This window comes from Neovison vison, chromosome 11, assembly GCF_020171115.1.
Source record: "Neovison vison isolate M4711 chromosome 11, ASM_NN_V1, whole genome shotgun sequence".
Classification (NCBI taxonomy): Eukaryota; Metazoa; Chordata; class Mammalia; order Carnivora; family Mustelidae; genus Neogale; species Neogale vison.
Window position 1 is genome coordinate 62,101,871 of NC_058101.1, and position 68,061 is coordinate 62,169,931.

At 51.5% G+C, this 68,061-nt stretch overlaps 1 protein-coding gene across 1 annotated transcript; it reads left to right on the forward strand.

Moving 5' to 3' along the window:
- The first annotated feature begins 16,800 nt into the window (after positions 1-16,800).
- Positions 16,801-60,250, forward strand: WDR1 (WD repeat domain 1). Its single transcript, XM_044226191.1, has 15 exons — positions 16,801-16,917; positions 17,370-17,491; positions 29,805-29,895; positions 34,877-35,024; positions 36,007-36,187; positions 43,594-43,671; positions 44,044-44,124; positions 44,436-44,669; positions 47,391-47,478; positions 48,874-49,030; positions 50,364-50,451; positions 53,006-53,116; positions 55,933-56,106; positions 57,587-57,731; positions 59,110-60,250. The coding sequence occupies exons 1-15, from the start codon at positions 16,902-16,904 to the stop codon at positions 59,214-59,216; spliced, it is 1,821 nt and encodes a 606-aa protein (XP_044082126.1). The 5' UTR covers positions 16,801-16,901; the 3' UTR covers positions 59,217-60,250.
- The last annotated feature ends 7,811 nt before the right edge of the window (positions 60,251-68,061 follow it).

Below are 68,061 nucleotides of genomic sequence, written 5' to 3' on the forward strand. Positions count from 1 at the left end.
TCCCATGATGCACTAAATTTTATAGGGGACTGTAGAAAGCCTAATTCACACTAAGCTTCAGAATATATTCTAACTTTTCAACAGTCACAGCCTTACTCCAAAGGGTATGCAGGTCTTTCATCTAATATAGAAGCATGATTCCAGGAGTTGATGTAGTATATGTGACTTTGAGACCTCCGGGTGTGTTGGTTTAATTCAACAATCAAAAATGATACTCAAATATTTTAGTTCCAGAAAGTAGGGTGATTGGTGGACACCAAGGGAGGGTTGAAATCAGCGTTTTATTAACCATTACTAAAATACTGTATTCTACAATAGATGGACCTTCACTGGAACAGCTGACTCAGTATCTGCTCTATGACTAGGCATTTGCAGCTTAGGTTTGAACATCACAAGGACCACTATGAGTATTTATCTAGGTTCCAACACTTTGGGAATTTAAAAGGTACTCTTCTATTGATTTTTAGTGGTGCAGGATGGAGACTCAGTTATCCACAATACACTAGGCAAGACACTAGCTGTGCAACTAGTGTGTAAATGTCATGCTGCCTGACCTTTTTCATCTCTAACCTACAAGGGCATCTCAGGACCCACACTCACTCTTCCCTGTGTAAGTCCAATGTAGCCCATACTGCACCACCTCCTAGTTCAGGGAGGGGGTAGAAGGGAGTATCTCTCAGATGCTTAAGTACCTATCTATCCTGAAACTTAACAGCTGCAGCCTAAAGACATTTAGGGATTCAGCATGACAGAATCATCCAGAGATGACTACAAATTTAAGAAAAATAAATCAAAACGAGAGAATTTTTTAAGGTCTACACCCAACATGGAGTTCGAACCCACAACCCTGAAGATCAAGAGTCACATGACTTTGCAGCTAAGCCAGCCAGGTATCCCTATACAACCAACACAATCTTGAAAAAGCAGCAAAGCTGGAAGCCTCACAGTCCTGGATTTTAAGCTCTATTACAAAGCCATACTGATCAAGACAGTATGGTACTAGTGCAGAAATAGACCTAGATTGAGGAAACAATGAAGAACCCAGAAATGAACCCAAATCTCTAGGGCCAATTAATCTTTGACAAAGAAGGAAAGAATATCCAAAGGGAAAAGAAGGTCTTTGATAAGTGGTGGGAAGGCTGGATAGTGATATGATACTGGACCACTTACAACATACACAAAAATTCAAGATGGATGAAAAACCAAAATGTGAGACCTGAAACCATCAAAATCCTAGAGCAGTATACAAGTGGTAACCTCTTTGACATCATCTGTAGCAACTTCTTTCCAGATATGTCATTTGCAAGTATCTTCTCCCATTCTGTATGTTGCCTTTTAGTTGTGACTCTTTCCTTTGCTATGTAAAAGCTTTTTATTTTGTTGAAGTCAATGATTTTTGCTTTCATTTCTCTGGACTCAGGAGACCTATCTGATAGAGTGTTAAGTATCCAAAGTGAAGAACTTCTAAAATTCACCCTAGAAGATTCAAGTAACCCAATTAAGAAGTGGGAAAGCAGGAATAGATACTTTTCCAAAGAAAATATCCAGATGGTCAACAGACATGAAAAGAAGCTCAACATTACAGATCAGTAAAATACAAATCAAGTCCACAAGGAGATTTCCCCTCACACCTGCTAGAATGGCTAAAAACACAAAAACAGGCATTGGCAGGTATGTGGAGAAAGGTGAAGTCTCCTGCACTGTTGGTAAAAATGCAAACTGGGGCAGCCACTCAAACAGTATGGAGGGTCCTCAGAAAGTTAATAGAACTACCCTATGATCCAGCAATTGCCCTACTAGCTATTTACACAAAGGATGCAAAAATACTAGTTCAAAGGGATGCACACCCCAAGTGTTTTTTACAGTTTTATCTACAACAGCCAAATAATGGAAGCAGCCCGAGTGTCCATGATGGATGGATAAAGATGTGTACATGTGGCAATTGAAGCAAGATGGCAGAAAAGTAGGAGACTGAAATGACATCAAGTCCCAGGAGTTCAGCTAGTTAGTTATCAAACCATTCTGAACACCTACAAACTCAACAGAAGAGAAGAGCAGCAGTTCTAGGAACAGAGAATTGACCACTTTCCAGAAGGAAGGATGTGTGAAGAAGTGAATCTGAAATGGCAGGAAGAAAGACCATGGTATTGAGGGGCCAGCTCCCAGCAAGCAGTGGAGCAGCAGAGCACAAAAATCAGAACTTTTAGAAGTCTGTTCCACTGAGGGACATCACTCCAGAGGCTAAGCAGGGGTGAAGCCCTTGCAAGAACAGCGTGGTCTCAGGTCCCTCAGTATCACAGAAAGACGGGGGTGTCTGAGTGTGGCAGAGCTCCCAGGTATCAGAGTGAGGAAGCTAACTACAGAGACAGAGCTGAGGCGGGAGCTCTCAGCTTGGGGTTACCTTAAGCCATGATCCAAGGCACAGTCAGGCCACTGCTCTTTGAGCACGGACCCTAAAATGGCAGATCCAGAGAGAACCCCTCCTTCCTCTTCTGGGAGAAGCAGTGCAGGATGCACAGCAGGAACCTGCTAGGTTTGGAAACTCCAAATGGGGCTGTGCGCCAGAGACAGAAATGCTCAGTCACAAGCTGGTTGAGTTCAGCAGGGAACCAGAATGACTGAATGCTTATCTTTAAGGCGCACTAAGGAGTGGGGTTCCAAGCTCTCGGCTCCTCTGGGTGGGAGACTGGGAGGCTGCCATTTTCATTCCTGTCCTCCAAATCTCTATGGAAAGCATTCAGGGAACAAAAGCTCCTGAGAGCTAACCCGAGCAAATTACTTAGCCCGGCACCTGGCAAGGGTGGTGCAATTCTGCCTCGGGAAAAGACTCTGGAGACTCACTGCAACAGGCCCCTCCCCCAGAAGATCTGCAAGAATAACCAGCCAAGACCAAGTTCATCGATCAAGGAGAACAGCAGAACTCCAGAGCTAGGGGAAAGCAATGTATAGAATTCATGGCTTTTCCCCCATGATTGTTTAGTCTTGCAAAGTTAATTTTTTAAATTTTATTTCTTTTATTTTTTAAGCATTTCCTCTTTCCTCTTTTAACGTTTTTTAACTAGTTTATCTTAATACCTTTTTAAAAATATATTTTTAAATATTATTGTTATAGTCATATCTTATCCCTTCATTTTATTTAACCTTATGTTTTGTATACATATACGGTGTTCTTCTTTAAAATTTTGGAATACAATTTCTTCTAATAGATCAAATATACCCTAAATCCAGCACATGGCTCTGTTCTAGTCTCCAGCCTGATCACATTTTTTTTTCTTTTTTCTTTTTCCAACTGACTTATCAATTCTTTTGGAAATTTTAAAATTCTCATCTTTACAGTCATATTCCATCCCTTCATCATTTTTACCCTTGTGTGTGTGTGTGTGTGTGTGTGTGTGTTTCCTTTTCCTTAAAATTTTGGGGGGTAGCCTCTAAGAGACCAGAATACACCCAAAATCAAATGGGTGGCTCTGTTCTATTTGCCCATCTAATATATGTACATATATATATATATATATATTTTAATTTTTATTTCTTTTTCTCCCCCCTTCTCCCCCACTTCTAGGTCTCCTCCCTCCTCCGATTTGGTTAGTGTACATTTTTCTGAGGTCTTTGCTACCCTTTTAGTATTTTTTTCTCTCATTCATGTATTCTTTTAAGTTAAAATAAAATTTATTTTTCTTATTCTTTTTTTTCCCAATTTATTTATTTTCAGAAAAACAGTATTATTTTTTCACCACACCCAGTGCTCCATGCAAGCCGTGCCCTCTATAATACCCACCACCTGGTACCCCAACCTCCCACCCCCCCGCCACTTCAAACCCCTTAGACTGTTTTTCAGAGTCCATAGTCTCTCATGGTTCACCTCCCCTTCCAATTCACCCAAATTCATGTATTCTTATCTGGATAAAATGAAAAGGTGGAAAAACTCACTACAAAAAAAAAAAAAAAAAGGAATAAGAGGCATTACTGAAGGCTAGGGACCTAATCAATATGGACATTGGTAATATGTCAGAACTAGAGTTCAGAATGACGTTATCAAAGTACTAGTTGGGCTTCAAAAAGGATGGGAGATATTAGAGAAACCCTTTTTGGAAAAATAAAAACTAAAACCTAATCAAGTTGAAATAAAAAAAGCTATTAATGAGGTGCAATGAAAAATAGAGGCTCTTACTGCTAGGAGAAATAAGGCAGAAGGAGAATTAGTGATATAGAAGACCAAATGATGGAGAATAAAAAACTGAGCAAAAGAGAAACAACTACTGGATCACAAGGGAAGAATGAGAGGTAAGTGATACCATAAGATGAAACGATATTAGAATAATTGGGATCCCACAAGAAGAAGAAAGAAGGGCAGAAGGTATATTGGAACGAATTATAGTAGAGAATTTCCCTAATATGGCAAAGGGAACAAGCATTGAAACCCAGGAGACACAGAGAATCCCCCTCAAAAATCAATAAAAATAGGTCCACACCCCGTCATCTAACGGTAAAACTTAAAACTCTTAGTGACAAAGAGAAAATCCTGAAAGCAGCTCGGTACAATAAATCTGTAACATACAATGGGAGAAATATTAGATTGGCAACAGACTTATCCAGAGACCTGGAAGGCCAGAAAGAACTGGCATGATATATTCAGAGCACTAAGTGAGAAAAATATTTAGCCAAGAATATTATATCTAGCTAGGCTATCATTGAAAATAGAGATAAAAAGCTTCCAGGAAAAACAAAAATTACAAGAATTTGCAAACGTCAAAACAGTCCTACAGGAACTATTGAAAGGGATCCTCTAAGCAAAGAGAGAGGCTAAAAGTATCAGACCAGAAAGTAGCAGAGACAATATACAGTGACAGTCACCTTACAGGAAACGCAATGGCACTAAATTCATATCTTTCAGTAGTTACCCTGAATGTTAATGGGCTAAATGCCCCAATAAAAAGACACAGGGTATCCTAATGGATTAAAAAAAATATGTGGTCTACAAGAAACTCATTTTAGACCCAAAGACACTTCCAGATTTAAAGTGAGAGGGTGGAAAACAATTTACCATGCTAATGGACATCAAAAGAAAGCTGGGGTGGAAATCCTTATATCAGATAAAGTAGATTTTAAGCCAAGCACTATAATAAGAGATGAGGAAGCACACTAGATCATACTCAAAAGGGTCTGTGCAACAAGAAGATCTAACTATTTTAAATATCTATGCCCCTAACATAAGAGGAGCCAGTTATATAAGCCAATTAATAACAAAATTAAAGATACACATCCACAATAATAGCACCCCCACTTTAACACCCCCCTCTCACTGCAATGGACAGATCACCCAAGCAAAACATCAACAAGGAAATAAAGGCTTTAAATGACACACTGGACCAGATGGACATCATAGGTATATTCAGAATATTCCATCCAAAAAAAAAAAAAAAAAAGAACACACATTCTTCTCTAGTGCACATGGAATATTCTTCAGAATGGATCACATCCTGGGTCACAAATCAGATCTCAACCAGTACCAAAAGACTGGGATCGTTCCCTGCCTATTTTCAGACTACAATGCTCTGAAGTTAGAACTCAATCACAAAAGGAAAGTTGGAAAGAACTCAAATACATGAAGACAAAAGGGCATCCTACTAAAGAATCAATGGGTCAACCAGGAAATTAAAGAATTGAAAAAATTCATGGAAACAAGTGAAAATGAAAACACAACTGTTCAAAATCCATGAGACACAGAAAATGTGGTCCTAAGAGGAAAGTATACAGCGATACAGGACTTTCTCAAAAAACAAGAAGGTCTCAAGTATACAACCTAACTCTACAGCTAAAGGAGCTGGAGAAAGAACAACAAAGAAAGCCTAAACCCAGCAGGAGAAGAGAAGTCATAAAGACCAGAGCAGAAATCAATAAAATAGAAACCAAAAGAACAGTAGAACAAATCAATAAAACTAGGAGCTCATTCTTTGAAAGAATAAGATTGATAAACCCCTGGCCAGAGTTATCAAAAAGAAAAGAGAAAGGATCCAAATAAAATCAAAATGAAAGAGATAGCTACCAATGGCAAAGAAATACAATTATAAGAACATATTATGAGCAGGGGCACCTGGGTGACTCAGTGGGTTAAAGCCTCTGCCTTCGGCTCAGGTCATGGTTCTGGGGTCCTGGGATTGAGCCCCCATCAGGATCTCTGCTGAGTGGAGAACCTGCTTCCTCTTCTCTCTCTACCTACCTCTCTGCCTACTTGAGATCTCTGTCAAATAAATAAAACCTTAAAAATATATATTATGAGCAACTATACGCCAGCAAATTTGACAATCTGGAAGAAATGGATACATTCCTAGAGATGTATAAACTCCCAAGACTGAGCCAGGAAAAAAAGAAAACTGAACAGGGCCAATAACCAGTAAGGAAATTGAAGCAGTCATCAAAAATCTCCCAGCAAACAAGAGCCCAGGACCAGACACCTTCCCAGGAGAATTCTACCATTTAAAGAATACCTATTCTGAAATTGTTCCCAAAAAAATAGAAATAGAAGGAAAATGTCCAAACTCATTTTATGAGGCCAGCATTACCTTGATCTCAAAACCAGAAAATAACTCCAACAAAAAGAATTACATATCAATATACTTAATGAACAGTTGCAAAAATTCTCACCAAAATACTAGCCAATAGGATCCAACAGTACATTAAAAGGATTATTCACCATGACCAAGTGGGACTTATTCCTAGGCTGCAAGTTTGGTTCAACATCCACAAATCAATCAATGATACAATACATTAATAAAAGAATGAACAAGAACCATATGATACTCTCAATAGATGCTGAAAAAGCATTTGACAAAGTATAGCATCCTTTCTTGATCAAAACTCTTCAAAGTATAGGGATAGAGGGTACATACCTCAATATCATCAAAGCCATCTATGAAAAACCCACAGCGAATATCATTCTCAATGGGGAAAAACTAAGAGCTTTTCCCCTAAGGTCATGAACATGGCAGGGATGCCCATTATCACCACTGCTATCCAACATAGTACTAGAAGTCCTAGACTCAGCAATCAGACAAAAAAAAGAAATAAAAGGCATCTGAATCGGGAGCGAGGACGTCAAACTCTTGCTCTTTGCAGATGACACGATACTTTATGTGGAAAACCCAAAAGACTCCACTCCAAAACTCATACAGGAATTCAGTAAATTGTCAGGATATAAAATCAATGCACAGAAGTCTGTCGCATTTCTATACACCAACAATAAGACAGAAGAAAAGGAGTCAATCCCATTTACAATTGCACCAAAAACAGTAAGATACCTAGGAATAAACCTAACCAAAGAGGCAAAGAATTTGTACTCAGAAAACTATAAAGTACTCATGAAAGAAATTGAGGCAGACACAAATAAATGGAAAAATGTTCCATGCTCATGGATTGGAAAAACAAATAATGTCTATACTACCTAGAGCAATTACACATTCAATGCAATCCCTATCAAAACACCATCAATTTTTTTCAAAGAAATGGAACAAATAATCCTAAAATTAATATGGAGCCAGAAAAGACCCTGAATAGCCAGAGGGAATGTTGAAAAATAAAGCCAAAGCTGGTGACGTCACAATTTCAGACTTCAAGCTCCATATCAAAGCTGTCATCATCACGACAGTATGGTACTGTACTATGGTACAGATACATAGATCACTGGAACAGAATAGAGAGTCCAGAAATAGACCCTAAACTCTATGGTCACCTGAGCTTTGACAAAGCAGGAAAGAATGTCCAATGGAAAAAAGACAGTCTCTTCAAAAAAATGGTGGCGGAAAAATTAGACAGCCACATGTAGAAGAATGAAACTGGGCCATTTCCTTACACCACACACAAAAATAGACTCAAAATGGATGAAAGACCTCATGCGAGAAAGAAATCCATCAAAATCCTTGAGAACACAGGCAGCAACCTCTTCGACCTCAGCTGCAGCAACTTCTTCCACCTCAGCTGCAGCAACTTCTTCCTAGGAACATCGCCAAAGGCAAGGGAAGCAAGGACAAAAATGAACTATTGGGACTTCATCAAGATCAAAAGCTTCTGCACAGCAAAGGAAACAGTTAACAAAACCAAAAGACAACTGACAGAGTGGGAGAAGATATTTGCAACATATCAGATAAAGGGCTAGTATCCAAAACCTGTAAAGTTCTCAAACTCAACACCCAAAAAACAAATAATCCAGTCAAGAAATGGACAGAGAACATGAACTGACATTTCTGCAAAGAAGACATTCAGATGGCCAATAGACACACGAAAAAGTGCTCATCACTTGGCATTGGAGAAATACCAACCAAAACCACAGTGATATACCACCTCACACCAGTCAGAATGGCTAAAATTAACAAGTCAAGAAATGACAGATGCTGGTGAGGATGCAAAGAAAGGGGAACCCTCCTACACTGTTGGTGAGAATTCAAGCTTGTACAGCTACTCTGGAAAACAGCATGGAGGTTCCTCAAAAAGTTGAAAATAGAGCTACCCTATAACCCAGCAACTGCACTACTGGGTATTTACCCTAAAAATACAAATGTAGTGGTCTAACGTGCACCCAAATGTTTATAGCAGCAATGTCCACAATAGCCAAACTAGCGAAAGAACCTAGATGCCCATCGATAGATGAATGGATAAAGATGTGGTGTACATATACACACACAATGGAATACTATGCAGCCATCAAAAGAAACGAAATCTTGGCATTTGCAACCATGGGAATGGAACTAGAGGGTATTATGCTAGATAAAATAAGTCAATTAGTGAAAGTATTATATGATCGCTCTGATAGGAGGAATTTGAGAGACAAGGAAGGGGGTTTTGGGGTAGGGAAGGAAAAAAAATGAAACAAGATGGGAGGGAGACAAACCATAGGAGACTCTTAATCTCACAAAATAAACTGAGGGTTGCTGGCCTGGCGGGGTGTTGGGGGTGGAAAGGGTGTTTTAGTTATGGACATTGGGGAGGTATGTGCTATGGTGAGTGCTGTGAAATGTGTAAGCCTGATGTTTCACAGACCTGTATCCCTGAGGCAAATAATATATGCTAAAAAAAATAAGGAATAAAAAATGTATGTGTTGGGGCACCTGGGTGGCTCAGTGGGTTGAGCCGCTGCCTTCGGCTCAGGTCATGATCTCGGGGTCCTGGGATCGAGTCCCGCATCGGGCTCTCTGCTCAGCGGGGAGCCTGCTTCCTCCTCTCTCTCTCTCTGCCTGCCTCTCTGCCTGCTTGTGATCTCTTTCTGTCAAATAAATAAATAAAATCTTTAAAAAAAATGTATGTGTGTATACACACACAGGTATATTACTCAGCTATAAAAAAATATGAGTTCTTGCCATTTACCAGGACATAGAGCTAGAGATTATTGTAACACTAAGTGAAAGGAGTCAGAAAGACAACTACCTTGGGATTTCACTCATCTGGAATTTTAAAAACCAGCAGAGTGGGGGTGGGGCATCAAGGAACAGACTCCACTCTAGAGAACAAACTGATGACCACCAGAGGGGAGGTGGGTGGGGATTAAGGAGAGCACTTGTCATAAGCACCAGGTGTTGTATGGGAGTGGTGAATCACTATGTTCTACACTGAAGCCAATAGAACACTTAACTAGTTTTAAAGACTTAAAACGAGGCAGGCCTGGGTGGCTCAGTCAGTTAAGCGTCTGCCTTCAGCTCGGATCATGATCCCAGGGTCCTGGGATTGAGTCCCACGTTGGGCTCCCTGCTCAGGAGGCAGTCGGCTTCTTTCTCCCTCTGCCTCCCCTCCCCTCTAATGTGCTCTCTGGCTCTATCTCTGTCGAATAAATAAAATCTTTAAAAGATAAGAATTAAAACCAGATGCCAGTCATCCCCAAGTGCACACAGTGGTGCTACTCCATCCACTTTGATACCCGAGTCAGAGCTCCTTCCATCTCCAGCCTCCCACTTTGCAGTCTCCCTGTAGAGCTACTGCTTTGAAAACAAACACTGCCGTATAGAATTCAAGTTGTCCTTAGACATAAAGAGGCCTACCACCCCAGTCCCAACAATGCCATCAGTAGGGCCCAGAGCCCACCCAACCAGGACAAGGGGCCTAGACCTTCCTGAGGACATTGAAGCCAAGCAGCAGCTCCTGGTTACCTACAGTTGCCACCACCCTGCAGCTGCACTTGGACACAGAAGTTCCTTCCCAGCCACACCAGCAGGGCTAAGGAATTGGGCTCACAGCCCTAGGGGCAGCACCAGATGCCAAGTAGCTCCCAAACATGACAAAAATGTTCTGGTGCCTATTTTAAAGGCTGCTATTCTAAGCTGTTCTAAGCTGCTGCATTGAAGCATTTTGGAATGGAAATTGGATTGGGGGTGGGTTGGGGAATAGCTGATCATTTCTTTGGGGAACCTTTGGCAGGACACCTGCCCGTGGATCAGTTTGTATCCTAGTTGGTGGTTTTCCTCAAGGGCATCTACTCCAAAGTGGGTGGCAAACCTCTAGTGTCAAAGCTATTGTCCCTGCCCAAGTGCGTGTCTGCATACTTAGGCATCTTGTGTCTTTCCCTCCAAGGAGGCCTCAGACTAGCAGTCAAAGGCACATAGAGGGAAGGAGGACAAGGAGGTGGAACAGGCAACCATTTTACCTACTTTCATGGATTGAAATGTATCCCAATGATACAGTCAAGTCTTAATCCCCAGTACCCTTAGAAGGTTAATTGGATATCAGGCCACTGTATGTGTAATCCATTACAATGAGGTCCTTCTGGAGGAGGGAGGCCTCAGTCCCAAATGGCTAGGGTCCTTATAGAAAGTGGGGGTAGTGGTTGGCTCACAGAGCCTCAAGGAGATGTCACATGACCGTGAAGGCAGAGATCAAAGTGATGCTTGCATATAAATCAAAGATTGTCAAAAAATCACAAAAGCTGGGGGACGAGTATAGAACAGACTTTTGCTCACGCCCTGCAGAGGGAATTAACAATTCTGCCATCACCAGATGGAGATCGTCTGCTGCTCCTTCAGCTTGTGGTACTTATGGACAGCAGGTCTAGCAAACGAATACACTTTCCCAGCTACAGGCAGACTTAGTGGACTTTGTTTCAGGGGCTGGGCAGTCTATATGCCAACACTCAACCAGCTGGAGGAAGCAAAGCACCTGTTATCAGAATGCAGGCAAAACAAGTGCTCAGCAATGCTTAGCCAGTTCCCTAAGCTGAACTATTGGTCTGATCACTCCCCACAGAAGGACAGAAATGGATTATGTCCAGCTAATCCATGTCCCTCTCTGTGGAAGCAAAAGGCCAAAGCCCTCTCAGCTACCAATAAAGCCAGCTTTGGGTTTTCTGTGCTTTGGAAAATATGGAGACTGGTTTATGTCTTGGAGCAGACTAAAGACCAATATAGTAGGAAGTTGGTTTGGAAATGGCCAGTGACTCCTTTAATCGAGCAGGAAGTGTTGGCAGAAGCCAGGATGGATTTCTGGAGTGCTCTGGCACTTCCCAAGATCCTCAGCTATTGGGGAAGTAGCCTAGAGCCAGTTCTGCAGAACTGGGGCTTAAGTACGCCCTATACTTCCATACACAGAGGTCCAGGAACTCTCCATGCCTGCAACAGCCAGGGAGAAGGACCCCAGTGCTGACAAGACCAGAGGAAGGACAGACCTGGGGGTTGTACCAGGGTTTCTACACAAAGCAGAGCTCCCTTCACCCAAGGCTCTAGGTCATCAGGAAGGAGGCCAGCATGGCCCTCAGGCCAAATACCCCACAGCACTGCAGAATGTCAAGTGACATGCAGCCACATGCCTGCTTGATGGAAGCTACTGGGACAGGGGCAGCATCCAAAGCCAAGCAGATCACGACTGACCTAACAGAGAGTTGGATCATTTTCTAGTGTAAGTCAGCAAAAAGAAAAGACCGTAGTATTGGAATCGAGTATTTGTCCCAGGTCACAGTTTTCAACTGAACAAGGACATCCTTGCACTTGACTGAAGAGCTACTGGATTTTACCGTTCATTGGAAGGAAATAAAGTTGCCTGTTCAAGAACACAGGTTCACAAGTGTTGGTCTGGTTCATTTAAGATTTTGGGGGTGGGGGGCGGTGGGGGGCGGTGGGAGGTGGGAAGCAGTGGGGTGAGAGATAAACAGACTCCATTCTGAGCTCAGAGCCTAATGCAGGGCTCACATCTCACGACCCTGAGATCATGACCTGACCTTAAGTCAAGAGTCAGATGCTTAACTGAGCCACCCAATTGCCTCTGGATCACGCCTTTTTACTAAGGAAAACAGCTGGGCTTTGGAGAAAGCTGACCCAAGCTTTAATCCTGCCTGTAGCCCTATGCTTAGAAACTTGGGCAAGTCATAACCTTCGAGCCAAAGGACATGCAAGCCAGCACCTGGCTCACGGGAAGTGGCTGGGGAAGTCCTCAGTTGTAGAAAGCCCTTCAAAGAGTCAGAGTTGAGGACAGCCCCCAGGGCTCCACTTCAACCAAAGTTCTGAGTATCAGGCAGCAGAGAGAAGCAAAACAGCTGCTGTGTTCTTTCTACAAGCTACAGGAGTTCTTAGTGCAAAGAACAAACAAGGAAGCGGTGGGACTGCCCCAGAGGCTTCACAGCTCTATGCTGAAGGAGTGAAGTCGCGCAGGTTCAAGTCTCAAGCCAGGTTTGCGGTCTCTGGCTGATGGACCTCACCCAGACCTTAGGAAGATCAGATAGTGAAGGTTTAGTGGTCTGTGAAGCGTAGCTTATAAAGAACTAAGATAGGTCAGTGACTGGAATAAATAGGGTATATTTCCTGAACTATGTTAAGATCAGTCTGAAGCTATACAGGAATATGGAGTTTTCTCCTACAAATACATCTAGTGTCGATCATCTTCACGGGAAAATGACTTACGCTAAAGTTCCTGTAGCTTGCAGGAATTTGACAAAAAAAAAAAAAAAAATCTTGTAGCGGTTACAGGGGTTAGTCATTCATTTGACAAAGCCCAGGTCTCCTGTGGGATCCCAGTTTATGGAAGAGGAAACCAAGGCTCCTGGGCTAAGCATGCTCAGGAAGTGGTGGATTCATGTAGAGCCATGTATCCTGAGCCTTCAAATTTCAGCACGAAGCATCCAGCAGAACTGACCCAAAAAGGAAGCATCAGGGCCTTGTACTGACACCTGGAAGCCGATCTAAGGGTTTTGTTGGGGTTACCTAAGTAACCGACACCAGATTACCCGGAGCCAGCCTAGGAGTTTAAGATTTAAGGAATCACTTAAGTAGGTTTTTAAGACACTAATTGCTTTGAAATTCAATGCAAATTCAGGGGATGCTCAGATTCCTCATTCCATCTGGGGCAGCCTGGTGGGCCCTTAGCTAAATATTAAAAAATCATGCAACCCCTGAACAGGGGGCCCCTGTTCTCAGTTCACAGTGGGGGTGGGGAAGCAAGTCAATCCAGCAAGGAGAGGACTTAATTTGGCCTTAATCTGAGAGTTGACTGACTGGCCTTAAACTGAGCTGTGTAGGAAAAGCTCAGAAATAGCAGGGACAATAGGCCCAGGCAGGCGCTGTGCAGAGCAGCAGAGCTGAAAGGCCCTGGGGGTGGCCCCTCGTGACCCGGAGGGACCCAGGCACAGAGCTACTAGAAAGCTAGGCTGAGGCTGGATCCCCACAGGGCCTTAGAGACCAACATCCTCTCCAGGCCTACATCTTGAGATAGAAGATGTGTGGGGTGCTAACAAGGTTTGAGATTACTGCAAAGATTCACAGTGTCTGGATAGAGGAGATTTAAGGGAAATGGGTCTCCCAAGAGGAGACTGATTATGAAAAGCAAAGGAGGGGGGCCTGGAACACTGGGTCTGCTTTGAAGTTTGAGCTGAAAGCAGCCAGAGTCAGATCCTTACTGCAGCTCAAAGCTCTCACCTAGGGAGTAAACATTTAACTTAAATGAAAAACACTCTCAACCTTATGGTCACGTATGCATTATACCCTTAGCCTGTATGCACAGCAGATGCCACTTGCTTCCACCACGCCTGGACCCATAGGTCTAGGTCTTGATTACTAAAACCTCACACTCCTTTCTGCTTTTCTGCTCTTACTTGATGTATTGAGACCTGCAATAAAAATGGAGACTGAGTCTGGCTCGGGATCTTTTCACCCCTAGAACCTCTCTCCCTCTCCTTTCTCCTATTTAGGTGTCTGGAATAATCTTTTCATTCTCTGCCTCAGGGTTTACTGGCCACACCCAGTAGGTTAATCTGGCTCTGAGTGGACACAGTAGTTAGGAAGTGGTTAAAGGAGCCTGGATGAGGCGTAGAAGCTCAGAACCTGGTGGTGTTGGGGAGATGAAGGGATAGATTTGAGAAATACAGGCATTCAAGGGATCAGATTTGGTGAGGGGTTGACCGCAGGGTGGGGGTGGCGGGGGGGAGGACAGGGCTGGAGCCAAAGTAGTCAGGAAGACAGGGTCACCATGGGAAGGGAGGCCTCAGAGAAACAGCCCTATGGCAGGAGGGAGTGGGTGTGGTCTTAGGCTGGTTTAATCTCAAGAAGTGCCTTGTGGACTTCCCTACAGAGATGCTGGGGAGGCAGTTGGTAACAGGTGACATGCTAAGAGAAGTAGCTGGACAGACATGTAGAAAAGGAGCTACCAGGATACTGACATCCAGGGTCCCTCCTAGAGAGGGGAAGCAGGCTGTTGGTTGTATCAGCAAAGGTGTATGTAGAGGAACCCAAGGAAAAAGTGCCAGACAGCTAGCCACAGCTGATACTCCTCAGGTGTTACTGAGCCTTTACAGTCGAGACAACCAAGCCTACCAATCCCGAGACAAGCCAGAGGAAGAATGTCCTGGGGTCCCTCTTCCCGTTCAACCTTGTAACTTTCTGCCTCTTCCTGCTGTCCAGACAGATTTTTGCTTTGTTTTTAAAGTAGGGGAAGCATTCCTACCCCCACCTAAACTTCAAGCCCCCAGATCAAGAGGACTTCCTAGGCTAGCAGCAAACCCTGCTACCAGTGTTTTGAGAATGTTCTACGTTGAAGTTTTAGTCTCCTTGTGAAGTAGCGTTAAGTTCAACAAGGCTTTGTATGTGAGCTAAAGGTTACCAGCTTGCAAGAGTCCAAGGCTGGTGCCTTAGATTTACTTGCACGAGGGTCCTTCTGTTACATAAATATCCCAGGGGTGATTCTGAATCCACCTCTTCTGAACCCAAGTCTCATTAGGGGCTGATAATCAAACCCTGGTTTCTCCAGAGTTACAGCTACCACTTGTTTCAGGAATCACCATTTGATATCAAGACTTAACATTTCCAGGGTCCTTCACAAAACTACCTTCACAGCCACTGCTTCCTGATCAAAGGGCACACGTGGGGTACCGGGGTCACCCCTTTGAACATCTGCCAGGTGAACACTTAGACAAGTCACAGGAAAGTTAATATCAGGAATATGTTCCTAAGGGCTGGAAGCTTGGGATTTAAAATAAGGTGGTCAGGGAAAGGGACCTTCACTGAGCAAGTGATACTGTAGCAATTAGTTTCTTCTGGAGAAAAGAGTAAATTGCCAAGGACCTAGGGCAGGCCTATCTTGGGGCATTCCTGGAACAAGGCAGACAGGGTGCAAGAGAAAGGTACAGCTGAGAGCAGTAGATGGAGTCTCTCTTGAGACTTGTTACCTAGGGCCCAGTCAGCCATCTTAAAGGCTTTAGCTTGGGGACTTGGGAGTTCCTATAAACTTTAAGGTGAAAAGTAGGTTTCAGTTTATAGAACACACAGACTGCAACCTGAAGAACAAACTGAGATGAAGGTGGGGAACGGTGGTAGGAGCAGAACAGGCACATAACACCTGCAATAACCCAGGTGAGCCTCGGTTCTGTGAGACTAACAGTCAAGGAGGCAAGAAATGGTTAACCTGGGTAGATCTGGAAACAGAGCTAACAGGTCTTTCCAGTATATCAGAGAAAGGTTTTTCAGCTTGGACTTCAGTACCCACAGGTGCCTTACATACCCTCACTTCGCCGCCCCTCAGGAAAGCTGTGCCCCCCTACTGAAAAAGAAGGCTTAAAGCAACATCTCAGAGCCCTTGCTTTTCCCATTTTCACGCTGCCTTGATCTTAAAAGTGGAAGCTCCCCCTTTCTTTCTGCCTCCTGACTCATAAACCCCGGTTTTCTTAGAGCCTACATGCCCTTCGTTCTCCTCGGCTTCTTAGGTTTCTAAAGGAAGTTATGAGAGTTCAGGCCCAGCAAGGCATTTCCCTGAAATCTAGGCTGCCAGCGGCTGCTTTAGAGGAAAGGCGACTCCTACTCAGGCATGTTTTTAAGAAAAGAAAAATCACTGTTTGCCATCCCCGCGCGGGCCTTGACTCTCCCGGAAAGCTAGCCGCCCAGGAACGCCCGCTGCGCAAACACAGGGTCGGAAACGGCTCCCCCAGCACCCCCCGCCCCACAACAGCTTGCTGGCGCGTTGCGCGGCCCCCGCACTTCAGCCTGGAGCGGCCGGAGCTACCCCCCCACCCTGCAGTCCGCAAACTCAGCAGCACCCAGAAGGGACCAGACATTCAGCCCGCAGCCCGCGCCACATTTTTACGGGGCCGTGTGCAACGTCACTTCCGGGGCGGGGCCCTCGCGGGGGTGGGGGAGGGGCGGCCCGCTCCGCGCAGCCTCACGCGGGCTGCAGTCGCCGAGCTGAGCGCTTGACTATATATGGTCAAAGCTGGGGGCGAGCCGCGCGCGGGACCGCGCTTCCGGGTTCGGCGCGTCCGCAGCGGCAGCGCGCAGGGCAGGGCGCGAGCCGGCCTCGGAGCCCCGGCCTCGGACCGCCCCCTCCGCGCCCGGCACGCCCGGCGCCGCCTCTCGGCCCCCGGTCCCTGGCCCGGCCTCTGCCAGTCTGCTTCGCGGCGCGGGCGGCTCCGGAGGTCTTAGCGAGCGCGGCGCGGTAACAAGTGGGCGAGGATGCCGTACGAGATCAGTAAGTGCCGCGGCCCGGTGCCCCCGGGGATGGGCGTCCACGCCGCCGGACCCCCTCTGCCATCGGCGTGGCGCGGGGCGCTGGTGGCCCGCCTAAGTCCCGGGCCGCGGGGGAGGGGAGAGGGAGCGGGCGAGCGAACGCTTCTCCGCCCTCAGGGCGCCCGGCGGCGATCCCCGGCCCAGGGGGTGCCCCAAAGTTGGTGCTGCGGGCTGGGCCCGTGGGAGCCCCCGCGTTCCTGAAGGGCCTGGTCGGGAGCGCGGACCAGGAAGTCGCGCGGTCTCCTGTGCTCCTTCAAAGTGGCGGCCGCCCCTCCCGGTAGAGGCAACAGGTGACCGGCTGAGACCGATCCAGGTCCCCTCTCTCGTCCGCTCCCGGCCCCCTGTTGTCAGTTCGGCCGGGGGCCAAGGTGGAAGGTGCCCCTAACGCGCTCTGCCTGGTTTGTGTCTCCGCAGAGAAGGTGTTCGCTAGCCTCCCCCAGGTGGAGAGGGGCGTCTCCAAAATCATTGGCGGAGACCCCAAGGGCAACAATTTTCTTTACACCAATGGAAAGTGCGTCATTCTAAGGAACATCGACGTGAGTAACCCCTTCCCACCTACCCCCTAGGCGCGGGTTCAGACCCTGGGTGCAATTCCCAGGTCTCCCTCCCCGCTCCCCACCTCTTCTCCCGCCCGGCAGCCTGGGGAGGGTGAGAACGCCACGCCCCCTCAGCCTTGGGACCACACCTCGGAAGCCTAGAAGACTGTTTCAGGCTTATTTAGGCCCTCTTCCCTCTCTTTCTGGGGAAACTGAGGCTTGGATTAGTTCAGACCAGAAGTATAAGGGCTCTGGATTGGGGAGGGATCAGACACCCCCAGTCAGCAGCTGCTTGACCTTGGGGCTGTTGGTGACTTAGGCATCTGAATCCTAGTGTCCTCATCTGTAAAATGGAATTGATGATGAGATGAGGTTCCCTTCCCCCCTCTTCCCCGGACTGCCTGTGCCCGCTGAATGAGATGATGTGTCCCTCCAGTCCAGCATGCCTGGCGCACACCCAGCACTTGGTAAATGGTACTTATGTATGATCATTATTAACACCCAGGGTCTCAGTGTGGCAGAGTCAGCAGGACCCATGTTCAGAGCTTTGCACTCCAACCTGGTGTGAGCCCCAGTGCAAAATCAGGAACCAGTTTATTCCCATGAATCATTTAGACAGACGTCCTGTACCCAGGCTGAGAATGCTGCTTGAGCCAATTTCGTGGGAAATCTTTGCAAATTCTTACTCCTCTGTAATTACTGAAATGACCCAGTCTGCTTTTTGGTCTCCCCACTGCTGGGATTGCACACTGAAATCTTTCTTCTCCCTTCCTCAGGCCCAGTTACGGTATGGGGGAGGGAAGGTGGAAGTACCAGCACAGCCATTTGTGGGGGGAGGGGTTCTTCTGCACTGTGCTTAGGGTTGGGCCTCTGCACAGTATGTAGGTGGATGATTCTGATTGGTCATGCTCCCAAGGGATGTCAGTTTAGATTCACATCTGTTGCAAGTGATTACCCCTGGTGGGCCAGGATTGTTGCTGATCAGATGCACTTGCCCTCGGGGACCTCACAACTGGCTAAGGGAGTAAAGGGGCTCTGGGGGCCATGCTTTTCTTGGATGTAAAAGGAGAGGGCTCTGCATGATCTGAGGTGCTGTTGGCACTTCCCTCATCTTTGGGCAAGCCAGCCGGTCACTGTCATTCCTCTGCTGAAGGACCGAGCTCTGAGTGGCAGTTTCAGCCCTGCCCTGCATTGCTGGGCACCTCAAACGAAGGGGTGGGCGGGTGTGAATGCTCCCCGGAGGTGCCACACTCTGTTGTGCTAGTCTTACGGATTCCTAGAAAGCTGATCTAGCCTCACCCAGAACTGAGGGAAACCTTACCAGGGACTTAGATGGTAATGATGGAGATACCCAGGGTGCAGTCCCGAGATTGTAAGTAAATAAAAGTTTGATGGCCCAAAGTAGGTACTTGCTTGTAGTTGGGCAGACAAAATGGACTAAACCATTCTCAGGGATATATAGGGTGGGGAACGCTTGAGTTGGCCCCTAAAATTCCTGGACGGGTCATGGCAATCTACATGTGCATCTAGGTGGGGGGCCTCATGTGACGTACCTGCCCTTTGTCGGGTGCCACGAAAGTTCTTGACCAGCCACATCTTTCAGCCCTGTGGACCCATTGCTCTGCGGAGGGGTCAGGCCAGCACGGTGAAGGAGGCCGATCCTTGGAGCTGCTTCAAGTGAGAATTATTCACAGCTGCACACAAGCACCTCCACCCCCTGCAAACATTCCCCTGCTTGTGAAACCCAGTTTGCTCGTTCTTCGGAGGTGTTTTGTTTTTGTTTTTGTTTTTTAAGTATTTATTTATTTGACAGACATTACAAGTAGGCAGAGAGGCAGGCACCCTGCTGAGTAGAGAGCCCAGTGCAGATGTGAGCTGACGGCAGAGGTTTAACCCACTGAGCCACCCAGGCGCCCCTCTTCGGAAGTCTTTATTTTTACTTGTACCCGAGTTCACCATTCTCTCTTGAGGGTGCGTCTGCTTTTCTTTCCCAGCTATTTGTAAGTTTCTGTGGGGCCCAGACAGCATGGGGAGCTGCTAATGTGTTCCTGTTCTGGGTGAAAATTAGGCCCTTAGGCTCTTTTTGGATTGGGGGATCATTGGTACTCAGTTAAAGATGGATGCCATTTTTAGTGGGGTACAGCATTCCTGGGAAAAATCTATGGGGAACTCTCATGACCATTCAGGAAATAGGAAAGATGATGGTCTGGTTATATTACAGGCTTGGGAAAGAGAGGAAACCCAGAAGAAAAGATTGGAATTAGGTCAAGGAATGTCCAACAGATGTCTGCTTGGCCTGTCCAAACCACATTCAGGTTCCTCATGTGTCCTTCCCCCAAAACAGCAGTGCCATTTCTCCAGCCGTTCGGGCCCCAAACCTGGGACTTCTGGATTTCCCTCTTTTTCTTCCATCCCAAAGTTCATTCGTCAGTGGATCCTAGTGGCTGTTGTCAAGCTAACTTCAGAATCTGACATTTTTTTCTACCTGTTATGTTTTTCACCTTCCTCCAAGCTACCATCCTTTCCGGATTGCAAAACAGAAAACCCAAACTGGTCTTCTTGATTCCAAGGTGGCTGTGCTCCAGTCTGCTCTCAGAGCTCAGCTGGACCAGTTACGTTAAAACAGGAGATGGTATCCATTGCCCCTTTGCTGTGCCTTACCATGCCTGATACAGCTTCACCATCTAGCCTGTCTCTTCCGGTCTCACCCCCAAACCTCCCTCCCCCACCCTTCCCACTCAGCTCCAGGCACTCTGGCTTCTATGCTCTTTCTGAGATCTGTCACCTCTCTGTCTCAGGGCATAGGCCTCTGTAGCACTCCCATCCTGGCCTTTTCTGCCCCTCTGTGCTAACGCAAAGTGAGCCAGCAGGCAGACAAGTAGAAGATAAGTGCCTGTCTTCTGGGACTGGACTGGAAACTCCTTGAAAGCAGGGCTTGGCTCTCCCCTGTTTCATTCACTGCTGTGTCCTCACCCAGGAAAGTACCTGGCCCGTAACAGGTGCTCAGTAAGTTTATCCATTGGTTAAAAGGCCTTGAAAGTGAAGCTGTGTCATGGAGATAATAGGCAGCTGTCGCAGGCTTTATTTCCTGGAAATTAAAAAAGCTCAGCTTGCTTGAGGTTGCTGGGGCTCAGTTTTGTGGCATTCCCCTCCTTTCAAACCAAACAGGTATCCGTACCCATATGACTTCCTTCCCACTTGGGACTACTGCCGCCACTCATTGTGTTGACTTAAAAGTTGTTTTGTGAACCCAGTATAATGGCATTTCATAAGCTCGTGGAGAAGAGTGTTTCTTACCTATTTTCTTTCAACTCACCTGAATTAAAGTATGCAGTAGTGTGGCTATGGCTATCTACCAGAAGGGGAGAGCCTGGTATATTCTCAGCATGGGTCCGGCATGGCCACTGCTCCTGCTGATTCGGCAACGACAGGAAGAGTTACTCCCAGTGACTGTGAAGGAGGCTCTTCAGGATTCTGAGCTGCCCAGCATCACGTCCCTGTACAGAACAGCTCTGGCACATAAACTTCCCAGCAGAGGCCCCTCGAAAGCTGCCAAAAGCAGCCAGCAGATTTGCTACGAGGGCAGGTTTGGATCTTGCTTTTAAAGCAGTCCAGGCCCTAGATTGTAGAACTAAAATAATGTATGTTTGACAAAGTTACGTATATAAAATCCAATTCCAGGAAGTGATACATTGCAGTTCAACACAGTCTGCTTCAAAGCACAGTGTGAAGGTTAGGGTTGTTGAACATGAGTGCTGAGTTTGTCCTGGGGTGATCTGCTGCCAGCCCTGTGCGGAAGGACCACCAGTGCGTGTGCCCCCAAGGGGTGGGGGGTGTCTGCGAAAGGACAGATGGCTCCAGAAGGATAGACATTGTCCCTTCTGTCTATTTGCACGTGCCTCTTGAGTCCCTGCTATACATCCAGGATGACCACCAGCCCTGTAGGGAGCCCAGATACAGGGGAGGTCTGTCCAAACTGGTCTTGGGAGCGACATAAGCTTCCAGGTGGCAGGAGGGAGTGGTGTGTTGGAGTACCACCCGGGCACGTGAGTAGGCAACACATGCATGAGATTGAACCAGAAGAGACTTGGGGGTTGGATTTTTAAGAAGTGAGGAGACAGGCTCACACCAGGCCACGGGGCTGCCTGGAGCCCAAGTGACGCGGTGGTGACTGACGTCGTGGGCCAGTGATTCTTGGGTGCTTTGGCTGTCCCACATCCAGTCTCATGGGGTTCCCTGAGTGTTGCCTGACCCAGGATAAGCATTTCCTTTCCATCCCTGTCCCACTGCCCTGCCCCCCCACCTCCTGTACCTCAAGCTCCAGTGAACCGTGTTATAAGTACTTAACAAGCATCTGCTTTGTAGCAGAGCCCATGGGCCTTTCCTCACAGAGCTCGCAGTCTAGTGGGGAAAACCAACTCTGGAAACTGGATGGGGCTGACCCTGAGAGGAAGCACAGGCGCTGTGCTGCCAGACAAATGAGGCAGGTTTGAGAAAGAGGGCCTCTATAGGGTTGTAGAGTTGCAGGGTCAGAGCCTGGGTGTGGCGGGGGCTCTAGCTGTTGGCAATCAAGCAGCCCTGTGTCAGAGGCTACCAGAACCATTAAGAGCTTAGGCAGACTAGTGATAGGATTGAATCTGCAGTTGAGATTGTTCTGTACCTAAGATTTCAGGTTCAAGATGAAAACACCCAAGCAAATGCTTATCAGCACTTGGTAGAACTGCTCCTTGGTTCCTTTTTTTTTTTTTTAATTTATTTTTTATTTTCAGCATAACAGTATTCATTATTTTTGCGCGACACCCAGTGCTCCATGCAATCCGTGCCCTCTATAATACCCACCACCTCGCTCTTTGGTTCTTAATGTTTCTTGCATTCACGAAGCTTGTCTTGCTGAGCCCTGCCTGTGACCACAGTGCCCAAGATTCAAATCAATGATTGTGAGGAGAGTTTGTCCCCAGCCCCATCCCCTAAGATACTTGGCAACGTCTGAAGATGTTTTGTGTGCTGCGGGTATCTGTCTAGTTGGTAGAAGCCAGGCATGTCGTCAAGCATCCCACAGTTCACAGGGCTGTGCTACAAGTTATCTGGCCCACAACATCAGTAGTGTTGAGATTGAATGTTGTTACCCTTGGTGGATAACATTCTAATGATCTGGTAAAGCACTTTAAAAGAATGTCCTGGTGATTTGGGAACAAGAAAGAAGAACCGGTTGTGCCACAGAGCAGCAGGGAAGGTTTTTGGAGAAGGGGAACATTTGAGTTGTGTTTTGGAGGATGAGTTAGAGTTTTCCAGGAAGAGGAATGAGAAAGTGGAGATGGGAGAAAATCTAGAGAGGGAGCCAAGTGTGCACCAAGGTTAGAAGTTAGACTTGTGTGCTCTCACACAGTTAGGGGCTCCTGCAGGGGGGTTCATGGTTTTAATACATTTCTTAGGCGTTTCTGTTCCTGGAGATATAGAGAGGGATATCAAGGCCTTCAAGGTTACAAAGAAAACAAGGCTATGGCCTCATCTCTGAAGCCAGCAGAAAGGTAGTACTGGTTCTGCTTGGGTTATGGAAGTCAACCCTGTCCTGAAATAGTTGGAGATGCCCATTCGGGTCCCTGTGCAATCCTGACCCCCGGACTGTTTCCCCACCAACCCACCTTCCCCCATCGGGCCTCCTTATAGAGGATATGTAGATGCTGGAGTGAAGAGGGCTCTTTTTGCTTCTCTTCTAAAAGTCCCAGTGGTGGAACCTGCCCACTTTTGGTTGTGGTGATAGCCCCTGTAGAAGAACCTGGACCTCAAGCTCTGGTCAGCCTACTAGTAGCTTCTACCCACTGATTTTATCCCTGCTCCCTGGGATCTTACCCAGAAGATGGCAGTTTCTCCACCATATACCATCCCATCATGGGCACTCCAGTCCTCTCCCCACCTCCCCACCAGCCCTGCCCATGTTCAGCTGTTCTTCAGGGAACATAGACGTGTGCCAATCCAGCAGGCAGCCCTGAGCCCTGCCTCTGGCAGAGGAGCTCCTTGTGCTTGAGTACATTTTGTGCTGGGCAGTGGCTGAGCACTTACTGTACTTTAACCGGTTTGGTTTTCTGATCTGGAAGAGTAGGGAGAATAGTCATGGGGTCATCATGGGCTTTAGAAGAGTTCATTCACAAGTATCCCTAGAGGGTTGCCTGAGCTGTGATGGTCCACAGTGCCTTCCTCACAAGTCTCTAGGCAACACAGCCGCCGTGTTGCCTAGAGACTTGCTCTTTTTAAAAATGTGGACACCAGACCCCAGGAGGTGCTGGCATCTGACCCCTAGCAGACTCCCCCAGACTCTACGCAGGAATGCTCAGTAAGGCTCTGGGCAGACAAGAGGAAAAGAGGGAGGCCAGGAAGGAAGGTGCCACTGTCCTGTGTGCAGAGGTCCCTGTGTTACAGCTTGATTTGCTGCACTGGGAAGGGACTGAGCTTGGAGGCAAGAGGGACAGGCCCTCAGGGAGCAGCAGCCCATGCAGGACTGCTGAATGGCCCCACGCCAGTTCTGGAATCCTTATGTGTCGGCCAGACTAAAGTGTTCCTCTGAGTCAGAGAATCAGGCTGACGATGGTACCAACCACAGGTAAGAGAATAGAACTGAGGAACAAACACCCTTACCTGACTTCAGGACCCACGCGCACCGCTTACCAGCCGGGTAGCCTTGCACACATCCCGTTCTCTGTGTGCAGCTTTGCCTGTGAAGTGGGTTATAAGGTTACCTTCCTGTGAGGTTTCAGAGAAGTCAATAGAAGGGTCCACCCTCATGGCTGAGAGTGAACCATCTGGGCACGATGTTTCAGAACCGGTTCTTGGGGTCTAGCCAGCCTTGGCCTTCTGGGGCCTTTGGAGGTGGCCGTGTTGGGTCACATCCAGGCCCTGCCCCTGTGGGGCCCGCTTAGGGAAAAGGCACATGGTGTAAGTGTGGCATGTGGTACAAGGCAGTAAGTGGTGAGGGTGGTGGGGTGGGTGGCGAGGGCACGTGGTGGGCATTCAGGGCTGGATGAGATCATTTCCGGTTGGGGCAACAGGGAAGGATTCTCGGAGGTGACCTTTGCCTGCGTAGTAGAAGCTAATTAGGAGATGTCATTGAGGACCAGGGAGGAGGGAAGGAGTTCCAGACAGAGACAGATAGAGTGAAAAAACAAAGTCACTCAGTGATTTCCTGACGGAAGGAGCAGGCATAATGGAAGATGGACTTTGGATTGTCAGTGGGGGGTGCCGTTCTTCGGGCCAGCTACCTTGGTGGCAGGTTGGACTCGTACAGAGTACAGAGCATTCGTTCACTGCTGGATCCACAGGGCCAGCCCCGAGTGGGTGCAGGGAGTTCTTGGAAGGAGTAAATGAGCCACACTTACATGTTCTGTCTTTTGAGGCAGCGAGGTCAGGGCTTGGCTTCTGGGCCCCAGCTTGCGCTCTGGAAGCACACATATCTGTGTGGCGGCTGCTCACTGGACTGCTGCGCAGTAATTCAAGTTTGTCCTTAGTCATCTATAGAGGTCTCTGCACATTGTGTTGGATGCACAGGTTCAGCTACCAGGACTGCTTTTAGGAACTAGAAGTCGTTAGAAAGCCCATGCTCTGAAACGCAATCCTCTGGGAAGGTCACACTCACAATGCCTGGGCTGGGTTCGGAGGAGCCCAGGGCTTTCTCTCTCTCTCTCTGGAGGCTCTAGGGGCCATGAGCTGCTCCAGAAGAGCACAGAGGCCCCTCTTGGCATGCCAGGTTCAACAGCTTCTACACTGGTTGCTCAGGGAGGCCTTCCCAATCTCCTGATACATCCACCAGGCTCCCTGTGGTTCAGGAGCTGAGGTCAGAGCTGCCACGCCCTGTGACCTGGGCCAGTCACTGACCTCACTGTGGATGGTGTGGTGACCTCTGATCCCTCTTCAGCCCTGAGGTTGAGAGGACATAGGACCTGAAAGAGTTTTGGGGAGTCAGTGGCTCAGTTAGACACTGCCCGTATGAAGTGAGTTTTGGGAATTCTCCCTTGATGGAGGGAGTCTCCTTGGGCAAGGTGGAGACTGGGAGGGCGTGGGGGTTTGGATTTGTTTCCTGTTTGACAGGATTGGCAGAAGAAAATCTGGTCTTGGGGACGGGTGTCTGCGCAGGTGGGAGGCTGGGTGGTATGTAGTCTGCAGGGGAGAGGGCCGCCTCAGGTTGGGCCAAGGTGCCTCCTGTCGTCTGGCTCCCACTGTGGCCAGAGCGCCCCCACCTTGCTGTCCCCACAGGTGTTTGCAGGGTCTGCAAGGCACATGGTAGGCCCTCCGTGCCCGTGTCTTTCCTCAAATCTGTGCCTCTGTGTCCTCTCATGTCTTCTGTGAGACTCCCCGACCTCCCAGGTTGGGGCAGCCTTCCGGGGCTAATGCCAGGGCCTTAACAGCCCTGAGCTCTGCCCCTCACCTAGCAGTGTTGCTGAGTGCCCCCTGCCAGACCCTGAGCTGCAGGTGGTAGGGGGAGCGGGTGCCCCTGTTATATAGCCCTAGGTTGGCCTGGGGAGTAAAGGGGCCTTGGCCCCATAAGGGCATCAGCCCAGGGAGCGGCTCCTTAGCCTGGAAGGGCAGACCTGTGGGGGTCCTGTGTGGGGGGTGGGGGTCTGAGAAGAGTGGAGGCAATGGGGTTAGGCCTGTCCTGAACCATCTCCCAAGACCGCCAGGGAGGGGAAGCCCGTGCCCTAGCAGGAATATTCCTTGGTGCACCCAGAATTGGCTTTTTCCCGTCACTGGCTCATTTCCCCTGTTGCCTAGCCCTGCCCCAAATAAATTACTCACCCAAGTCCTATTCTCCTTGCCTGAGGCAGCAGGAGAGGGAGGGCAAGTGAGGGGAGCTGCCGCCAGCTATGGCGGGGGGTGTTGGGTACAAATCCTGGTGCCTTGTGGCCTTAGCTGATCTGGAATGCGCCTGAACTGGCAGGATGACAGTGGGACATTTCTGCCTCTAGTAGCCAGCCTCCCTGTGTGTACTAAGCCGAGGTGGGGAGTTTGCAATGGACCCAGATGAAGTCATTATGCTCAGTTTGGAGAATTTGGCCCCCTCCCTCGCTGGCTTAGTTGTATTTGCAGTGCAGACTAGAGAGATGTCTCATCCAGCCCAGGATTCTGGAGCTGAGCCTGCTGGGGATGACCTTGGGTGTTTCACGCCCCCTGGACTCACCACCCTGACCATTTAGGGGAAGGAATGTTTAGGGGCAGAACTTCTCCCAGGGCCAGTGCCTACTGATCTCACATGCCCACCCTTTTAAAAGCAGAGCCCAGTGGGGATGAGTGCCAGCATGGGTGGTCAGTTGCCCATGGGATGGTTTCTCTTCTGTAAAATGGGCTCATGGTGTCCCCCGTTAGAATGTAAGACCCCTTAGTCAGCCTTGAAACACACCTGGAAAGGATCTAAGTGGGGGTGGCCTGTCCACAGACCACTTTTGGCCCACTTCTTTGCAAGGGATTTTGTCCATGTTGGGGTGTTAGGATAAGAAGCACTAATCTGGGCTGGAATGAGTTGGATTCGGCAGATGTTAATGGATACCAGGCATCTTAATTTTACTGAGGCATAGTTTAGATACAGCAAGATTTATCTGCTGCTCAACGTGACAGATACTCACAGCCCCATAAACACCACCACAGTGATTTCCAGAAGGGCTCTCTTAACCCGTTGCCGTCGGTGGGCTCCCTCCATACCTAACACCTGGAAAGGACCAATCTGCTTTCTGTCCCTGTAAGTTTGCCTTTTCTAGAATGTCATAAGAAAGGAGTCCTGCAACCCAGTGTTGTCTTTTGTGTCTGACTTTTTCTTAATGCCTTTGCAGTTCACTGGTGTTGCTGGGCGTGTTAGCGTATGCCCCCTTGGTTGCCCGGGTGTGTTCCACTGTGGATATAGATAGGGTGGTGTTTCTTCAGTGTCTGTTGGTAGACATTGGGGTTGTTTTCTACTTTGGGCAGTTGATGAGTAAAGCAACTATAAACCTTCATGTTTATGTATCTTTTTGTGGACGTGTGCTTTGGTTTCTTGGGTAAATACCGAAGGGCAGGATTGCATGTTTGGTGTGTGGTAAGTATATGCTTAATCTCATGAATCACCAGCTAGACTGTTTTCCAGCTACACCATTTTGCATTCCCACCAGCTACACAGAAACTTTGCAGTACACTGCGCCCCCATCCTTGCCAGCATTTGGTGACATCAATCTTTTGATCTTCCTGATTCTAGCGGGTATGGAACGGTATCTTTCTGTAGTTTCCATTTGCTTTTCCCAAAAGGCTAAAGACTCAAGCACCTTTGCATATGCCTGTGTGCCATTTATGACCTCTTGTTTTGAGTACCGGATACCCTTCTAATTTCATTAGTAAATGTTTATTCCGAGATGGATCAATTTATGAAGCACGTATATTAAGTGCTCACTACATCACATTAATGCCAAGTATTAAATCTTAGGGTTAAAAGAACTTTGTAACCCGCCCCCCCAAAAAAAAAAACATTTATTGACTACTGGCTAGCTGTGAACTGCTTTGATGGCCGAAGAGGTAAATGCACTTGAAGCAGGTCACAGAAAAACTAATTGGAAGCGATGACAAGAAGGTTTGGGACTTCAGGTTTCCGCACCATCCAAAACAGAGCATTCTTTGAAACCTCACGTGAGCCAAAATGGCCTAAAGCAAAGAGGCAGTTACCATTGCTTTATATGAAAAAGAGTATAGAGTGTTCATAGACTCTCCCCAAAAAATCACCTCTCCTGGCGTTTCTGATACCTTAGGATATGTCTTGCTAACACATGCATGAAATAAATGGAGAGCCCAGGTGCTCCCAGACACGGCTTAGAGCTCTGGCTGTTTGAGACTGAGATGCTGAGTGTGGCTCCCAGGGAAGGAGCTGGGGGTCACCCCACACTGCTCCGGGGTGCCTGCTACCCCAGACCAGCTCATCTCACCACAGAAATAGGGCTAAATGCTATTTTGGCTTTTGCCTTTTTTTATGAAAGTGAAAATCCTGTGTGGCTTGCTTTCGGTTAGTGAAAATTAGTATTAATGTTGATCTAGTGGCATAGTGCAAACTTTGTAAAAGCAGGGAATACCTGTATTGTGTGTCCTGAGTACCTTAGGGAACAAGGTAAATGATTTAAGGAGCATAGGAGGTTTCATGCAGGAAGTGACCCTGCAGTTAAGCCTTGTAAGTAGGGGTCAGAGGGCAGGTGGGGTGGTCCTGGCCAGCCAGGGGAACGCCAACAGGAATGCCAGAGGTGGCTGGTGGTGGGCGGGGCTAGAATTTAGGGTCAGCTTCTCTGGTCTCAGTCTGGTAGAGTCAGGAGCTGGGGATCCTGTAGCCGGAAGGCTGAGGAAATTGCAGGCCTCTGACCTTGTGGTCAGGTTGGAGAGCAGTGGGGATAGCTGGGCATCAGGCCAGATGCTCCTGCAGCAGCTGCCTCTAGAAAGCAGAGTGTCTACACTGGAGCCTGATGTGCCTCAGCCTCCAGCCAGGGGGATGTGGCCTCTTTGAAGAGCGCATGGTTTACCTGACAGCAGGAATGGAGAGTAGATGACCGAGTCTTTATTCCCTCCAGAAAGAAAGCTCAGCCATAGAGACAGATCAGGAGCATCTCAGTGTATGTGTTTACAGTTTGCTGAGGCCGCTTGAGTGTGTGTGGAAGTGGGGGTACCGCAATCTTCTTTTGGTAAATGAGACATTAGAACCTTCTTGGTGAGTAGTGGCCCGGGGCGCCAGCCCTGTTCTCGCTGTGAGTCCAGCCAGCCTTCCATCTGGGCTACGAAGCAGGTGGTAAAGTCCACATTTCCCATTGAAGGTTGTGACAGGGGTAGGCTCCCAATGCTGCGCCCCGCCAGGCTGCTGGAGCTCAGAGCCAGGGCTCCGTTTCGGGCCACCCGCTGCTTGGCATCCGGGGCAGAGCTGCTTCTGAACGGGGGACCGGCACACAACTGACTCCGGGAAGCTCCCCACCAGGAAGAGAGAGTGGTAGACTTTTCTCCCATAAAACTTGTCTTGAGTGTATCTTACAAGTACATATTTGTACCGTGTCAGGTGCAGAAAAGCAAAGGAAAGACAAGCATCTCCACTTCCACAGCTGCAGACTAAAGAGAAAGAGTTAAAACTACTTCAATTTCTATCACCCGAAGACAGGCAGGCAGGCACTGGGTGTGTGGGTAGGGAGGCATACTGCTGGGATTTTTCTTTATGGAGGTTTTGACTTAGATGTTCGTGCGTGTGTTATTTTTAGCCCCTGAATCCGCTCATCGGGAGAGGGAAAAGCAGTTGACTGCTGCTGCGTTCCTTGTGTTCATTCTGGTCTCCTCCCTGCAGAACCCAGCCCTTGCTGACATCTACACGGAGCACGCCCATCAGGTCGTGGTGGCCAAGTATGCACCCAGCGGGTTCTACATCGCCTCCGGAGGTACCTGTGTGTGCGCCTGTCTGGGGTGCGGGGGTGTGGCCCAGGAGTTCCCCAGCCCACCTGGACTCCTGGCTGCAGGGTGGTGGGAGGAGGGGCAGGGGAAGTGTAAAGGAAGGGGGGTGTAGGAAGGGGTGCAGCAGGTGGTGCCAGTCTGATTAATTTCATTTGGGGCTGACAAGGAAAGTACAAGCCACCAAAAAGCCCTGTTGCAGAACTTCATGGCTGGCGGTGTTCCAGCTGGTTCCCACTCAGAGGTCAGCAGAAATGCTCATGTGAGATTGGCCAGAGGCCTTTGCAGTAGCTGTGTCATGATGTTCAGGAGCTCATTTGTGCGTGTGTGTGTGTGTGTGTGTGTGTGTGTTTTCTGAGTTGCAGCATTGTCTTGTGTCACCTTTATTCATGAGCTGCTCCTTTCCCAGTCCCTGCCAATGCTGGCCTCAGGCAAAGGCTCCATTTCCCTCAGCTTGCTCAGGCCCTCTGCTCTCTCCAGCCAGGCTTTTGTGTGGCTCTGCGGGAGGCTGGCTGGGAGGAGGGACAGAAGGATCTTTACCATGGTGGATGCTTTGTTCACCTACTTCTTTGAGGCAGATTTTTCACCATTTACAGATGAGAAGGGGAGGCAGTGGGTGTGTGCGCCCCCCCTCTGTTGACTCACTCATTCCCTCGTTTGCACGCTTAGCCGATAGTGACTGGCGGCTTTACCAGTGCCCAGCCCTGTCTCCAGCCTCAGGGAAAGCCAAGTGAGTAAGCTGCTGTGGGCCTGGGCCTGGTCAGCCTCCCCAGAGAGCAGCAGAGAGGAATGAATTCCTGGGCAAAAGAGAAAGGCTGGGGTTCACATGCCCCATGGCTGGTCTGCGCTGCCCTCTGCCCCTGCGTGGGAGGTATGTGGGGACCTGTCCCTGCACGGTTCGTCCCTTACTCACTGTGCAGCCTGCCTGGAATAGCTCACCTTCCTAGGCCTTGGTTTGATCTCCGAGAAGCTGGATAGAATCCTGAGCCGTAGTGTGTGTACAATGCCATGGACCGTCTTATGCTGGTGGCCTCCTGATAGCCTGTGACCAAGGGTGTCTGCCACTAACCCTGGGACACGCCAGAGAGACAGGCGTGCTTGGCTGGTGGCTGAAGCTGGCAGTCAGGCTTGTGTATGAAGAGCTTGGCCACGAGTCTGGCCCAACATGGGCACTTAACGATGTTGGTGTTTAGACTCACTCCAACTTGATCTATAAAACTTGCTTTAATTTATATGCCTTGGTTTATTTTAGCCATGTGATTTTTTTTTCTTTCTTTCTTTCTTTTTTTTTTTGGCCAGCCCTGCTTGCCAGCAAAATACCTTTTCCTTGAAAGCCCCAAGATGTGACCCTTTTAAAATCATGTCTTCTCAGAAGAGGAGTGTGGTTGGCGAGGGCCCCGCTGCCTGCTTGGCGCGGTTTCCCCACTCTGGCGGGTGGAGCTGCAGGCCCGGCTGCTGAAGCACGTGGGAGCCCAGGCCTGCAGTCCACGTCCCGGGGCAGGGCCCTCCACCAGCCAGAAGTCTGGGCTCTTCAGATCCTAGTGCTAAATCAATGAGGAAGCCCTGCACAGAGACCGCTGCGAAGGACAGTCCACATAAATAAAGGGTCAGTTGGACGTTCTGCTCTCATAAAGGCGCCCTCATTTGGTGGAGAAAGTGAGGGAGGTCTGGGCTGCATGCAGATCACATTTACTTTTCTAGCGAGCTGGTCCCTTGAATCGAGTGAAGAGAAGGAAACCTTCATTGCAGAGATTAGGTGCTGGGCTAAAAATAGTAGGGTTGTATAGAGTTGGGAGGGAGAGAGAGGGAGGCTGAGAAAGGGCTTTGCTCTCTGGCTAAGTGGGTTACCTGGTACCTGGAGTTCCCCACATTAAGGCGGGGATCCCAGTACCTCAGGAGGCCTGTGGCTTGCTCCCAGATGGGGTTCCAGCCCTCTGTGGGGACCTATAGGCTTCTGTGAGTCTGAATGGTCTGTGTCCACTGAATGAACCTTCTGGAAAGCCTACTATGTAAGAAGCTCATGCCAGAGACTGGATCCCCAGCCCTAAGCAAAATGGTCAGTCTGCCCTTGAGTTGACATGGCCCATAGTGTCATGTTTTCTTGTTCAGAACCATTTCCAGGGCAAACCCAGTTCCCTTTTTCTAGCTGTGTCTTCCTTGGGTAATTTTGATGCCACTAGTCTATGCTCTGTGCTCCGTCCCTTGGGTACCCACCAGGGCTCTGGATCCCAGGCTGCCCTCAGAGCAGTGTACCCAGGCCACAGAGAGTCAGGCTTCCTAGGAGAGGGGCCTCTGCCCAGAGGAGAGGAGAACAGGAGGGTTGCTCAGGTGAGGAACGTAGGAAGAGAGGCCAGGCTGTGGAGCTGGTGAGCAGAGGCCTCCGTGGGCACTGGAAGGCCCACTTCACTCCCTGTTGCCACCCAAGTTGCTAAGCTGCTGGGAAGTAGGGGCAGACTGCAGGCTCAGACTGCTCCCCTTCGTGTAGCATGTTATCTGGAGGGGGAGATGCCTTCCCAGTGAGGAGACAGAAGGAACTCTCTCCCCATCATCTCTGGCTTCTTGCAGGTGTCCTCTGCCCCTGAGCAGGTGTCTTTGTTGTGTCCCCAGCACTTGGCACAGGGCTCAGCACCCACGGACACTTCATCAGATCTCCTGGCTGCACAGGGACTACCCTTGTCAGTGGGGCCCGAGCGCCTGGTCCTGAGCCCCACTTTCTCTTCCTGGCTCTAGCTACTTCCCCAAAAAGAACTAAATGTGTGGAAGCAACCTAAGCGTCCCTCAGTAGAGCAACAGATACAGAAAACGTGGTGCACATATACAATGGAATCACGATGCGGTCGTAAAAAAGGATGAAAGCATGCCACCTGAGCCCCCACGGAGGCCCAAGAGGATAGCCTGAGAAAGACAAAGGCCATATGATTCCACTTAAGAGGGGAATCTAGAGGAAAAAAAAGGATAAACAAAAGCAGAATCAGACTCTATAAATATAGAGAACACACAATGGTTGCCAGAGGGGAGGGACAGGGATGGGGGCAGTGGGATACACAGGCTCCCAGGTGTGGAATGAGCGAGTTGGAGGAAAGAAGGGCACTGTCCGGGGAACACAGTCGCAGATGTTGTAGTAGTGATTTCAGGACGGATGGTGGTTACCCCCGTGCTGCACATATCGTAACTTAGGAACTTGTCAGGTCACTGGGTTGTACACCTGAAAGTAAAGTGACATTGTCAGCTCTACTCAGGAGAAACAGAAGGAGGATTAAATAGACAAGTAGGGTTTACGCAGGAGGTGGAGGGTGTGGTGGGGAGGCTCCCAGCCCAGAGAGGAGTCTGAGTGCCCCGTACCCACCTGGGAGCGGGAAGGGGGTGGCCAGCTCCATCCTGGCCAAGAAGGTGGGATACGGTCAGCCTGAGCTAAAGACGCTGATGGGGCCAGACTTTAGCGCCACCTGGACCGGCCTGAGCCCAGCTGACAATATGGCTTGGTGTGTGCGTGAGCATGTGTGTGATACTGTGTGCACACGTGTCCTTCCTGCACACACCCTGCTCCGCTCCTGGTACTCCAGCCTCTGCCTCTTTCCTTTCCTGCTGGCCTGTTCACTAGAGACTGAACTAGTTCCAGGTCATCTTTGCAACTCCCCTCGGCCAGGCAGCCTTCCTGGACCTCACCCAGAGAGGCCCAGCACCCCCAGGGCCCCTCAGGTCATGCTCTTCACATGGCAGCGAGTCTTCCCTTGTCTGCCCTGTGGACTATGGGCACAGCTGTTTGCTCATGAGGTAGCGTCTCTGGTGGCCCTTAGTTTTTTCACTGGTGAGTGATGACCAGCTTGCAGCGGGTGCCTGCTGTGTATCCAGCACTTGTCTGAGATTTTCCACGTTGCTGACTCGTGTCACTTCTCAGTAGGCCCCCCGAGGTGGCCCGGTCCTCCCTCTCTGGTCGGTGCAGCTGTAGGTGTAGGATGTTGTTTGATGCCCTCAGAGCCCCAGGAAGCCTTTGCCTACCTCAGCCCTGTGCCCTGAGCTAGAGGACAGGACCTGTGCTCACAGAGCAGCAGGAGGGTCTCTGTGACATACTAAAGGGGCCTAGGAACCCTAGGAAGCCCCGGAGCCCCCCTCCTGGGAAGACTGCCCCCCCCCAAGCCCAATCTGGACCGAGGATTTAAGCCTGAGGAGTTAGCATAAAATCGTCCATCTTCTTGCTAATTTGGGAATTCGGTGCTCTTTTGGAAAGGGCTGTGTGGGGATCAGTCTCAGATCTTGGTGACGGGATCCTGCCTGGAAGGGAGGGGTGTGCTTCCTTGGCTCCCGTGTCTCTTGGTTACTCATCCCCGAGGAGAGGCGTGGCTTTCTGTCTGGAGCACCACTTCTGCCTGCCTGTACCCACCTTGCATGCCTCCCACAAGGCTCCTGCGCTCACCTCACTCGTCTGGGCCATCGGGGGGGTGCGTCACTGTAGGTGCGGGCGATGCAGGCGAGTAGCTGGAAGGGAGCCCAGGCGGGGGCTGCAAGCAAGTCCCGGCATGCACCAGCCGCACACAGCTCCACTCCGTTAGCACAGCCACTGCTCAGGAGAGCCGGCTGTCACTAGTCTTGGCCCATTTTGCAAACGAAGAAACTGAGTATCAAGCGTTCAGAAAGGTGCCGGATCCCCATAGGCCATTTAGACCCCTCCTCTAGTGAGGAGACTAGAATCAGACCCAGACAGCTACCTGACGCCTTGGGCTGTGCCTCTGTGTGCCTCAGTGCTCTGGTGCCCACACAGGGTTTATTGTCCAGGGAGTGGCTGGTGAGCTGCAGGGACCCAATAGTGGGCCTCACAGGCCGCGTACTCTGACGGGCCAGTGGCCCATTGTGCTCACTTGAAATGCTGCCTGGGGCAGTGGAGCCCCCGGGCCCTGCTGGACGGGCACGCCTCATGCCCACATCGTCAGGCCCAGGGATGATCATGGCTGTCGCCACTCTTTGTGCCCACAGATGTATCTGGAAAGCTGAGGATCTGGGATACTACGCAGAAGGAGCACCTCTTAAAGTATGAGTATCAGCCTTTCGCTGGGAAGATCAAGGACATTGCTTGGACAGAAGACAGTAAGAGGATCGCAGTGGTCGGGGAAGGAAGGGAGAAGTGAGTCTCTGGCCTTGGCGCCTCCCTGCCTGTGTGTCTTGGCTTTGCTCTCTTTGTGGGTGCTCCAGCTGGGAGGGGAGCGGTGACCTCTGGGCCAGCTTGGACCAGTGTGTATGGAGGCCCCTTGGGGCCGGGCCCTTCTCTTTCTGTCTCTGACATCCTCAGCCCCTCACCTGGAGCGCCAGCTGTCGTGCCCACACGCTAGGCAGCAGGAAATGAGGAGGGGAAAGGGAGCTCCGATCTCTGTTGGGGTCCCTCCCGGAATGCCAGCAGCCATACCTGGCTGCAGGGGAGCTGGGTACGTCACTGAAGGTGGTGACCTTCCGAAGGAATAGGGGCCCTGTGGCGACGGGGTAGGTGTGCCGCAGCGCAGGCTTCCCTCCAGGGCATCACGGCGGCTTCAGGCACTCGGACTTGGCAGGCACGCATCTCGTCTCCCTTACTCGGAGGCTATTTTTAATGCATGTTCTGGCAGGGGTTAGTTCTGCCAGTTTTTCAGGTCATCCTGTTGGTCTTAAGAATTCAGTTTGCCTCCAGACACAAGGAGGAGCCCCTGTAGTACATACTTACCAGATGCCCCCTGAGAGCAGAGCATCGTCTCCTTTCTGATAGGGGGTGGTGGCTGCTGATTACCTTGGTCCTGCCTAGTACAGCCACTAGGAAACCGAGAAGCCACAGAGCTGTTCCTCAGCAGGTGTTTCTAAGGGACCTTCCACATGGGGGAGACTTGTTGGCCCTGGCCCATACAGATGCAGACATCCAGTCCCTTCCCAGAGCCTCTTATTCTCGGATTCTTAGACCAGCACTGCACAGAGCCAAAACCACGGTGTCTCCGGCGTTGGCTCCTTTCGCGAATGTGCGTGAAGTGTGGCTATGAGCATCCCCGCACTGTACCACCCCACGTACTAGCCTCGCTGCTGCCCACATCTCTTCAACCGTCCCCAAGGTTGATTGTTTTCTTCCTGTGACTCTCTGGGTGAAGGTTTGGAGCTGTCTTCCTGTGGGACAGTGGCTCTTCCGTGGGTGAGATCACGGGACACAACAAAGTCATCAACAGTGTGGACATCAAGCAGAGCAGACCCTACCGGCTGGCCACGGGCAGTGACGATAACTGTGCCGCATTCTTTGAGGGGCCACCATTCAAGTTCAAGTTCACAATTGGCGTAAGTGGATGTCCCCCTGGGGATGGTTTGCACGTGAAACCAGCAGTCTTGACCTGCGGGTTGTAAGCACATGCTGTTTATGCTGTGGTGTATAGACAGAAGTGGGGTTTGCAGGGGAACGTCCTGTGATGGTGGGACAGCACACTAGCCCCAGGCCAACGTGGCCCTGCCCTCAGGCTGGAAGGGCTGCTTCTGGCAAGGAGGGACCCGCCCTGGGAGATGTATGTGTTTCTGGGGTTGTGGGGTGAATGATGGCCTCTGATGGCCTGTGACCAGGGGAGCATCCTGGCCTAGAGGAGCTTTGTCAAAAAGGGGTGGCCCAGGCTTGGCTCTGGTTCTGCCAACTCAAGACCTGCTGGTGAGCTTCCAGGGACACCAGATTCGTCTCCTCTGGTGAGATGATGAGGGCAGGGTCACAGCTGGAATGTGACACTCGATGAGAGTTAGATGCTTTGCCTGTGGAAGACACATGTCAAAACACCTTAGCAGAGTGTCCCAGCTCTGCGCCTACTCCCTGGTTGGGACAAGGGTCTGAACCTCAGCCTCACTTTTCCTATCTGCAAGGTGGGTGTGGGGGTATCAATAATAGTGCATTTTAACCATGAACTTAACTGCACAGCTGCCCACGGTTCCAGAGCAGTTCTCAGTCCTACCTCATCGAGGATTAAATGAGAGACGGTCCTTTATGAGGCTCCGCGGGGACCACTGTTTACTTTGATGACTGAACACGGTGACTCAAACCAGGCAGGGTGTGGCTGGAAAGGACGATGCCACTTCCTCAGCAGGTCCCCATGGGGTAGTACTCGGGCAGTGGGCAGAATTTCCAGTGCAGATCTTGGCTTGGGGATGGAAGTGTTCTGCAGGGCTTCCCTGCTGGTGAAATGGACTCCTTTCTGCCCCCAGGGCTCTTGAGTGGGGCCAGGTGGCTGCATGGAAAGCCCCACGGGGTGTGCAGCTCAGAGCTCCTTTTGCAGCGGTTCTTGAGGCCGTCCCCTGTGGCTGCTGCCCAGTTGGTAGGTGATGGGGGTTTTGTCAAAGGCTGTGTTCAAGGTCAGTGTTCACTAAGTGCAAATCAAGGTTCTGTGGGATGAGTCAGATAGCTAAACTTCATGCCTTGCACCCAGGAGAGAGAGGAGGAGGGGTTGGGTTTCTGTGGCAACAGGAGGCCGTCTTTGCCTGTCTCAGTGAAGCTGTCCCTATCTCCAAGTTCCCCTCCTCCTCGCTACTGTTTGATGTCACTTAGATGTGATCTGGGCTGTGGGCCAGTGAGGCTCCTCTCCCTGCCCCAGGAAGGGTCACTTCCCCTTTGCAGATGTACTCCCAGCCAGGAGTAGCACAGCGGCCAGTCAGCAGAGCCGGGTTTGTGCCCAGGCAGCCCGAGGCTGTGACTTCAGCACTCTGCCAGCCTTCCCTCTGCTCACCTGGACACTTGGCTGGAATAGTCTTTCTCTTTTTGTTTTCTTTTCTAACATGAGAACACAGCCCTCACCCCAACACCCCCAGCCCAGGGTGATCAGATACGAACATTTGCCCCCTGCCTGTGTCCAGGGTGGACACACAGCTTGTCGTCAGGTCTGCCTGTGGAGCCTATCGCCCATGGGTCCTGCTTCTGGACCTGGCTGCAGATCAGGAATGGAGGACGTTGGATGGCAGCCCAGCACCACAGCTGGCTGGCTCTGTGACTGTTGGATGGGCCAGTGGTGGGGCTCGGTCCCCTTGGGAGACAGGACGGTGATGGCCATTCTCCTCTGGGAGGATGTAAGATGCTGGTGAACATCAGATCAGAGTGTCCACGAGGAGATCTTCGGGTGCTCCAGACAGGCTCAGGTGGCCAGCAAATGAAGGATGGGGAGAAAAGTGTTCGGGGCCCTACACCCACCCAAAATGGCCTGTCAAGTGTTGACAACTGTGTAGATCAGTCTGACTTAGGCATGTGCATCTCCCCTGGAACCTCAGAGCCCCAGAGTCCACCTGCCATGGGTGGCTGGCTGCCTGTCCCCCTAGGCTCCAGCCTCTCCCCGTCTCTCCCTCTGCACCGTGTCTGAGGCTGTGGGACAAGGACTGAGCATGTCAGGAGCACAGAGGGGCTGAGCTCAAGTTGCTGCCGTGAGAAAGACGAAGTTGTGTTTCCATTTCAGTAAGTGCTAGAATAAAATGCTGGTGGTGCGTGTACCCAAGGGAAGGTGAGGGCAGGGTTAAGCCAGAGTGCCTGAATTCTGGGTAGCTTTTCTCTTTGGTTCTTGAGCTCATCTGTGTAAACTGGCTGCTCATGTTGTACAGTAAGTGTAGACTCCTGGCTCCTGGGGAGCTGAGTAAGGACCCACTTCATCTCGAGCCAGCCAGGCCCTTGGGCTGTCAGGTCAGCGTCAGTGTGAGTTTTCCTTTGCCTGGACCTGCGATGGGCTCCAGAAGCTGCAGAAAGATGAGGTGAAGGAACCAGCACTGAAATAGGCTCTGGACCCCCTCATTTCAGAAGCCATCGGCCACTTTGGGCAGATGACATCCCAGAATTATAGGGGACCGAGGCTTGCAGCGTCTCTGTTTCTGCTTCGTGCTGGCATTCTGTGGCAAAGGTTGAGGTTCCCTTGGAGGACCCAAGAAAGAAAGGGCAAGTGTGCCCTTGCCGCCTCCTGCTTCTGCAGCAGGAATTTCTTCCTGCCATGCCACCGGTCCTTGTGACCAAGGCGCGGCTAGCAACCCACGGGCACATTGGGCAAGGTTCAGCACCTTTCTGGCCTTTCCCTTTCCATCAGGGACAACCACAGACTCCCCTTCTAGAGCAGGCACCCGGGAGGACTACGTCCTCAGCCTGTCCCGCAGCCAGGTGTGGTGGTCTGTAGGTTACTTTGTCTAACTCAGTGGTTGCTTAGGTGGCACTCATGAGGCCCAAGCCTGCTTGTCCAGGCTGTGGTCGTGTGATCTGGAAGTGGAAACTTCCTGCCTGAGCTTCTAAGGGCGGGTAGAGTCCACCTGAGGCAGAGGGGACACCTGGTCTCCCCTCTCCAGCCGGGCGTGCTGTGCAGCATGGTCAGCTGCTCTGAAAGCAGCTTTCTCCAGCCACCTGTGGTTTCACCTATCATAGGCAGCGCCGAGCTGGGGGGATGGGGTGTCCTGCTTCCTTTGGCACAGTGGAGGTGAGTTGAGCTAGAAATGTGTCTTGGCTATTATTAGAGGCATTGCCTTTCAAGGCAGTTAAGTAAAATTGGACCTCTGCTATGCAGGATTTTCTTGGTGGGTGTTTTTCCCGTTTCCTGACTCTAAGCAGGGCAGAATGCCCGGTGTCAGGCCTTCGGTGTGTATCAGGTGCCTGCTTTGGACAGGCTCTGGGCTGGGCCTGCAGAATGCTCTGCCTTGTCCTTAGCCGTTCTGCCTTCTGTCCTCATATCTGCCGATCTTGCTGTTCAGAGAGCTGTGGGTGCATTAGTCCTGGTCACATTGGGGGTCAGCGGGATAGGTCTTCTTCCTCCCATTTCCTTCCTGGTCTGCTCCGGCACGGGCTGTGGCTGATGGTGGGGCGGTGACCAGACAAGCCTTCTGCGCCTTCCGCTGGTCCTCTTTCTGCAGAGGAAAGTGGTCGCTGAGCCAGTCTGCCCAGGTGGCAGGAGAGGCAGGCAGAGGATGGGGATCACTTGTGTCTCAGCCACGCTGAAGCAGGAAGAGGGTGTGGTGCTCCCCCTCTAAGCACTGGACAGGGGAGACTTCCCAGAGGGAGAGGAGGCCAGGTGTGAAGGGGGCGGTCGACTGAAGGAGTGAGGCAGTGTTGCAGTTGAGGACGGAAACCCATTTTCAGAGGACTGACTAAAGGTGCGTGCTGTGTGCTGAGGGAGGATGAGGAGGTGGGCCCAGGCGTCTGAGCCCCTTTCTCCCTCCATGAGTTCATGACAGGGAGCAGGACAGGTGGGCAGGGCAGTTGTATGAGTTAGTAGCAGTTGTATGTTCTGGGGACAGCTGGGGCCAGTGAAACCAGGGAGGGCTCCCAGAGAGGACACCTGAGCTGACCAGCTCGTCTGCCTGTGCTCGCTGGAGTCAAGCCACAGAGCCCCGTGGTGCTCTGACCCTGTCGGTGACGGGGGCTCAGGTATGTTACTTATTACCTAATGGCTTCACAGCTCTTCTCAGTGTCAAGAGAGGGTGATGATGGGGAAGGGACAATGACAGTGGGGGTTCTTGGGAGGATCCCCTGACACAGGGCTCCACTGAGAGTCGGCTGTGACTAATGGGCGGACAGGTGTCGGTCAGACACTGAGGGCCTTCCACATCAGGGAACAGCCTGAGGGACCTAGGCCTGCAGGATGGTGCTGCGTCTCCTCCAGGGAGCATGGGGAGGGGAGGGCCAGGGACTGTGAGCCCCATTCCAATAGGTGGTGGCTGGGTTGAGCAGCCAGAGGAAGGAGGAAGCCCCGCAGGTATGTGAACCCTCCCTACACCCCTCCCATACCCCTCCCCGCCTTGATGTTTCCCCAGACCCCTTCTTTCTTCGTACTCAGGCCTCACCTCCCTGTGGAACAGGCTATTTTTAACCCTCACTTTTTTGGTTAATGAGCCGTTCACTGCTGTTTTCCTTTAAGTGGGCTATTTCAGGAGCAGACATAAGTTTCCTACTCATTTGGACTCTTGGCTCAAGCTGCAGGAAAAGCTGACAGGAGTTTCTAAAGCCAAAGGCCTTGGTTCACACAGTGCCGGGTTCTCTGGGGGCATCCGTTGTTTCTGGCCCTCACTAAACCCAGGCTTTCCCACAAGCTTGCCTTGTTCCAGGGCCTGGGGAGTGATGTGCAGCATTCTTTCGGGGAGAAGGGCCATGAGCTTCTAAGCTCATGTGTGATGTCCCCTTCCCATCAGAGATGCTGAGTGCTATAAGGAGTCGGATTCCCGAGAGATGGCAGCCAGGGCAGAGGGCCCTTCTGAGGAGAGGCAGCGGCCTGGCCTCATAATAGGATTGCTTGGGCCGCTGGGTGGACATGTGCAGGTATGCAGCTGAGTGTTTGGTGCTACCCTTCAGGAGGGCATCCTGACTTCTGTGAGGTGGTCTTGGGATCCTGGGACGTTCCTGTTCTCTCAGGGAAGCAGCGGAAACGAGTTCGTTGTGCAGTGGAACTGAGTGGTGGCCGGCCGCCTATCTCATGGCGTATTCCTTATGCCCGGTGAAGGGGGCCGGCATTGTACTGTAGTGACCCCTGTAGCCGGGGTTCATTCCATTTCTTGTGCCCTCTTTTGGCATCCAAGTTGTTGGGGAGCCCAGCTGGCTCCCTCACAGCCCTGGGTGGAAGGCACCATGGTGGCATTTGGCCTGGGGAGGGAAGATCTGACCCAGGTGCTCCCCAGAGCCAGTGCAGCCAAGCCTAGAGATCTGGAAGAGAAACCAGAGCCCCAGGTTCTCTCTGGGCCTGGCTGTCTTGGAGGGGTCTGGAGGTTCCCCAAAGCCCTTGCAGTGGTAAGGTGGTGAGTGACAGGTGGCTATGAGGGAGGCAGAAGCACCCAGGAGGGCTTGAGAGATCCCGGCTTGGGAAGCAGACTCCTTCCACTGTGGTTCGGCTTGGTGGATTGCACCTGCTCTAAAACATGGAGGCCAGACCTGGGAGCAGGGAAGGTCAGCCCTCACCCAGATGAACACACACTGTAAACCCGGCCATAGCCTTGTCACCCTGCAGGCCTGACCTGGCTGAGGCTGGGCCCTGGGAGTGAGGTGTGGCATGTTAGTAGTGGGAACTGCCTCCCGGTGGTCCCAGAACCAGGGCCAAGTTCAGGCTGAAGCTGTGAGCCCATCATAAACCTCCGTCATGGGCACCGGTGATGATGCCCCAGAAGACAGGCTCTTGAGTCAGAGGATGGCAGCCCCATGATTGTGCTTGCCGAAAAGAGATAGGAAGGCAGGCCAGCTTGGGTGGCTCTCCAGTGTCACTGCGCTCAGAAAGCTCAGGCTTTCCTGTCCCCAGCCCTGCGGGGGAAACCCCCTGAGGGAGAGGAAATGCTGGCTGCTTCCGGCCTCGTCAGCTGAGGGGAGCAGTGGGATCACCGAAGAGCAGCATGCTGGGCTGGCTCCGTGCTCCAGCACTGGACCCGGAGCAGGGAAACCCCACTGAGGGGCGACTCTTCTGCTCAGCCTCCCAGGTGGACTTTGCAGACACGTGGATTCCTCTGGTCCTGGCCTGTGGCTTCCCTCCTCAGGATCCTAGCCCCGATTTCTCCTTCCGGCCTGAGCTGCTTCACCAGTGCATTAAGCACGGTGTCCTTGAAGGGCTCTTCCTCTGGGAGTGTCACAGATGGTGTGCCCCATGCCTGTTCCTGGGCTGCCGTAACAAGGGACGACAAGCCAGGGGTTCAGCATGGGTTTATTCTTGGTTCCTGAAGCCAGAGCCTGAGCTCCCCATGTCAGCAGGCTGGTGTTCCCCCGACTCCGTTGGCCCGAGGGGCACCCTCCCAATCTGCCTACGTCTTCACGGGCTCTTCCCGTGAAGACACCCGCTGTCTGTCTGTCCCAGTCTCCCTCATCAGAGTGCACAGTCACTGTAGTGGCGCCGCCCTAAGGACTTCATCATACCTCGACTGCATCCGCATAGACCCTCTTTCCTGAGGTTTCCATTCACAGGTGGCACAGTTTCAGCCCGATTCAGCCCCTCGCATGACACAGACACACATGGAGCCTTCACACGAGCGGCTCCTGACTTAAGTGGACTTGTGCTTGGCCTCAGGGAATGCTGTGGGGCAGGTGATGGGCGGTTAGGTGTTTATGCCCCAGGAGCCCTTAACCCTCCCTGCTTTGAGAAGAGCTTATATTATTAAGTTCCCTGAAGGGGTGTTTCTTGAAGGTAGGGGAAGGGGCATGGGGCATTTAGAGGATGTTTTCTTGTGCAGACCTTCGATGGGGGAGAGAATGAATCTTTAGGATAGGAAATCATCCCTGGAGGTCATCTGGAGTCTTAGTCCCCGGAAGTGCAAAACCGTTGTTTAATTTTTTTAAAAGCTCAGTTGTTAACTCCGCTCCATCCCAACCCTTCCCAATACCTGCTCTGTGCCTAACCCTGGAGACTCGGGGAAGAGGCCTAGGGTTCTGGACTTGAGCTACCTCTGGGGCCCTGAGGGAAGAGAGCCAGCCCTGTCAGGGCTCTGTCTGCTCTGCAGATTGAGGGTGAGGGGAACTCATGCATCCCACCAAGCATGGGGTTGGGAGGCCTAGCAGGGGACGGCCTGGGCACAGATGGGCCTGGGCCAAGGCAGGCGGGCTGAAGCAGACCTCCTGGTGAGTCAGGAGCTACTTCGGGAGTATTCTGTTTAAGGGCCGAGGTCTTCCTGTGGACTGACCATTCACACTGGCAGCTGGAGCAGAGGTTTGAAACAGACTGCGTATTTCATAGAGAACTTTCCAGAACCTCCTGTCATCAGGTGGATAATTGCGCTCTTTCCTGCAGGACCACAGCCGCTTTGTTAACTGTGTGCGATTCTCTCCTGATGGGAACAGATTTGCTACGGCCAGCGCTGATGGGCAGGTGAGGGCCGGGGCTTGGGAGTGGTGGGGGCTCATTTGATCACCTCCCAGCTCTTCAGGGCAGACTAGACTCCCAAAGCCAGTCTTGCCGGGGAAACTAGCTCTTTCCCTCCATCCCGTTCCTGGAAGGCACACAGTTCCCAGGCTGCGTCATCACAGCTTGGTGCGTACCCCCCCACCCCCGTTCCCATCTCTCTCCTTTTAAATGGAGCTGGAAACTCCCCCGTTTAGCACGTTTTTCAGATTCCTTTTTTAAGAGTCACAGTAGCAAGCTCTTGACGGTAGAGCAGGGACGGGGAAGAGCTCATCTTGCGTGCCAGCTGGTGAGCGCGTCCTCCCACCTGTGACCCACGTGTGTGTTATTCTTTGAAAGATTTACATCTACGATGGAAAGACGGGAGAGAAAGTGTGTGCCCTGGGAGGCGGCAAGGCTCATGACGGAGGCATTTACGCTGTGAGTATGGATCCATGGTGTGTGACCGTGTCAGCGACTGTTGTGGGGCCGTGTCCATGAGTGCAGTGGTCAGTACACAACTAGAAGTTAGAACCATGAAGTGTGAGGGGGTGAAGTGGAGATCTTCAGGATCACACAGAAGGGGTGTTGTAGCTTGGAGAAGCCAGTGGCTGGAGCAGGGGCCTGGACACCTGGTCTCCCCAGCCGTCGCTTCTCCCTGCTCAGAAATGGGGGCTTTGGGCAGGCTGCTTTCTGAGGCCCCTTCCCACTCTGTGTTCTCTGATACCTGGCCTGCTGTTTCATTTGAGTAGATCAGTTGGAGCCCTGATAGCACCCATTTGCTTTCTGCTTCTGGAGACAAAACCTCGAAGATTTGGGATGTCAGTGTGAACTCTGTCGTCAATACGTTTACAATGGGCTCCACCGTTCTGGACCAGCAGCTGGGCTGCTTGTGGCAGAAGGACCACCTCCTCAGCATCTCCCTGTCTGGGTACATCAACTATCTGGACAAAAACAACCCCAGCAAACCCCTGCGGGTCATCAAGGTAAGGCTGCGTGGCAGCCTGTGGGGTGGTGGAAAGGGCTGTGGCCCAGCGAGGAAAAGGGAGAGCCGGCAGGAGGCCGAGTTGGGGACCCACCTTGGGGGTTTGGTCAATGGCAGGAGGCTAGTTGCTTTGGGGGTGTGTGTTTAGCAGAAGTGGAAGGCTGGTGCCGAGCTCCTCTTAAGCTTCTAGAAGCACTGGGGGCTCAGGGCCTTGTGTCTGTGGACATTGCCCCTCCCCCTGCTGTCAGGAGTCCCTGTGTCCTGGGGTGAATAGCCTCCTTCAGGTAGGAGCTGACAGCTGGAACGCATGGAGCTCCAAGAGCATCACTACAGACTTGGAGGACCAGCAGAGAGCCTAAGGGACGGCCAGGAGGCCTGGGGACTGGACCTGGGCACTGTGTCTCATTTGAACGTGGGATAGAGTGTGAGGAGGCCCGGAGTGTTATGTGGTTCGAGGAGGGAAGGCACATGGGAAAGAACAAGTTTGGAGAAATAGGCAGATCCTGAGGTTCAGAGGCCTTGAGTGGTGGGCCAGGAGTTTGTGCAGCTACGAGTGATGAGAGGTGGTCAGGCCCCAGCCCAGCTGCCATCCTGTCACCTGGAGGGCTTTCTCAGGGCAGCTGGTGCCCAGGGTCTGCCCTGGGGACTCCTGCTTCGGGGGTAGGGGAGCATGCCTTCTCCCTGCATCAGCCCTAGTGGTCTTGATATCTCAGGAAGCCAGTAGCCCAGCAAGGACCTAGGAGGTTGGCTCTCGTGCCAGTCCCTGTAGACACTGCCTCTGCCTGGAGTTGATGGAGACAGTTGTCCGAGGTGGGAACTGCTGTGTCTCATTAAGAAGGGGATGTAGCTTGATGAGATTGAAGAGGATTGATGTGGTAACACGGCACTATCTGTCCTCGCTTTGGGTTCCATGCCTGCTGTCATGCTTCCCCCAGCTTGGACCTAAGCACGGGGCATTGCCGCCTCCTCCTTGATGGTCCCCTAGCTGGCGCAGTGCCTGTATTGTGCGGGTGTGTACAGCCTGGCACAGAGCCGGGGGGCACGCATGACACTCACTTGACTGGATCTCTCTCTAGATGGGATGGGGAGAGATTCCTTGAGAGGTTCAGGCGTTGTCAGCCCACTTGGGCCCAGAAGAGCAGTTTCCCACTGGCCACTGAAAGCATGGAAACTACAAGCTGGGCTTCTGTTGCTCCCAGGCCAGGTTGCGGAATCTTTCAGGCTTTTACAGTCAGCAGTCAGTCGGTCCTTCCCGTTCCCGTTCCTGCCACAGAAGTGTACGTGAATCCAAGGGGGTCCTTGGTGCTGATCTTGCGCTGCAGAGGCATCTGAGCCACATGTGGGCGCCCCAGAGAAAGCCGGAGTTGGAATAGCAGTTCTCAGCCCTCCCGCTCACGGAGATTGAAAGAGGGCTGGATCTCTGGAGACCCTGAAGGAGGACCAGGAGGCCTTGGAACTGGACTTGCCCCAGAGGGATTTGGTCAGAACCTGTAGGGATGGCTCTATCTGTTGGTAACCCTGACACCCGCAGCATTTTGCTGTGTAGCTGGAGCAGCAGTTCTCAAGCTAGAAGGTCCATGAGAGGCAAACACGGTGGTTGGGTCTGTCTAGACGCCTGCGGGGCACGTGTTAACTCACAAGTGCCTGGGGAGTGCTGCGGCCCCAGGCAGGGCAGGTGCAGGTCCTGAGTCAGGATGTGCAGGGGGGATGCCCAGTGGGGCTGAGCTGGTGTGAGGACCAGATCAGTATCAGGGCTGATAAGTATCAGGGCTGGCAGGATTCTGTCCGAGAAGGAGACAAGAGGTAGAAAGGACCCACTGTGTCCCCTGAGAACTGTGTGTACCTTTCTTGGAAGCTTTTTGCCACAGTGTGGCAACAGGCGGAACCTGCAGAATGCTCGGGAAGCTCTGGGGGAGAGGCCTGTGCAGAATTGCACCACCCGGCCACAGAGCATTGCTGAGAAAGACCAGACAGAGACCTGCCCACCCTGGCGCCCAGGAGCAGTTATAGTGAGGTTATGTGTTCCCTAGTAGCGAGGGACTGGCTACAGAGGAGTTGTCTGTGCCCCCCACGTTGCTAGTGAGGGAGGTATTGGGGGTCAGGGCCCGCCAACAGCTTGGGTGGGAACGGGCATGTTGGGAGAGAAGAAGCTGCCTCACAAGCTAGGAGTCGATGCTAGGGTTGTATGTTCCGGTTTGGGGAGAGAATAGACAGTAGAACCCGGGACTGTCTGGGTCCCTGCAGGGCCCGGATGTGTGCCCACCTGCCTCTGTGAGTGATGGACCCCCCTTGTGGCTGATCCCGCTCACTGCTGCTTCCTGCCCATGGGGGCTCAGCTCGGGACTGGGGCTCACCGGCATCTGCCAGATGTGAGCAGCAGTCCCCCCAATCAAGGGCGCTGCCAGGGTCATTGCATGGACCATGCACTCGGCTCCTAGGGTTTTATTAGATCCTGTTCTTGGCTGGGGTTGAGGTTGGGTCCTGGGAGGGAAGGGCTTTGTGACAAGGTTTTGCCAGATGGGCCGTCAGCTGGGGAAGAGCTGGCCGCGCCTCACAGAGGGGGTTTTTGGGCACATGGGCCTTCAGGGAGTTGGCACAGACAGGCGTGGAGGGCCTTGTGCCTCATCATCCCGCAGGGGGGCAGTCAGTGGAGGGCGGCTGGCAGGTGGCAGAGGCAGGATGGCGTGTTCTCCGCTCACCTGCTCCGTCCTCTCCTGTACAGGGTCACAGCAAATCCATCCAGTGTCTGACGGTGCACAACAATGGTGGCAAGTCCTATATCTACTCCGGGAGCCACGATGGACACATTAATATCCTTTGACTCACAGTGCTGGCTCTGGGGCCGCTGGCAGGACAAGTGGGAGTGTTCTGTCCCTGTGGAGCCAGAGGCCAGGGTAGCAGCAGGGCTGCAACCAGAGGTCCGTATCCACGCTGAGGTCCCTGGCTCTGGGCTGCAGCCTTGACCCGATGGATCGCTTCTTTGCAGCTCTAAGTGGCTGATAACTGCATCGAGCTGCTGCTCCTGCCTGGGCCCCTAGTGCCGCCCAATCCCTCTCACAGGCCGGGAGTCAGGAGTCTGAGGATTTAGCAGGACCTAGAACCTCTCAGTACTTTTCCCGTTGTTTTAAAAATAAGAGAACAGAAACCCAGCATGCTCCAGTGCTTTCCCCAAAGTCATCCCACTGGTCGGTAGCAGCTAGAACTGGAACTGGAACCTCCCTTCTGAGTTGCTTTGTGGTCCCGCAAGACTTTCCCTGGAGGCATGTGAAGCAGCCCTTACAGGCCACCCTCACCCCCGTGTTTGAGGCCTGGGGCTCCCCCTTCTCCCACAGCACCCTCTGGGGTTCTGGGGTGCAGGCTCACGCACCCCTGTTTTCACGAAAGAGCTCTAGCTAGGGAGCTGTCCCTACGGCCCTGGGGTAGGAGGGCGGAGAAGTCACCCTCTATCCACTTAAATGTGAGGAGGGGAGTGTATGATATGTGCCCCTCCTGGAGCGAGGTGCTGGTCTGCAGTCAGGCTGTTTTCAGCTGCCCTGCATTGCTCCCCTCCTGGTGTGACGCCTCCTCTTCCAGATCTTCCCTGAGCACAGCGCGGGGGCAGCCTGGCGTGTATTCCAGTGCTCAGGTATCTAGGTTTCCTCAGGTATCAGGCACTGGGGTCTCCATCACAAGAGCCTGTCAGCCGTGGAGCATACCTGTGACACTCCAGAGGCAACGATAATCCTCAACTTGAAATGAGAACAGTCCACTCACTTACAGCACCCCTCCCCCATGAGCACCTCTGACTCACAGCGTGCAGACCATCCCTGCCAAGGTTGCGCGGCCCCGGGCAGTTCCCAGCTGGTCGTCCTCTGAGCAGGGAGGCGCAGCCAGCCTCCTGTTCATGGTCCCGGGCTTCCAGCGCAGATGGGCTGTGGTCCATGTGCACCGTTAGCCAGTGGGAACCCGCACACTTACGTGCCCAGCTGCTGCAGGGGGTCCCCGTGCAGGGGGTCCGGCCGGACTGCTCACTCAGCGTGTCCTCCATGGTCCGACCGAATATCACCAGAACATCTGTTCTGGAATTCGGATTCAGTCTTGCCATAGACTTCCCCTCAGGCCCAGGCCCCGTGCTCACAGTCTCATCCCGAGTGAGAGGTGGCCAGGCCTCCCCAGTGGGGCCCGACCGTGTCCTGGAGGCGGCTTTTCCTTAACCCCTGCCCCACATTACTGGGATTCAGAGACAGGGGAGAATGACTCCTTCGCCGGAAAGGGCCACACGAACCAGGTGTCCAGGATGACGGTGGACGAGTCTGGGCAGTTGGTGAGCTGCAGCATGGATGACACAGTGCGCTATACCAGCCTCATGCTGAGGGACTACAGGTGAGGGCTGCCCGGGGCCCAGTCCGCAGTGCACCCCAGAAGAGGGGCCCTCTGCCCACATGGCTTCTGGCTCAGTGGCACTTTGCTCTCCTCACTGCTCCCCCCAACTGCTTCTCTTGTGTCCAGGCCCTCAGCCAGGAGCTGCATGAGAGTCCAGGTAGCCCACCTGGACAGTGACCTGTGTAGACTCTGCCTGGGAAACCTCTCAGCCCAAATGCCCTCCTCATTCTGTTCCTCTACAGCAGAGGAGGGTGACAGTGGGGCCAGCCTTGCGGGCTGTTGGGAAGGCCCAGCAAGGCCCTCACGGCCTCCTGGCATGTGGCAGGTGCTCAAAAGGACACGTAGGCACCCAGGTGCTTTGAGGAAGCGGCCATGTTATTTGGTTTGGCTCCGGTGCCTTGAATTGACTGTCCTTAGCGCCAGAAGACTAGCTGTTACCAAACTGCGGTTTCCTGTGCAGAGTGAAGAAGGGGTGAGCAGGGTCTGCTTCGTGAAAGGACAGACTGGACACCTGCAGCCATGCCCCTCTTCCCCCTCACTGAGGCAGGGGACTCCAGAAGGACGTGTGGCAGGCCTCACCTGCCTGGCGGGACTGGGCACTGGGAACTGGTTGAGCCTTGTGATGCGTGCGGAAAATGCCCCACAGCCTCGTGTCCAGGCCCCAGCCATTCTCTCTGTACTGCTGCCCCGTGGTGACCCTGAATTAGCACAGCCCACACGAGAGCCTTCCCGCTGCGTGCGCTGCTGCACCCTCGGCCTCCTCAGAGACCCCCGGGGCAGAGCCACAGCTGGTGACCTGAGCCGCAAGGTCCCCATGCTTGGCCTGGTCACATGGGATTTTTTTCCTTCATTTACTATTTTCAAGTTTTGTGTGTGTGCAAGATTTCCAGGGCTTGTTTTCACAGCATTAACCAAAAACAAAGACATGATTTTCATCCGTGAAAGTATCTGATTCTTCAGAAGAGTCACCCTGCTGAGCAGAGTGGCTGTGACCGTGGGAGCGGGAGGTGGGCTCAGTTCCATCTGTAGCCATGGATCGCCAGGGTCTGTGGCCAGTGGACTCAGGACGAGAGTGGGGTGGAGTTCCCTGGGGGCATCACAGCCATTCCACAGGTCATAGTGACTAGAGCACCACCACCCCCCGCCCCGTTCCCTGCCCCCGCTTAATTTCCGATCTCTTTCCCTAGAGCCGGGGATGTCTTTCTCTCACTGCTCCTGGGTTTTGGCTCATGACTCCCTCAGTGCAGGTGGATTGGCATCTCTGAGTGTAGGCTTAACACACATGCTGAGCCCTGTGAGGTTGACGTAACGTGTTTTCCCTTGTCTCCACCAGCGGGCAGGGAGTTGTGAAGATGGACGTCCAACCGAAGTGCGTGGCTGTGGGCCCCGGAGGCTATGCCGTGGTCGTCTGCATCGGGCAGGTACGGCTTGCTTCAGAGTGGCGGGGAACACCAGCCGGGCAGCTGAGCGGAGCTGGTGGGTGAGGCATCTGACCTTTTGCCTCTGGTGCAGTGGGAGCTCTGCTGCATGTCTGTCCAAGACCCGGGTGCACACAAATTGAGTCACTTGGTCAGCAGTTCTCTCTGGTAGCATGGCATCCTCCCTATCCTACAGACACGGAGGCAGAGGGAGGGCTAGTTGCTTGCCCCAGTCTGTAGCTGCCAGAGGGCACAGCTGTCAGGCGTCAGCCTCCCCGTGTGTCCATCAGCCCGGGAGCCTTCTGGGGGCCCAGCAGCAGCAACACGGTTGTCTCAGCCCTGAGCCCTGGAACCATGTGACTCCACACATGTTCCACACCATCTGTGAGCTCCCTAACAGCTCCTAGGGAACTTGGGAGGCTCCTCTCAGTGTTGCCTGTTCTTTTTCTGACTTCTCCCGAGGCCACATGGTGGCTAGGGGCACCAGGGCCAGGATGGCATCTGGTGTCCTAGCTCTGTGGCCTGGCTTCTCACTGAAGACAGGTCACTTACAGACCTTTTCTTTTGGAATTTCGGGAACAAAGTGCCCTTGACCCAGACCCTGGTGTGACCCATTTTCTACAAGGTTTTGCTCTGATGCAGGCGGCGTCTGTCAGTAGACCAGGGCATCCAGGAATCAGGGTGGGCAGGTGTGACTAAGCCCCCCACGGCAGGAGTGACAACCCTGGTAAAGATAGCTGCTGTTCAGGAGCCCACACCCGTCCTGCGTCGCGTGCACTTAACGTGCTTCAGGGAGAATGTTTTCTGCGTGTCCTAGATAGCAGAAGCTTCTGCCAAGCAGTTACCGTCAGCAGCCTGGGCAGTCAGTGGGGGAACTATAGTGATGATCTGCATGGAGAGCCAGAGCAGAGTCCGGGTTGGAGGTGCCGAAAGGCAGCCTTCTAGAAGCACAGGGGGGCCTGGGCTAATGCTCTGTGTCTCTAGGCCTCACTTTCCTGTCGGTAGAGGGCAGTCCTGACAAGCCCTCCTCTGAGGCTCAGAGGGAGGCTTGCACAAGGAGGGTCAGAGAGGGGCAACCTGGTGCCACGTGGCGGGGCTGGTGGTATGCAAGGTTGTTCTGTGATGTGCCCCTGCTACGCAGGCTTCCTGCCCCGCTCCAGGTGGGATGTTTCTGTAGAATATGCTGGAAGGGGCCTGTGATTTTAGTTCGGGAAATAGCTCGGTTTAAGTCTCACCTCTTAGGCAAGTTTTGGCAAATGCTTGGTCCCCTACTGTTTACCTGTCAGGTGAATCTACTTCCCGAGTCAGGCAGGTGGTAGGTAAACGTTCCTCGGGCTTCGTTTTCATAGTAGATCTTAGTGAGGGTTCTGCCACCTGTCCACCTGTTCCCTTTTCTCGCCCCCCCCACCAACCTCACAATATACACAGAAGCAGAGGCCACTGGAGAGTGGGGTCAGGGGCTGGCCCGCCCTTCGTGGGACAGCTGGTAGCCTGGGCAGGGGTACTGTGGGATGAAGCCAGAGTTGTCACAAATCTAGGCCATGCTATCTGGGAGCAGTCCAGTGAGCGAGAAGCAGGAGGGGCAGCAAGAGTGGGGGTGGAGGGCGAAGAGGGTCCCTGTGTACAGAGGGCCTCTTCTGTGAGTGCCTCCAGGTGGTGGTGGGGGATGGTGATCCTGCTGTCTCCAGGGGTGTGCCCCACTGTTAGCAATGCATGTGTCTTACACTTGGTGGACTCGGAGCTGATACTTTTGTTTGCCTTTACTGGGTCTTTATTTATCCTGAACGTAAAATTCCGGCTTTGTGTTGTGTAGGCACTGTCTGGTTCTTCTGCCCTGGGAAGCTGAGGCTGAGGACAGAGCTGTCCCCACAAGCAGTAGGTGACTGAGCCAGGATCAGGTCCCCGTTTGTGTGTCCACAGGGTGCTGAGGACAGGCTAGGGACTCCGTCCTGCCTCCACCTCTGTTAGAGGGAGGTGAGGCAGGGGCTGGCTGGGGTGGAGCCCCTCCCAGGTACCCTCCAGTGCCTCTGGCTGACTTGCCCTGCACTGTCCGTCCTGCCCTCCCATGGGATGAGTCATGCCCTGGTGGGAGGCCAGTGGGGAGCAGAGAGACTCTGTGGAGTGGGAGCCCATGCCTGGGGCCCAGTTTTTGTCCAGAAGACAGGTACCAGCATTGTCCCCCAGCTGTGGGAGACGCTCTGGCTGGCACACGTAGGATGCTTCACATGCTGCGGGTTGGAGCTGTGAAGGGACTTTTTCGGACCTGGGATACCAGAACTTAGAATCCGGCCTGTCCTGTGCGTTCCTGTTGTTGCCTTAGAGCCTTGCTCTTCCAAATGCTTGTGTCCCTTGGATCTCACAAGAAGGCATTTGGGAGAGCTCATTCATTATGTGACAGGAGAGTGAAAAGTTCAGAGGTCAGGTGGCTTCCCGGTCCCCAGCGACTGATGAGGGAGGAAGCACAACGCAGGGTCACAGGGCGCCCGCCCCCAGTGAGCTTCGGGCCAAGCAATCTGTCCCTGGCCTCTGCACCTTGACTGCTGCCTGTGATTTTCAGATTGTCCTGCTCAAGGACCAGAAAAAGTGCTTCAGCATCGACAGCCCTGGCTACGAGCCGGAAGTGGTGGCAGTACACCCCAGTGGTGACACGGTGGCCGTCGGGGGCACGGTGAGTCTCCTGTCCCTCATGTCCTCTGACCCCGGCTATGGGGGCGGTTAGGGGGTGACACAGGCTATGTACAGAGGGTCCTAAGGCAGAAGAGGAGGGAGGTAGTGGGAGACCAAGGACCTGGGCAGTGAGCAGGGGCTGGGCTTGGGAGCACAGAGCAGGGGAGACTGCTGGGCCATCAACCACGTAAGTGCGTAGGGCACATGTGATTTAGTATGTTGAGAGAGGACCAGCGTGGGTGACCTGGGCTGGCAGGTTGGAGGTAGGAACATGACAAGAAGATTCCTAACCCGTGTTTAGCAGCAATAACCCGACGGGCTCAAGGTTTTCCTTTAGTTTTGGCATCTGTCTGGTCCAATGTGGTGTTCTTGCTCCTCTAAACCTAGAGCGCAGGGACCCTGTGGTCCCTGCCCGCCAGGCTGAGTCCTAAAGTACTTTACAACTTGGCTCTCTTTGTCCCTTCTGGCCCTGGGAGGCTTGGGTGCCCTGACGAAGGAGCTCTGCAGCAGGTATGGCAGACCTTCATGTCCCAGGGGAGGAAGTCAGTGCTGGGCAGTGCCCAGTGTGCCAAAAGCCAACCCAGGGGTCACCTGCTGGTGTTCACTGTGAAACCACCTGCTCCCCAGCTGCTGGAGGAGCCCAGGGCAGATCTCGTGGAGCAGGTGTGAGGGCTGAGGGAGGGCTGGTCTGTGGGTGCGGCTTTGCCCCCCAGGCGGTCTCACCTTCAGCCTCCGAAATGTCCTTGCTGCCCACCCTTCCAGCCTGAAGGAGGACCAGCCAGAGGGGCCCCTGGGTGCTTTGACAGTCGGTCAGGGTACCTGCCCAAGCAGGTGAGGAAGCCCCCAGTCACATCTACAAGCTCTTCCCTCCCCCAAGAGCCCTTGGGCACAGTGTCGAGCCACTGCTGCCCAGACAGAGGAGCAGGGCTTGTCGGCCCTCAGCCCCTGCACTCGAGCCCTTCCTCTGTGTTTTCGTCGTCGTGGCTGTAAGACACGTGGACTTTCTGGTTTTCAGATGAGTCAGATGTGTCCCGTGTGTGGCTCCCCTCCACAGGGCACTGCATCCCCTCCTGCCAAACAGCCCCACTGCCTCCCACAGGGTTCCCGACAGCCCTACTCTCCTGCAGTGCTCTGCCTGGGCTACCGTCCCTGTAGGCCCACACCCCCGCAGTGCTGGCAGTCCCTTCTGGGCCTGTCACCGCTTCTTTCCTAAATCCCCACTCTCTGGCATGTTTTGAGGAGTTGTCTTCCCTTTTTTAGGGAGAAGTTCACAGCCATGGTCCTGGGGCAGGAGGTCAGAGTCAGACATGGGGTTTAAATCTGGTCTTTTCTCTTGCACTATGCTCTGCTTACTAGACCTTTACCTTTTTAAAAAGAAGAGATAGGGCTATTCCCATGTTTCCTCAGCTTCGACTTCAAGGTCTTGCCAACTTTGGTCTTTCCTGGTTGTCTGCCAGCCCTGGGCCTGTGAATCTCCATGATCACACGGGGCACATCTCTGTTTATCCTGGGTTTCCCCATTGTCCTCCACACACCAGTAGTCTCCATTTATTTTAATGACTTTTCCAGCAAGTGGCATTCCCATCACATAGTTAGCCCGGTAGTGGACGTTAGTGCTGTGTGCCTCCTATGAATGTCCAGTGTGTGCAGTCTAAGAGCATAGCCTTTTCCTTTTTTGCAATGCCTCCTGTGGGCCATGTATTCACAGAACCCTGGAGCCCAGGCTCCCACTGTAGGTAGACATCAGGCGAGCTTATCACGTGAGCTCAAGGACTTTTGTCCTCATCGACCTGCAGCATCTGGACATGGCTCTCCCTCCTGCATTAGGGGCAGAGCCAGGGCTGTGTTGTGGCCAGAGCTAGGAGACCTTGGATTATCTTGGCCCCTTGGACAGCTCAGCTGCCCCAAGAGGGTGGCCTGGTCCTTAATCTGACTCCTCCCAGGGAAGCCTTGGACAGTCACAAGGACACTACCTGTCCCGGTTCCTTTTGTCTGTCCATCTCTGCCCCCTTCACGGATTTATTCCACCGTGTGTGACACTTCTCAGGCTAGGCCCTGGACAAGTGTGAGGGGTCATGAAATTGGGGAGAGACAGTCCCTGGCCTGGAGGACAGGTGCCCAAGGTATGTCCACCTGGCTGGGCTCCCACGGCATGGGCAGAACTGTTAGCAAAGATGTCCAGACACCCTCAGAGGCTTCCAGCCGAGGAGAGCTGGGTAGAGCCAGGTGCTTGGGCATCCCAACCTCAGGGACCCCTGGGGCAGTTGGACCTTCTGAAGGTCCCTCTCCCTCTGAGAGAGCAGGTGTGCCTCCCCTGTGAAGAAGCGCCTGGGTCACGCCAAGGATGGGGAGCTCGTCAGGAGCCAGCAGGTTGGACAGAGCAGGGCGTGGTCAGAGAGTGAGTCGGTGCCTGAAGGAACCTCCAGGGCACTGGGAAGGGTGGTGTGGATCCAGAGCACAGGGGGCAGGCAGTGTGGCTGGAGGACAGAGCCAGACCAGGGCTACCAGTGCAGCACTAACGTGTATAGGCGGACCTCATGGTTCGCCCTGTGAACACCTGCGTCAGGACTGACTAGAGCGTTGATGGAAAAAGTCAGAGTCCTGGACACCCACACACATGGAATCAGAATTGGGGGTACCTAGCATTCAGCCTCTTAATTACTTCCCTGAGTAGTTCTTCCCACACTGCTGGTATGTCATGGGAACTGCTGACAGGTTTTGGGGGGAAGGTATTGGGAGCATGTGTGTGCACGCACGTATGCTCTCCCGTAGCGTGCACGCCGGGAAGTGACTCACTGCCCCTCTGTCCTCCTGCAGGACGGAAATGTCCGCTTGTACTCCATCCTGGGCACCACGCTGAAGGACGAGGGCAAGCTCCTGGAGGCCAAGGGCCCCGTGACCGATGTGGCATACTCCCATGATGGCGCCTTCCTCGCTGTGTGCGATGCCAGCAAAGTGGTCACGGTCTTCAGCGTTGCTGATGGCTACTCGGTGAGTGGGCGGGTGGGGGGCCGTGGCTTCTCTCCCTTGTCATCAGCCTGGCAGTTGTATGAGACCACGCAGCTTCCTTGCTCTCAGGGCTGATGTGAGACAAGGCATGCTGCTGTCCAGGGTCTTGGGGTTTTATGAGTGAGGTAGAGCACTTGCCAGAAAGTTAGGGCCCCAGGCGGTGGTGAGACTTGCCGTGAAGACAAGCCGATTGGTTCACCTGGGCTGCCTGGCTGAGTGATTTCCTGGTTTCTTTGTCGAAGGGCTGAGACTAGATTTTCTTCTTGAGTCTCATTACCATTTGGGTCTCACGAGGATGAGCGCGCATCCTCTCAGCACTGCCTCGCAGGGGGCTCGGGGCAGGAGACTGAGCTTGGTTAGGGGGTCGGTCACTTGCTGGGTTTGGCCAGAGCAGGGGGCACAGGCTGTCAGGTCTCCGGTCTCAGGGCCCTGCACCAAGCCAGCCCCCCAGCACTTGAACGTTTTGGAATGCAGCAAAGATGAAAGAATTTACCACTGAGGTTTTGCCATTAACATCTCCCTGTGTTACACTATCCATCCAATGATCTTAATTCGGGGTGCACTTAAAGTAAATTACAGGCATCTGTATACTTCCCCATAAATACGTGCACTTACGTAGTAAGTAGGCTTGCGTCTTTTCTTAGTCTGTGTGATGCTATAATGTCACTTCTGGTAAGAGGGGCAGGTGAAGGCAAGTGTCCGCCTGTGTTGGACAGAAAGCCTGTAACTTGCACCTCCATGGACATATACCCTGCCTCCCGGGGGATTTTTCTGCTCCCTTGCCATGTTTCTCAGCTTTTGTATTTATCTCATTTTTAGTGATTTCATGTATGTACAACAGAAGTCTTGTTGATGTTATGCTAAGTAGGCAGGGTGGTATCAACACAGTATAGAACAGGCAAACTTGAAAAAGAAAATCCTCGGGAGGTCGACCTTATCTAGGGATTAAGGAAATGGAATGCTCTGAAGAAAAACCATCCCTACAGCGTCAGGAAAGTGCTAGTCCTCCAGCTTGCAGGCCCCCTCCAGTCCTTGCCCCACAGAGTAGCGAGTAGCAGGCAGATGTGGGGGAGGGGCCGGCTGCCTGCCTCTGCTGCCCAAACTTTCCCTGTGCACCCCTTGCCCAAGGCGGAGCCCCTTGAGCCTTCTTTCTTGTCAGCATGGTGCTGACCCTGGCTGGGCTGAGGGCCCTGTGAAGGAGCACACACACACCTAGCACCTCAGGGTAGGTGCTGTGGTAGAGGCCGTCTGGTCCCGGGGACACTGGCTGCTGCCCAGTGCTGGGCTGCATCCTCCTGGGCCTTGTCATGGAGCAGCGGACACCTCAGGAGGTGTACACGGGTCCTGGCAGAGAGCACTGTCAGCATTGGCCCTCACTGTGGTCACAGAGGGCAGGTGAGATGACACGTGCCCCTCTGGCCTGAACCCTGACCTACCCCCTCTGTTTTTAACCCGATACTAGGAGAACAATGTTTTTTATGGACACCACGCGAAGATCGTCTGCCTGGCCTGGTCACCAGACAACGAGCACTTTGCCTCTGGTGGCATGGACATGATGGTGTACGTCTGGACCCTGAGTGACCCCGAGACCAGGGTCAAGATCCAAGGTGACTCTCGCTCCTACATCAGCTCCCCAGGAAGCCCCAGAGAGGCTGTCCCCAAGCCTGAGTGTCCTCTTTGTGCTTCTGGGGAAGTTAGCCCTGAGAAGCATGGCCCTCATTCCCCTGGCCCCTGCTTGACACGCAGAGGGAGGGACGATGCGTGTGTTCCCTGAGGGAGAGGAGGTGGTGTCCATTCACCGGACACTCACCTTCACACATGGTGGGGGTTCCTCTTGACATCTCTTCCTTATCCCACTGGGCTTCCATGGCAAAGTACTGCAGACTAGGTGGCTCAGAAACCACAGAACTATTGCTCACAGTTCAGGAGGCTGAAGTCCCAGATGGGGGGTTCCGCAGGGCTGGGGCGTGGGGGAGCTCTTCCAGGTCAGAGACTTGCAGGGAGGGGCAGTGCTCTGTGGGGTCTGTTTAATAAGGCACTGATCCCCCTAGCCTTGGACATTAGGTTTCCAGCGTACAACGTGGGCGACAGATGCAAACATTCAGACCACAGCACTGCCCCTTCCCCTACCCCACCCCCTAAATTAAACAGCTGAGCAGGTTTTCCCCACAGTGGGCAGCATTCAGTAGGAGTGTAATGTCTTGCTGGTTTTTTAGCAGCCCTGTTTAAAAAACAAAACAACAACAAAAAACAAGTAAAACTATTCTTAATAGTAAGTTTTATTTAGCCCAACATATTTTTTTCTCTGTGTGGCAATAGCTCACTTCAAGGACTCTGTGGTCACAAGTGGTTTGTGGGGACTGTGTCTATCCCGGTGTCACCCCCCAGGCAGAGGGGATTTACCTGGGCCCCCAGCTCTGTTTGTAGTAAGACCCACCAAGTCAGCAGGGTGGAGGCAGGAGACTGGGGGGGAATGGGGTCACCCCTGGTGCACCTCACACAGGGGCGACTCTCGGGGTCTTTTGGTCACAAGTCCACCAATTACAGAGGTTTCTCGGCCTTTATTCATCCACCCCCCAACCATCACCGCAGATACGCCAGGAGGCTGTGTATCCTCTGTGTAGTGTTGCTTACGCATGAAAAGAAGTAAGACTTTTCTCACACACACACACACACACACACACACACACACACACACACACACCCCGTGGGAGGAGCATTTCTGTGCCCCAGGGGACCTTGTTGGTTGTTGGGACAGTCCCCATGTCTGGGAGGGACCGGCTTGAGAATGGCTGCACCCACTGTCCACCCAGATAGATGTTCATGCTTCCGGGAGGAGGACCAGGATTGGATGAAGAGCAGTCCGCGGTCAGTTCCTCAGGGCCTGCTGTCGATGTCGCCACAGCCTGTCCCCTGCTCCTCGTCTGCGGTGTTGCAGGGGCAGAGACACGGGGCTCACCCTCAGCATAACTTCTCTCTCCCCAGATGCGCACCGACTTCACCACGTCAGCAGCCTGGCCTGGCTGGACGAGCACACGCTGGTCACGACGTCTCACGACGCCTCTGTCAAAGAGTGGACAATCACCTACTGAGGACCCCCTCCGTTGGACGGACCGAATCAGGGACTAGAGCTTACGCAGCTGAACACGTCATTTCTCCCAGTCTCTCTGCCATGCGCCCCCACGTCCCCGCCTGCTCAAGAGAGGGGGGCCTTACCGCGCGTACCCTCAGCTCTCTGCAGGGTATCCATACCTGTACACGTCCTTCTGAAAGCTTTAGACAGTGACAGTTTGCACATGAAAAATAAAGCAAGCACTTAAACAACGTGTGGAGCGTAACTCAAACCCACCACCCACCCAGACTGAGTGCAGAACATTCCAGAGGCAGAGCCTCGAAAGCACACAGACCCGCCCCCGTGGCTCCTGCTGTCTGGCGGGGGAGGCTGCGGCTGTGGGCCGCACCCCTTTCTGCGAATCCCTCCCCGTAGACCCCCTCCCCGCAGAGTTCCCTGCGCCTGGCCCAGCAAGGGACCCTGGGACAGCTCAGCCCTGCAGAGTTCTGCAGAGCAGGTGCCACTGGGAGGCCTAGGTTGTGCACCCTGCTGTGTGGCCACCCTCGCGGCTGACAGGGTGCACTCATATGAATCTTGGAGTCACTGTCTGTTTTTGTGCTTGATTCTAAGAATGGAATTGTGGGATTTTTTTTTTTAATGTATCTTAACTGTTGCCTGTCTGTGTTTACAGGCTCACGCGCCAAGGGTGCCACCGCCTCTGGGCGTTGAGAGCCGGATTAGCCAGACCCAGGAGTCTTGGCCACTGTTTTGCTCTCCCGCTTCAATGTGTTTCTGTCCTTCTTTACCCCTTCTGCCCCCAAGAGCAAAAGTTAATTTAAAGGCAGAGGTGACGTCACTGTAAACTAACTTGTTATGGTTTCACTTTTTTTTTTTTTTTCAGTGCAGAAATTAAAAGTAAGTATAAAGCACGGTGATTTGTAGTTTTTTTGCGTGTGTTGGAATTACTGGTAATTGTTGGCTGAGAGCAATCGCTCCCTTTGCACTTGTGAAAACACTTTGAGCGCTTTAAGAGATAAGACCAAGAAGTGATTAAATGTCTTTCTCTTCACTGTGGATGGCTGACTTTGTGTGGTGGTGGGCTGTGGGGAGTGTGGGAAGCTGTGCGGGACCCTCGTGGCTTCTCCCTGACTTGCAGCCTCAGAGGGATATGTTCCTGAACTGGATTGCTGGATCCACCCAACTCGGGGAGAGAAGCCCCACAAGGGCCCAGCACATCTGGATCAAATCGCTCTGTGACCTGGGCCCCCTCACCTCCCTTCTTTGGGCCTAAATTTGTTTTATTTGTAAGCGGAAAATATTGGATCAGATGATCTAGGGATCCCACCTGATTTGCAAGTTCTGGGGCAGCCCATGACTTTTTTGTCACTGCCTTCAAGAGAGGGAAGTAGCACACATTTAGGCACTGAAGAACACTAAATTTCCAAGCATTCCTATTAACCATGAAAGATGAGCTTGGCTAGAAAGATAACACTGTAAAGATGTCTACATTTGCAACTCCAATAAAAAATACTTTCTCTCTTCTGATTTCATCATATTGCTTCCACAGTTCATACATGAAAAGGGACCTAAGAAAGGAAAAGAGAATTAGATGTTACTCTATAATACATCTAAAGCTGGGGCTGCCTCAGAACAGAGTCTGGAAATGGGCTTCATGCTTCTGTATTCGGATTCCAGACAAATTACTAGATCGATTTGGGTACCAATTTGAAAAATAAGATAGCTTACTTGTCCTTACACCAAACTAAATTAAAAGTAGCTTCAAGTTTTTAAATTAATTTCAAACAATGGAGTTTAAATAATACTGGAAGAAAACTTCAGGGACTTTGTGTCCCCTCAGACGTCATTCTCAGAATGATAAAAACTATAAGGGACAAAAGATTGATACATTTGACTAATTTGTAAGAGTATCGAAGCAGGAAAAAACCCACAGTAATGGCATGCTTTTCTACACATGCTAGGCCAAAGAATGTGTAATGTTTTGGGTTTTGTTTTTTTTTTTAAAGATTTTACTTATTTATTTGACAAACAGATTACAAGTAGGCAGAGTAGCAGGCAGAGAAAGGGGGAAGCAGGCTCCCTGCTGAGCAGAGAGCCTGATGCGGGGCTCGATCCCAGGACCCTGAGATCATGACCTGAGCTGAAGGCAGAGGCTTAACCCACTGAGCCACCCAGGCGCCCAGAATGTATAATGTTTTGATGCTCAGCCTCATTTTCCTTGAGCACACAGGATTTTTCAAATGGAAATTTGTCCATATGTGGGACAGTTTTCAAAATCTGATAGAAACTCAGTGATAGAATATTGCATATAAACCAACCACATTTATGGAAAAAGACCACAGGCCTTCAGGTTGAGAAGGACTGGGAGGTGGGAGGGTACCCACCAGCAGCCGGGGTCCACCACCCTCAACTCCACTCCTCGGTAGAGACTTTTCAAAGCAGAACGTGAGTTTGGCCCACAATCCCTACCAGCAGAGGGAGACATTCATACTGCACCCTGGGGACTCTAAGGGAGAGTAGTGGGCATTCCAGACAGGCACCTGAGGGCTGTGTGTCCATCTCTCTCCCCACCCTGACTTGGGAGCTTCACATTCCAGAAAGGCTTGGCCACAGGTGGAGGAGGGTCACCAGACCTGCAGGGTGCAGCATGAACAGCAAGTAAGCCCGTAATTCCATCCATTCCCTGAGAGAATTTGTTACTGCAGCAGAGCCCATTCTAAGCTGACTTAAGACAGAAATAAAAAAGAACGGCCTGCGTATCGGGGTTGTCAGTGTCCACAACAGCATGCATCAGTTTCCGCATCTGTGAGATGAAGGTTATACCAGTGAGATATTCCAGGTAAAGCTGAAGTCTGGATTTGGGACACCATTAAACGCAGTAAATGTGACATAAATGTAGAAGGACGTTGGCTAAAATGAAGTAACATACGGTAGTTATCACTGTGTATGCAGGACACAAAATAAGTTTCCATCAGATGATATTGTATGACAAATTGTGACCTGTGCCCCAAGAGGAGCATCTCAGGAAGGAAATCGGGGCAGCCTTCCTGGAATAGGCAGTCTCTCAAAGCTAGGGAGGAGGCTTTCAGAAAGTCAAACAGGAATCAGGTTGTGACATTCCTAAGAAATATCCGGGAATATTTAATATCATCCAATGTCCTTGCTTGAATTCATTCGTCTGTCCATTCTATGGAGATAAACAAGTATAAACTTCATTCTTTAATACAAAAATCTTTTTTTTCCCCCTATTCTTGAATTAAGTCCTAGATTTCTGTGACAATACTGTTTTCTGACTTACCGGCAATCATGATCCTGTCTAAAATGAGTAGTCAGCAGCTACTAGGAAACAAACTGAGAAGAGAAGTTGAATCATGGGTTTACTGTAAGCCAGGATTGTGAGGGGTACAGGGCACAGAAAATCTCGGGAAAGGATGAGGAAACGGCACTGACCTACAGCTTTCCCCACTATCCGAAAGTACAGTGCACCTGTAGAACTTTTCCTGAGCAAAGAAGCAGTTACCATTAATCCCTCAGGGAAATTGAGTGGCACTCCCAGACCCCCAAATAAAACCTCTCTTAGGCTTTCCTGATACTTAGGACACACCTTGCTAACGGATGCTCACGACAGGGGGAGGTGAAGCCTGGATGTTCACACGCAGCTCAGAGTCGGTGGCCCCACGCGGAAATACTGAGTGTCGTTCCCATGGAAGGCGCTGGGGCCGCCACTCGCCGGCCAGGTGTGCGCTGCCTCTGCTCAGGCTCCTCTCAGGGTAAACCCCACTGACCGCTACTTTGGCTTTTACATTTTTCGTAAAAGTGAAAATCCTCTTTGGAGTTCTTTCAGTTCATGAAAATGGGTACTAATGTAGGTCTTTCATAAAAGTGAAGGGGCATAATGTCGAGTTTGGAACAGTGAGGGAAACCAGTATGTGTGTCTGGGCTTTCCACTTGTTGCGGTGCAAGTTTGGGGCCCAGTGTCCCTCCCACTCTTACCTGGTGAGGTAAAAACCTTGTCGCCACAAAAGTGTCCTTGCTAGGGGGCTCGTAACTTATTAATTTACCATTGATTCTTCATTTCTCAATTGATCATCTTAACTAAAATCAATACTTCTGTTAATTATTAATAAATATGGATATAAATTAATATTGTTAATACAACTAATTCTTAGCCACTAACTGACTACTTTTAAAAGGAAAAAAGAACCTTGAAAACAATTGGCCCCGGCAGGTCCTGAGACTTTAGAAATCCCATGTCAGGAAGGGGTGCAGATGTAAAAACTTCTTGCCTGAGCCAGCCTAGCTCCAGTGATGCTACTCTAGGTCTTTTATTTTGGATTCTGTGGCATTTTGTAATTGTGTATCTGATTTGGTACCTTCCAAGCCCTAATAAAAAACAAAAAGAAAGAAAGAAAGATGACAACCGTTTTGCCCACCAGACTAGTGCCTCGCAGGTAGATGAACACATTCAACTTGAAGCTAGCAGAAATATGAATAGTTGTGCATTTCCAGGACCCACCGGCGGTATCAGACTCTGATTAGAACAGCCACTGGTCCTGGATCTGCTTCTCGCCTCCTGAGGGATCGGGGACAAGCTAAGTGTGTCCATGCTGAGCCTCCAGGTCTAAAGTGGCAAGGGGTAGGGAAGCCAGATTTGGGATGACTTGCAGGGAACCATGGTGATGAACTTACTCTGGGACATGTATTCTTGCATCATAAAGAAGTTAGCTTGAACAAGTACAGCCTTCACAGAAGATTGTGTTATGTATCCCCCAGAAAAGACTGTGAGAAATTTTGGCTAGAACCATCGGTTTGGCCACGTGGAGGGCAGCACAAGCCTTTCACAGGTGGAGACCGACACCACCCTACTGGCAACTGAATTAAAATCATCAGCTGCTTTCCTATGATGTGGTCATAAATTAGACTCGCCTGCATCTGAAGGATAAGTCTGAGACACGTTTTTTTTGTAAGTGATAGAGAGTGGGAAAAGTCTCACTTTTGGCTGTTCCAGGAGAATCGCCAAGGGACCTTGTCTTCTGACTTTTTGCTTTCCCTGATGTCCTTCATGCTATAGGAAAGCAGGTGAAGCTATGTGCTCTGAATAACTCATATTTCTGACAGTTACGCCTTCTTTAATTCACTCTTCCTTTCTCCTCTCCCATCTTCCCCGCTCCTTCCTCCATCTCTCCCTCCCGCTTTTCCTCATCCTTCTCTTCCCTTCTTCCCTCCCTCCCTCCCTTCTTCCCTTCCTTCCTTTCCATTCTAGCATCCAGCTCATTGGGTATGGGAAAAACACTGATAATATCTGAGGGTTACAAAATACCATTCGTCAAAATGAAACCAACACTCCAGGTCTGGCCAAACTAAAAGGCCACACACCATAATCCCTGGTCTGGGAGGAAAGCTATTTTAGCTACAAGATGTGAACACATTTCTGGGTTTAGCCGGCACACGTGTCCTACAGAGACACTGCCCATTTCCTTCTGGACACACACAGATGGACCAATTCTTTGGCTTCTGCTGATATATAACTTGTGAAATCGTATCTGAGTCATTCTTATCTGGGTCAGTTTTTCAGTCTTGCTTTCAACCAGAGCAAGTTTGTCCCAAGCAGCTTTTGCTGATGCCACTTTGCAGCAAAGCAATGTCACCACTGGCCTCCCAGCAGACCGCCTGCCCACCTCTGGCTCTCTTGGCCCCGACACTATGCACAGTTGGCACAGGATATGTCTGTGTTGTGCTGGACCCTCCTGTCCACCTCAGGAGGTGTGCTAGTGTCCCTGACCTCTACACACTAGTTTGTTAGTACAATCCCCTGCTTCAATTGTGATGACTCCAGATACCCCCAGTCATTGCCAGTTTGGACAAGAGCGCCCCTTTTTATTTTGAAAGAGGGAATTTTTTTTTTAGGAAGAAGAGCTTTATAACTCCATGATCCTAGTAGCTTGATTCTCTGAAGAGATATTTGACTTCTTCATTCGTTCATTCCAAGTCCACTCAATTATTAACCTACTCATGTATTCCACAAAATATTCATCGATCATCTGTTAGGTACCAGGCAACACATCCTGGGGAAGACAGACACTGTTCATCTTGTTTCACTGGGTTTCTAGCGAAGTTGGGGAGAGACTGAACAAGAGGACACTCTACCAAAGGAGCTGTGGAGCCCCAGGGAGGGACATGGGGCCCAGTCGGGTGGTGGGGAGCAGGTGGGAATTACAGCCCACCTTCCCTGTGCAGAGCCTGGCTCCTTTAACACCCACCTCTCCCTTCCCCTGCCTGCCCCCAAGTGGAAGCCCTTCTCCCCTTCTGGGCCCTTGCTGTTGTGTCTGGTTCCTGCGGCCCCTGGCTGTAGTACTCAGCTGAGAACAGCAGAGAGCAGCTGGAGATCGTGGCTGGGCCAAGGCTGAGCCAGCCCGCTGAGATTCCTGGAGTCTGGAAAGATAATTGGCTCCTGGAGACCAATAGGACAGTCAGGGCCTCCCTCCCTCACCTCTGCCAGGCTGCCAGCACGAAGCCCAGTTTTCTGGCCTTCTGACCTCAGTGAAATTGGCTGTGTCTGTGGCAAAATGGCTAGAATCAGCTGAAAGGAATGGTTTTCCTATAATGGCCTCTGTTGTCAGACCTGCTAGGCATTGCAGGAAGAATGCCATCTCTCTTGCTTCCTACAAGCATCCTCCAGCCTTAAGAGCATGGGGGAAATGGCTTTGCCTTTAGCTTCAGGTGAATGGAAGGGACCATCACTCCCCATACGGACAACCCAAGGTCCCAAGCAGATCCCTCTTTTCTAGCCAATAATTGGACATTACTCTAGTTCATAGTTGGGGTGAGAGAGGGCTTGGTTGACGGGGCACAGTGAGCTGGATTCTCACCTTCCCACCCCCATCAAAGCTTCCCAGTTCTCAGCAGCTTTCTGAGAGTCGTGCATTTTGCATTGCAAAAGTAGTGCATTGCAAGGATTTGTTCCGAAGAGGTGCTAAGAGATGGTGTAAGTTTAATTTCTCATCCTTCCCCCACCTCCCCAGATCACTTAGCTGGTATCTCACTGGAAACAAGCTCATACCCCAAGAATTCATACCCCAAGAACACATTCAAGGGAATAATGGGACTTTTAGCTAAGTAGGGTTTCTTCACTTGTGGTTCAAGACCACCTGCATCAAAACTCCTCTTATATGGAATTTGAGAACAGACTAAGCTAACCCGTGTTGACAGAATGATGGCTACCTTGGGGAGAGAGGAAGGGCTGTGGATTTGGAAAGGGCATTTGGAATGTTGGAACTGTTCTTCACCCAGATCTGAATGGTGGTCGGACTGGTATAAACACATGTGAAAGAACATGTTTGTGCAGGTACATATGCTGGTGTATTTCCTATACCGCAATCCATTCTTGCAGCAGGATTACATTTGCCTTTACAATATCTTAAAATAAGAGGATCTATTTTATTATTTTTCTTTTTCAAGATATTTTGTCGTTACTGTCTATCTTTCTACACATTTTTCATGATCAGTTTCAAAGTTCCTTTGTCAAGTTAAAAATTACCTCATTGGCCATGTCTTCATTATTATTATTACAAAGTTGGGTGTGGGCTCCCCAAACATATCCTATTTAGTGATACCTACCTACATAGATGGTAAATCTACAAAGAAAAGCAGAGGAATGATCAAATGGTTTCTTCAGGTCTGGAGTCTGGGCACAGCTTAACTATGTTCTCTCCTGGGCTATAAGTAAGGTGTTGGTTGGGGCTGTGTTCTCATCGGAGGACCTACTGGAGAAGGCTCTACTCCCCAGCTCACACAATTATTGGCAGCACTCAGTTTCCCACAAGGTGCTGCGCTGAGGGCCTCAGGGTCTCGCTGGCTGTGGACTGAAGGCCGCCCCAGTTCTCACCCGTGTAGCCAACACAGCATGTGATGGATGTTACCATCTATGTAACATAATCACATACATGCTGTCACATATACTCCCTCACTTTTGTTATATTCTCTATGCTCAGAAGCAGGTCATGGGGTCTACCCACACTCAAGGGGAGGGATCACACAAGTACATGAAAGCCAGATCATGGGGCACCTGGGTGCCTCAGTCATTAAGCTGAGTCTTCATTAAGTCATTAACCTGAGTCTTCGACTCAGGTCTTGATCTCGGGATCCTGGGATCAAGCCCTGCATCGGGCCCCCCATTCGGCGAGAAGCCTGCTTCTCCCTCTCCCACACCCCCTGCTTGTGTTCCCTCTCTCGCTGTATCTTTCTCTGTCAAATAAATAAATAAAATCTAAAAAAAAAAAAAACAAAAAAAAAACAAAAACAGATCATGGGGTCATCTCAAGAACTGTCCCCCCTAGCTGGTTACATGAGTATTCACGTAATTTTTTGTTAATCTCTCTCTCTCTCTTTCTCTCTCTCTCTGTGTGTGTGTGTGTGTGTGTGTGTGTGTAATATTTCTAAACCTGCACTATGTTTCACAATTTTAGATTTTTCCAACTGTAAAGCATTTTTCTTTTGATAAATTGGGTTGGATCTGAGTGTGTCCAGCAGTAGCCAAGCAAAAAGAGTCTCATAGCCATAAGTGACCAAATCTGAAATGAAGTCTAGAAGTGACTCAAGGGCTCAGGAGAGCTGACTCTTTTCTTTAGAGATACTAGAAGTTGCTGCGAACACAGAAGGCGCTCTGCATGGCACTTGGAAACTTTTGAATTGTTTCAGAATTATTTCGGTGCCTAATTTTTACTTGAAAAAGAAAATTGTTTAAACAATTTTTGAAAAGAATCAACATTGTTGAAAATGTTGAAAAGAATCAACATTTTTTCAATGGCACCATGTGCACAGATCATCTCTCCAAAGACTGAATCTTCTCTAATATCCCTAAATAAAGT

Excerpts from the sequence above, each read along its gene's own strand:
- WDR1 (XM_044226191.1), top strand. Across the intron at positions 53,117-55,932 it reads CGGTGGCCGTCGGGGGCACG|GACGGAAATGTCCGCTTGTA; the intron begins GTGAGTCTCCTG and ends GTCCTCCTGCAG. Across the intron at positions 56,107-57,586 it reads GCGTTGCTGATGGCTACTCG|GAGAACAATGTTTTTTATGG; the intron begins GTGAGTGGGCGG and ends ACCCGATACTAG.